This window comes from Lissotriton vulgaris, chromosome 1_1 (genome assembly GCF_964263255.1).
Source record: "Lissotriton vulgaris chromosome 1_1, aLisVul1.2, whole genome shotgun sequence".
In the NCBI taxonomy this organism is placed as follows: Eukaryota; Metazoa; Chordata; class Amphibia; order Caudata; family Salamandridae; genus Lissotriton; species Lissotriton vulgaris.
The window spans coordinates 463,442,785-463,514,873 of record NC_141685.1 but is presented as its reverse complement, the minus strand read 5'-3'; positions in this window follow the sequence as shown (position 1 = coordinate 463,514,873).

Sequence of the window (72,089 nt, the reverse complement as noted above, 5' to 3'; positions counted from 1 at the left end):
ACACACCACCACTTCACGTTTTCCGTCCCCTCCGGGACCCTTGCCTCTGAACATATCGACCTCGTGGGCCCGATCCATTACTGGCCCGCGCGCCCAGCCTGGGCGCCATCTTGGACACTCCGCCACGAGGCCGCGTGGCCCCCGATCGACCCCAACCCTGGGCCTGGCTAGACCTCAGACATCCCGGCACCACCATCCACCCAGGAGGTGAGCGGACTACTTGGCAGGTCAATGGGAGAAAGAGGTGTCGATGGTTCTCCCTCGCCAGGTGCCGCTCGCCACAACCTCCCCGGGCGCTGGCTCCACCCCCCTGCTGGGTGTCTGGACCCCTTCATCCCGGACCCCCCAACCTCCAAGTGCGAGGGTCCGGACATCAAAGGGCACCAGCCCTATAACTGGGGCAGCTCCAGAGCAGGAAGGCAGTTGTATCCTGGAGTCGAGAGACGCAGTGAAGAACTCATCCTTGACGGACTACTGGCGCTGCCGTAGCCCTGCCTTGCGAACCATCGTCCTGCCTGCTGGCGCTGCCGTAACCTTCGTAACCTTCATCGTCGTCGGGACCTGCTGGCGTGGCCGCGGACCGTTTGTAACCACCATCTTCATCGGGACCTGCTGGCTCCGCCGCGGACCGTCGCTTCCTTCATCCATCTCGGGACCTGCTGGCTCCGCTGCGGCCCGATCATCTAGAACGCCGAGCTCGAGGATTGAGAGCTATTTTCATCTATTGGTAACAAGACTGTCCCGCTACCCTTTTCCCAATCCAGAGACCAGAATCGAGGGGACCCCTGAGTCCAGACCTCCTTGTATAATTCTACCGTACCTAAAGAATTGCTGATAAAGTATCGTTGAACCTTATCCTGGTGTGGTGTCCGTCTGTGGGGGGGAAGTTACTTGTCTGTACGATCGCTGGAGACGGCTCTCCCCGGAGACCTCTCCCCTTGTCCTCGGCCGACCCTCCCGGTCCGTCTAACATTGGTGGCCAGCGGCGCGATCCGAATCACCGCATAATCGTACAGAGAGTAGCTCACCCCACGACGAAATCACAATGACAACCAAAGAAAGCGGATCCACCGAGAAATTTCAAATGGAGAAACTGAACGAGTACAGCCATCGTGAACTAAAACAATTCTGCATCGAACTAGGTATCGCTACCACCGGTCTAAGTACCAAAGACGATTTCAAGCAGGCCCTAGAGTCCTGGGCAGAAACCGGGGCCGTGGGAACCACCGACCAAAACATCGCAGCAGTAGGAAAAAACACCACGGCCCCCGAGGAGCAAAGAACGGGTCTCTCGCAAGACGAGATCCAGGAACGAGAAAGAACACGACTACATGAACTAGAAATGGCCCGGCTCAAAATGGATGTTGAACTTAAACTGGCCGAACAAAAAATAAGCTTAGAGCACCTGCGTCTCCGCGAAGAAAGAGAGGAAAAACAGAGACAAAGGGAGCTCGAGGAAAAGAGGCTGGCGTATGAACACGAGCGCAAACTAGCTGAGATAGACTTACGCAAGCAGAACAGAGAATTAGGGGTGCCCGAGCAACCCCGCGACCCAGGGGCAACAGAGAAAAAGGTACACATCCCCAAGGATGTCGTTCGAGAATACTTCCGAGAGGACGACATCCAGCAATGGTTCAAGGCCTACGAAATCGCTATGACCGCCCACCGGATCGACCGAAGCGATTGGGGAGCCGGTCTATGGGGGAGATTCCTCAATGAGGGCCGCGATGCCCTGCTACAGCTCCCGGACCATCAGATGACCTCCTATGACCACATGAAAGCTGCCCTCCTCACCCGCTATGGGCTCACACCCGAGATGTACCGTCAGAGGTTCCGAGACTGCACCCGCATCCCGGGTACAACTTGGGTGGACTACGTGAACTACTTTAGCCGAGCCTTCGAGGGCTGGATCAAAGGAAGCAATGTCACAACGTACGAACAACTCTTCAACCTCATGGTGTGGGAGCATCTATCAAACAATTGCTTCATCGAGCTCCGGCAGCACCTCCTCGACAGCAAATTGACTGATCCACGGCAGCTCGCAGCCGAGGCTGACCGGTGGGAAATCACCAGAGTGGGCCGAAATGGGTCCTATGAACAGAACCGGAACAACAACGGTCAACACCGTCCCCGAGGAGGAGGGGGGGGCCAAGGGCGAGGAAGAGACAACGCTCCGGTCACCCCCGCTACCAGCACCACCCCCCCGGCCAACCGGGGCAGCACCCCGGCGCGACCGGGATACAGAGCCAATGTCACGTGTCACCGATGCCAACGAGTCGGCCACTATGCAAACGACCCAAATTGCCCGCAGTACCAGAGCCCAAGACCCCGCCAAGTGGCCGCTGCTGCCCTAGGGGAAGAACAGATCTCCGAGGAGCAGGAAGAATACGAACAAGAGCATCAAGAATGGGAGCCAGCCGCCATGACTTTAGCATGCTTAGGGGGGAAAGACATGGTCCCGCGGGTCCCCCTACCCGCTAACACCCGGAAGTACAGCCAATGGGTGAGCATCAATGGACGCCAGGCCGAAGCCCTCCGTGACATCGGGGCCAGTGTAACAGCTGTCCGCTGTCACCTGGTGACCCCAGAACAGTTCATACCAAACATTCTCTGCCCTGTCCGTTCAGCCGATAACTCGGAAAGTCTGTGTCGGATGGCCTGCGTCCCTTTCGAATGGGGAGGGGTCTCCGGCATGTTGAAAGTGACGGTCCGAGATGATGCTCCCGTAGACTGTCTCCTGGGGAATGACCTTGAAAGCTCTCCCTGGGCAGCCGTAGAACGAAGAGAACACCTGGGGATGTTGGGCGTCCCGGACTGGGCGTGCGTCACCACCCGGTCCATGGCCGCCCGTGCCAATCCTCGACAAGAGGAACCCGAATGGCCGGCGCCTCCTCCCCCGGTCGCCCCATTCGAAGACACCGACCATGCCGTCCCCCCAGAACCAGCTCAACCTCCGGACCTCGCTGGCCTCGACCAGTGGCATCAAGAGGGGGGACCCACACAGGAACAGTTTCGCCAAGAGCAAAAGACCTGTCCCTCCCTCGAGGGACTCCGCCAACAAGCCCTCGCCCAGAGCGCAGGGGATACCTCCGGAACACATTGGATCTACTGGGACAATGATCTGCTATACAGTGAACAAAGGATCGCGGAATTGGGGGCCAGCCGAGTGCTAGTGGTGCCCCTCCGTTTTAGAGACTTCTTGCTAAACCTGGCCCACGATGTCCCCCTGGCTGGACACCTGGGTCAGGATAAAACCTACAGCCGCCTAGTAACCCACTTCTTCTGGCCCAAAATGAGGAATGATGTACTCCAGCATTGCCGATCTTGCCCCACGTGCCAAGCCAGTGGAAAGAGCGGCCGCAAACTAAAGGCCCCCCTGCAACCATTTCCCGTGGTCACCACCCCGTTCGAGAGGGTCGGGATAGACATTGTGGGGCCCCTGGACCCCCGTACAAAACAAGGACATCGGTTCATCCTGGTACTAGTGGACCACGCCACCCGCTACCCCGAGGCTGTTCCCCTGCGAACTGTGACAGCCCCGGTGGTCGGCCGGGCCCTGATGGGGATCTTCTCCCGTGTGGGCTTCCCCAGAGAAGTCGTCAGCGACAGGGGCACAAACTTTATTTCCAAATATATGAAGTCCCTCTGGCAACAGTGTGGGGTCACCTACCAATTCACGACCCCCTATCACCCTCAAGGAAACGGACTCGTTGAGCGGTTCAACCGCACGCTCAAAGGGATGATTGGGGGGTTGGAAGAGCCCCTCCGTCGCCAGTGGGATGTGCTGCTGCCGTGCCTCCTCTTCGCATATCGAGAGGTCCCCCAGAAGTCCCTCGGCTTCAGCCCGTTTGAGTTATTGTATGGACACCCCGTACGGGGGCCTCTCAGTCTAGTCAAGGAAGGCTGGGAAATGCCCCCTCTAAAGAACCCCCCAGATGTCTTCAAATACCTCCTAACCCTCCGCAACCAGACCCGACGGTTCAGAGAGCTGGCAAAAGCAAACTTGGAGGCCAGTCAAGAGGACATGAAAAAGTGGTATGACCAAAATGCCTCCTCCATCGAATTTGAACCCGGACAACAGGTATGGGTGATGTCCCCCACCGAGCCCTGCGCTCTGCAAGACAAGTGGACGGGGCCCTTCAAAGTAGTCGAGCGTAAGGGTCCTGTCACCTATCTCATCGACATGGAATCTTCACGGAACCCCCTCCGAGTCCTCCACGCTAATAGGCTGAAACCCCACTTTGTGCGTTCAGAACTCAGCCTCCTGATGGCCACAGACAATGGAGCCGAAGAAGACTCCGAACCCCTTCCTGACCTCCTACGGACTCGGGAGAAAGATGGCTCCGTGGATGGGGTCCGGCTCTCGGGAGCCCTCACCCTGGACCAACGCCAGGAATGTCGAGACCTTCTGTTGCAGTTCGCCGACCTGTTTTCCCTCACCCCAGGTGTCACTTCCTGGTGTGTGCACGACGTAGACACGGGGGACAGCCCCCCTATCCGCCACCGGGCCTACCGCGTACCTGATAGGGTACGGGCTTGCATCCAGGAAGAAGTAACCAAAATGCTCACCCTCGGGGTCATTGAGCCCTCAGACAGCCCCTGGGCCAGCCCAGTAGTACTGGTCCCCAAAGCAGCCGCTCCCGGCACCACACCGGAACTCCGGTTCTGCGTCGACTACCGGGGCTTGAATGCGGTCACCAGAACAGACGCACATCCCATCCCCCGGGCGGATGAACTAATCGACCGCATGGGAGCTGCCCGCTACCTCAGCATTTTCGACTTGACGGCGGGCTACTGGCAGATCGGCCTCACACCCCGGGCACAAGAGCGATCTGCATTTTCCACTCCTGATGGCCATTATCATTTCAAGGTCATGCCCTTCGGCATGAAGAATGCCCCCGCAACATTTCAGCGGCTAGTCAACCAGGTCTTGGCCGGGCTCGAAGGATTCAGCGCCGCCTACCTAGACGACATCGCTGTGTACAGCCACCACTGGTCCGACCACCTCCACCACCTCCGAGCGGTGCTACAGGCCCTTCAGCAAGCTGGCCTCACGATCAAGGCCAGCAAATGCCAAATTGGTCAGGGGTCCGTAACCTACCTCGGACACCAGGTGGGAAGCGGCCTGGTGGCCCCTCTGCAGCTCAAGATTGCCGCCATCCAGTCCTGGCAGCCCCCCATCACCCAGACCGAGGTCCGCGCCTTTTTGGGACTCACGGGCTATTACAGACGGTTCGTGAAAGACTATGGTACCATAGTGGGGCCCCTCACAGAGCTCACGTCCAAAAATCAACCCAAGAAGGTCAACTGGACCCCAGATTGTCAAACAGCCTTCGAACAACTGAAGGCCGCCATGTGCTCCGCCCCTGTGCTCCAGGCCCCCGATACAGCCAGGAATTCGTCGTCCAGACGGATGCCTCCGACCACGGCATTGGGGCGGTCCTGTCTCAATTGAACACCGAAGGCCTTGATCAGCCAGTGGCCTTCATCAGCAGGCGACTCCTACCTCGAGAACAACGCTGGAGCACCATCGAGAGGGAGGCCTTCGCCGTGGTATGGGCCCTCAAAAAGCTCCGGCCCTACCTCTTTGGCACACACTTCCGGGTGCAGACCGACCATCGACCCCTGCAGTGGCTGATGCAGATGCGGGGGGAAAACCCAAAACTACTACGTTGGTCCATCTCCCTACAAGGGATGGACTTCACTGTTGAACACCGGCCTGGGCCAGATCACGCCAACGCAGATGGCCTGTCCCGGTTTTTCCGCCTCGACGAGGAGAGTCCCCAAGAGGATGGGTGACTCTCCCCGCCTTCAGCTGGGGGGGACGCATGTTGGACAGGCCACGTGAAGGGCCGCTCCCCCTCTGCCCGACCAGGCCCGAGCCCGGTCCCTCAAGTGTCACACACCACCACTTCACGTTTTCCGTCCCCTCCGGGACCCTTGCCTCTGAACATATCGACCTCGTGGGCCCGATCCATTACTGGCCCGCGCGCCCAGCCTGGGCGCCATCTTGGACACTCCGCCACGAGGCCGCGTGGCCCCCGATCGACCCCAACCCTGGGCCTGGCTAGACCTCAGACATCCCGGCACCACCATCCACCCAGGAGGTGAGCGGACTACTTGGCAGGTCAATGGGAGAAAGAGGTGTCGATGGTTCTCCCTCGCCAGGTGCCGCTCGCCACAACCTCCCCGGGCGCTGGCTCCACCCCCCTGCTGGGTGTCTGGACCCCTTCATCCCGGACCCCCCAACCTCCAAGTGCGAGGGTCCGGACATCAAAGGGCACCAGCCCTATAACTGGGGCAGCTCCAGAGCAGGAAGGCAGTTGTATCCTGGAGTCGAGAGACGCAGTGAAGAACTCATCCTTGACGGACTACTGGCGCTGCCGTAGCCCTGCCTTGCGAACCATCGTCCTGCCTGCTGGCGCTGCCGTAACCTTCGTAACCTTCATCGTCGTCGGGACCTGCTGGCGTGGCCGCGGACCGTTTGTAACCACCATCTTCATCGGGACCTGCTGGCTCCGCCGCGGACCGTCGCTTCCTTCATCCATCTCGGGACCTGCTGGCTCCGCCGCGGCCCGATCATCTAGAACGCCGAGCTCGAGGATTGAGAGCTATTTTCATCTATTGGTAACAAGACTGTCCCGCTACCCTTTTCCCAATCCAGAGACCAGAATCGAGGGGACCCCTGAGTCCAGACCTCCTTGTATAATTCTACCGTACCTAAAGAATTGCTGATAAAGTATCGTTGAACCTTATCCTGGTGTGGTGTCCGTCTGTGGGGGGGAAGTTACTTGTCTGTACGATCGCTGGAGACGGCTCTCCCCGGAGACCTCTCCCCTTGTCCTCGGCCGACCCTCCCGGTCCGTCTAACATCACCTCTGTTGGTCATGTGCTTGCTCGTAGCCCCCCTGCTCATCCTCTGTTGTCCGTCTGCTTGGCCACTGCACCTCCCTCACATACTCCGTTGTCTCTCTGCTTACCCCAGACCCTGTCTCTCTCACCATTTGTTGTCCATGTTAATGCTCCTAGCTCTTCCAGCACATTCTCTGTTGTCCGCGTACTTGGCACAGACCCTCCAGCATGCTGTCATTTGTCTGTTTTCTTGCCCAAAGCCCCTCACCTCCCACCCTCCGTGGAACAACTACTTGTCCCCTGACCCCTCCATTGTTAATGTGCTTGCCCACAGAATCTGTTGATGACTTGATTACCACAGCCCGTCTATCCAACCTCCCACCCACTATTGTCTGTGTGCTTGACCCCCAGTCCCTCCGTTCCACCCTCTGTTGTCCATGTGCTACCCCACCTGTGTCTTAGCCACTCAACCTCAGTGTTTCCTACCTCCCTTCATTAATCCCTCGGTCCTTCTGTATTGCCTACCTCAGTGTTACCTCAGGAACAAAAAATAAAGCGCTATTATGCAGCCAGCACTGGCCGCGTATTAATGCTATTTTTTTATTACTTATTACCAGCGTTCTTGTCAATCTATCCACCCTGCCTCCATGCTACCTCCTGCCCTCCCTCTGTGTTGCCTTAGGAAGCTGTGCAAAAAGTACTATGAAATAGCCAGCACTGGCACATTTTTTAAATGACTTTCAGCCATGCTGCAAGGCAGATGCACTGCGATACAACTTGGGTACAAATCATTGACAAAGCCAGGAGCTCTTGTAGGCAACCTATTTGTTTTGCCAATGCTTGTCTCTTGGTTGTACTGGAATGCTTTTTCACAAGAGTAAGTCAACCTATTCCTGACTAGCTATTTACAGTGGTGAGGATAAAGGAGGCGGCTTGGGTTTGGACAGCCCAATTGGTGCCTGTTAATTATTAACAGATAGCAGGAGATGGGTTTTTATTTTTCTGCAAACAAGTAGTTTTTTCTCCACTAAAGACAAAGTAACCGCTATATCGAATAAAATCACAAACAAACCTGGTTAAAATCCCACTGACTTGTTTTATTTAGACGGTAACGTTTCATAAAAATAAAACATTGCTGCAAAATCTGCTAAAGGCAGAAATCGATACATAACTCTGCCCAAAAGAAATAACCAAAGAAACACAACTCTACCGCCTTGTCAATTTGGAGCAACCTCTTTATTATAGCAAATTGGAACGCTTTATACTGAAAAATCATGATCCAGAATGAATAATTGTTTGTAGTCACTAAAAATGAGATAATTCTCCCTCTGAAACTAAAGCTTTGACTTGAATAAGTTGACTTGAATAAGTCAGAGCTTAAGGAGTGCACGCAGATGACAGCAAAAACAAAACTAAGGGCCCGATTCCGATGCTGTTATGAAGGCCTCCTAATGGCATTTGCACCGTCCGAATCGGATCGGGAACGTGACTTTCTGATTGAATCTGAAAGATTTCCGACCAACTGAGTATGATGCGAGTTAGGCGTTAGGAATATCCCAATCCGAACCCAATGGGGTTTGGAATGACCAAGCCCCACTTCACCTTCCGAACACCCACCATCCACAGACACCTGCACCTGCTTCCACAAAGAAACTGGACCAAAATCACCAATGACCAGCTCACCTCCTCTCTCAACAACTCCACCCCAACCATCGCGGAAAACGACGACCCCAACACCGCAGCCGGAACCCTGCATAGATGGATCTCCGACAGCACCAACACCATAGCCCCCCTCAAGAAAAACAACAATACCCGTGCCAAGAAAGCCAGATGGCTTACCACCGAACTTCGAGAGTCCAGGCGCACATGCCGCCGCCTCGAAAAGGCCTGGAGAAACACCAAATCCACAAAAGCCCAGAACAACTTCAGAGCCGCCACCAACGCCCACCATCAACTCATCAGAGAAACGAGGAAAAAAGCGATTGAAGACAGAATCTCCACCCACGCACACAACAGCAAGGAACTCTTCAGCATCATCAAGGAGTTCGCCCAACCCACCAGCGAGTCTACCGACATCCCTCCCTCACAAGACCTCTGCGACAAACTCAGCATCTTTTTCCACCACAAAATCAAGAGCATCTACGACAACTTTGACGAAGAAAACCAACACACTGATCCCTCACCAACCACCCCTGACACCCGGAAACCAGCGATTGATGACTGGACAGCCCTCACCACTGAAGACACACTGAAGACAATGAAGTCAATCCACTCAGGGGCCCCTACGGACCCCTGCCCCCACCACATCTTCAACAGAGCCGCCAAACACCATCACACCCATGCTCCGCCAAACCATCAACCGCTCCCTGACGACCGCCTCGTTCCCCGACGACTGGAAACACGCCGAGGTCCACCCGCTCCTAAAGAAACCCTCAGCGGACCCCACCGACCTCAAAAACTACAGACCCATCTCCCTGCTCCCTTCCCAGCGAAAGTCATCGAGAAAGCCATCAACAGCCAACTCGCCACATTCATTGAAGAACACAACATCCTCGACTCCTCCCAATCCGGCTTCAGAAAAAACCACAGTACGGAAACCGCCCTCCTCGCCGCAACAGACGACATCCGCACCTTACTGGACAAAGGAGAAACAGTAGCCCTCATCCTCCTCGACCTATCAGCGGCGTTCGACACAGTCTCCCACCGCACCCTAATACGCAGACTCTACGATGCAGGAATCCAGGACAAGGCCCTCGACTGGATCTGCTCCTTCCTCTCCGGCAGGACGCAGCGGGTCAGACTCCCCCCTTTCCTCTCGGACCCCACACCTACCACCTGCGGAGTCCACCAGGGCTCCTCCCTCAGCCCAACGCTCTTCAACGTCTACATGGCTCCACTTGCCCCCATCGTCAGAACCTATGGACTCAACATTGTGTCATATGCCGACGACATCCAGCTCATCCTCTCCCTATCCAACGAACCCAACACCGCCAGACGCAACTTTCGAGAAGGCATGGAAGCCGTCGCCAAATGGATGAAAAACAGCTGCCTACAACTAAACACCAACAAAACAGAAGTACTCATCATGGGCCCAAACCCCCACGCCTGGAGCGAAACCTGGTGGCCCACCACCCTCCGAAACCCGCCAACCCGCACAGACCACGCACGCAACCTGGGAATCATCCTGGACTCCAAGCTCAAAATGGACCGCCAGATCAACTCTGTCTCATCTTCCTGCTTCCACACCCTCCGCCTCCTTCGTAAGACCTTCAAATGGATCTCCCTCGAACACCGAAAGACAGTCACTCACGCCCTGGTCACCAGCAGACTCGACTACGGCAACGCACTCTACGCCGGAATAAACAAAAACCTCATCCGCAAGCTACAGAACATCCAGAACGCCGCCGCAAGACTAGTCCTCAACCTGCCAAAACACTGCCACATCTCCCAGCACCTGCGCACACTCCACTGGCTCCCCGCCGAGGCGAGAATCACCTTTAAGATGCTCACCCACGCACACAAGGCCCTCCATGGCACCGGACCAGCATACCTGAACAGCCGACTCAAATTCCACGCACCCCAAAGGACCCTACGATCAGCCCAGCTTTCCTACGCCGTGGTCCCCCGCACCAGAAAGACCAGATCGGGAGGCCGCTCCTTCTCCTTCCTCGCGGCCAAAGCATGGAACGCCCTTCCGCTCCACCTCAGACAGACAACATCGCTCCCCATCTTCGCAAGAAACCTCAAAACCTGGCTCTTCGACAGACCCCCTCCTTGATGGAATGGAACCTGCACCCCCCCACCACCCCCACCCCTAGCGCCTTGAGACCCTTACGGGTGAGTAGTCGCGCTTTAACAAACTCCTGATTGATTGATTGATTGATTGACCAAGCCGTATGGAGCACAATAGTACGTCTCTACCGGGAGCGTTCCCAATCTGGGCCCGTAGGCTTACCCATGGGTCTCCCCTTGCCAGCCATGCTTGGTGTGGCAGGCACCAGGGGTGCCCACCACAGGGTGCATGATTTTCCCCAGCCACCCATTTCTTCAATGGGAGCCTATGCATTAGGTCGGAACTTGGGCTCCCATTGAAGTCAATGGGGGTCCAACCAAATCGTATCTGGAAGCATCCGATTGGAAACTATTTGCAAACCGATTTGGTCGGAATGATTTCCTAACCGCATCAGAATCGGGCCCTAAATGTACAATAGTCTGCAATAGCCATTTCATTAAATCCATCTTCTTTCAAACACGATCTTCTGTACAACATACCACACATTAAACATCCGGTTTCTACACATTAATGCATTTGGACTCTCATAAAGCCCAAGAAGGTGAACGACTACAATGAGGCACCTCAGTCCTCACAGTATGGGAAGTGTGAGAGGGATGGGCGGAAAACAAAATGAGGAGGTCTTACAGGCCATTGAATGATGGCTTCATTTATTGACACAGGTCAAACAAAAGGGAGGGAAATCAGGATGGGAACTTGATGTTGTCTTCTCCCGGGATGGTGGTGGTTGTATCTCTTTTCGTCTTCTTCACAGGGTGATGGTGGCACAGCCCCGGGTAAAATAAAGGAGAGAAGACGGTCAATGAGGCTGTCCCTTTAGGGAAGGTCAAGGTACAGTGCAGAACGTGCCGTCATAGTGAAAACACTACACATCAGGACAGAGGGGGAGGGGTGATTCGGGGAAAATCAACTGAGACATAGCCCTGGTAGGGGTTGCGAAGACCACGGAAGAAAGGAAAGTCGTGACCTATGAGTATTCAGGCCTTATACATATTTTTAATCCCCTTTTCTCAGGAGAGTAAACTGAGGCCGATTTGGTGCAGGTTTCGTGGATGGTTGCTTTTTGTGCTAAGCTTTAGGAGGTGAGTAGGGAGTGAGGGATTTGTGAACGAAAACCAAGCATAACGCTTGACCACCCCACTGTCCCGTGAACCCTGAGTCCCTTAGATTCGCCACCCCCCCTTCCGGTATTCACAAAGACTATTGCCCTGGATCATGTACCGCAGGGGCCGCAACTCTCCTGAGCTGCGGCGGCATTACAGCATCCTCCGGGGTGTCCACCACTCTTCGGACCACTCCTTCCGCTCGACACCGCTTCTCTTCACGCTTTGTGGGGGATCCTCGTCTGCTTCTCGTCCTTGCTCCGGGAAAGGCTCGTCTGCTTCTCGTCCTCATTCCTAGACAGGCTCGTCTGCTTCTCGTCCTCATTCCTGGACAGGCTCGTCTGCTTCTCGTCCTTGTCCCTGGACAGGTTCGTCTGCTTCTCCTTCCGACTCTCGCCTTCCGAACACGCACACCTCGGCGTCTTCCGGGTTCTCCCTTTCAGCTGATAGCTCCGCCCCTCAACAGACGACGGACTGGGTATTATTTATTTATTTAATTATACCTATTCCATCGACTTACCCCCTCCCGCCTTGCCCCACCCTGCCCCACCTCACCGCGTTTACCTGTGTCGGCCGCCGCTGCCGTTGTCCTTGACTCTCCATAGCAGGCCCGGTTCTAGAGGGTGGGCCGGGTGGGCCAGGCCCACCCAAACATGAGCCTGGCCCACCCAAAGAGGAGCCTTGGCCCTGGCAGTGAGGGCTTGAAGGCAGGCGTGTAACGCACAGGTCGTGTCTGTCAGCCCGGGCCGAGACAGATTCCCGGGCGCGCACACAGAGACAGTATTAGAGATTATCATAGCCCCCCACCCGAGTACTTAACAGGTCTTTAAAGACCATTAACATGTTAATGAGGCTTTGTTTATTTTTTCACCCCTTCATCTCTGTATGGTGAAAGGTGACAAATACTTTCTTTGTCAACGGTAACCTTTGCTAACCTTTTTCTACTGTTCTGCTGTGTTGATATTTATTTTTCTATGCAGCAGGAGATAAAGAAGTTTTTTTATTCCTAGTCACCTTTCCTAACCCCTGTAGTGGCTTATCACATCAGGCTGTGACACAAAGTTTGACTAATGGAGTAGGTAAGAGAATGTTTTACTACATTTTTTTTTCTTTTTAAAATCTGCACAGGCCCAGCAGGACACATTCTTCGTGTGTGCTTCATTTAAACAGTTTTTATCAATATTGTGGCCAATGCAGGACAACAATAAAACGATACTAAATGCCCAGATAACGCTGGTGATTAATGATCCTGCTTGAGAGCAATCATTTGTTTGTTAGTAGTTTTTAAAAGCAGATGAACTGTATTTTATGTGGAAGCTCAGTGGGTTACTGCCTTTGTCACAGAGATCCCTGTGTTACTTGCAGTTCAGAAGGTACAATCCTAACATAGGACAGTGACCAATGAACAGTCACCAAAGAGCTGCATACAAACAGGAATGGTATAGTTAAAACTTCGCTTTTTTTGTTTTGTGATATAGTTAGAACTTACTCAGTCTTTCATTATTCTAATGTTGCTAAATTGAGTATGTTTGGGCAGATGTACATTTTAATCAGTAGAGCTGACCCCATGGAATACTCTTTAAATCCTAAGTTTGTGTTTACCCATATCAAACCCTTTTGAAATATACTGCCCAGCAGTATGGATGACGTGATTCATACACCTTGTAATCCTCATTTGCTCAAGTAACATTCCCTATAGGCTGATTTACATTCTTGTATGATTCATTGTCTCTGTATAATGTGTGTGTGATGTAAAGTACTGACACACACTACACTGACATGAGTACTGCTATACAACAAATTAAATGCATATGAGAGAGGGGCTACATAAAGATGAGGGGCACTGTTGGAGGGTGGCAGTGAGGGAATCCGAGGAGGAGGTAGTGGGAGGGGCTATGGAGCGATGAGGGGCACTGGTAGAGGACCACAGTGAGGGAATCTGAGGAAGAGGTCATGGGGTGGGGGAGCTAGAGAGAGATGAAGGGCACTGGTGGGGGTGGTAGTGAGGGAGTCAGACGAGGAGGTCATGAGGGGGAGGGGCGACAGAGATAAGGGGTACTGGTCTTCGAGGAGGAGGTCATGAAGGGGAGGGGCTATGGGGGATATGAGGGGCACTTGTGGTGTGAGGAAATCCGAGGAGGAGGTCAATAGGGCCGGTAATGGAGGGATGAGGGGCACTGTTGGAAGGTAGTAGTAAAGGTATTTACCGAAAAAGAGGTTAATGGTGCGGTGCCAAAAAAGACTTTCGCATCAGTCATGGCCTTTCGGTTTTTGTTTATTTAATTAGCAGTCGGGTCATAAGGGCTACTGTGGAACATACTTTAAAGTGCCTGCTAATTATATTTACTGCTATATTCAATGTTTTAAGTTTGAAGGTGATTTTTCTAATGTTTTTACCGGGCAAAATGAAAGTGGAGCCTGATGGTGCCTGATATGGGGCTAGGGCCCAATGTCAGCTGTGAGATAAGGTGCACTGGAGAGGAGTAGTGGATATTCAAGACTGTAAGGGAGTATGTTGCAGAGTCTGGGGTCAGGTGGGGGTAGTAATGAAGAGGGGTTCTACCTGAAGGCTCGCACAGAGGGAGCCCGAGAAGTGTCACTTGCCTGATCCTCCACCTCAGAAACCTCCTCTTCCCATCAAAGGAACATTACATGGAAAAAACACTTTTTGAGAGTGATGACATTTAGAAAGAGACTTGGAAAAGAGTGTGTTTTGCTGGGCCTTGCAAGACTAAGAAGAGATAAAGGAGAGCCGCGAAGCAGGTCTGCCCAGAAATATATGCGACAAATCGAGCCCAGTGGCCCACCCAAATGCACCCTTGGCCCACCCAAATAAAAAATCCTGGAGCCGGGCCTGCTCCATAGCATATAGGGGTCCTTTGAGGGCCCACGAGTGGTGCAAGGGATGAACCTTATGTTGTCATCATGGGGGATGATGTAGGTGGGTCAAGGGGTGTTTATGATCACTTCCGTTGCCACTAGCATTTTGGTGACATCAAAAAGTTCTGTTTACTCTAGCAAAGAAGCATGTTTACTTTACTGCAGGCTGATGTTACTCATATCTCCATTCTAGATGAACTGCATGCTGTCTGAGGAATTGGGTAATTTTCACTGACTTCTTAATAGGATGAGAGGCCACTGTGGGAACAGTGTGTGCTCTTGAAGGAACGTGATCTCACTGGATCTGAACCAACAGCACTACTGTTCAGTGGCGTCTCTAGACGGGGCCGAATCAAGGTCGCTTGTCCTGGTTCCCCTTGTGCTCCCACAACCACCACAACCACAAATGCTGAATGTACCAGGAGGCGACAGAAAAACACAGACGCTGCACCTTCCCACTCACATTAATTTTTATGAAGACCTTTATTACAAAGCATTATTGTTTGCATAAAATATTTAAATCTGATTTTGTATGTATTTTTTAGATATCTGTACCTAAATACGCGTAAAGATTTATATACACATATACAAAACCAGATTTAAACTTTGTTAGTATTTATATATGAGCATATAGCGTTTGTAGGTGACTCAGCAGTTTTATCTGTGGCACATTGTGTGCCCCCCTAAAATTCCCTTCTAGAGACGCCACCATTCCAAGGCATTTTGGTGTCTGGTTATTCACATCTATCAAGAACCAGAGGGCATGGAAGTTGTGAGAACAGAAACAAACATACAAGCATCCCAAATAATTTCAAGAGGCACCAGTATTGAATAAACACAATCCGTTATCAATGTCTGTCTCCTTCTTGGACACCATTCAGGGGTTGCCAGGTGTTGCAGTGCTGCTGCGACCACTAAGATGCCCTTTGTGACCCCTGGCACTGCCTTTGCGACCCCTAACGTCAGCAGTGGCAAACATCAGTGTCAGGACAGGAGGAGCTCGTCCATATAGACGTTGGTGGGGGCTTCACTCACCTAGTTTTTTGTCAATTTTATTTATACAAATAGTGAATAATATTACATTATTCGCTATTAGTTTCATGAAAAATCGAGTACAAATAGCTGGAATATGACTTTCACTGGCAGCTGAGGTAAGTAAAAGAAAATACGTTTAAATGTATGCATGTTGAGTGCATGCGTACGTGCTTGCAGTTTTTGTTACAAGTCTGTTTTATTTTGGAACAAAACCCCCGGAGGGGCACAAGTACACAGCGTTAAGCCCACAACCTCTTATCCGAGGCCGGCCGCGAAGAGTGTGCAACAGTATTCGTTAAGTCAGAGTAATGAACACAGCGCCGTGCCTACAACCCCGAGGGGCCGGCCGCGTGGCGAAGAAAAGCTGTTGAAGTTGTCCAGCGCTAGGAAAACCCCAATTACAGTTCAGGGGGAGAAGATGAGAGAGCAACAAGCCCAATAATTACTAAGGGCCCAACAGGGGTCCAGAAGAACATAAGGGAGCTACAGAAAAGGAGGGAAGAGGAAAGCGAGAAGGAAGTAAGGCAGAGACTGAGAGTAGAAGGGGAGCACGCTAGCAGGGGTGGCGGGCAGGCCAGCGGTCGGGGAGCAGCACTAGGTAGCAGGGGCTTGCCTCCGGAGTTCAGCTGGTACAGGAGTCTCCTACGGGAGCAACCTAGTAGGGTCTGTAGGGGCGATGGCATCCTCAAAGAGATGTAGGGTCCTGAGTCTAGTGGGCATGTGTCGTGCATGCTCTGCAGAGCACATATAGCGCACCAGGGGCTTTCAAACTGTTTCGAAACGGGTGGGGCGCATCTGGAGTCGCGCCGTTAGGAGCTTCATTGCCAGGACGTGCCACAGCCGCACAAACCAAGAAGCTATTGGAGGAGCGTCAGTCTTCTTCCAATACAAGGCTATGAGTTGCTTGGCCGCACCGGCTCACTGGTTAGAGGCGGCAGACCCGAGAGCAGAGGACGGCCCGGGACCAGGGTTCGATTCCCGGCGCGGAAGGTTTCTGGACCAGGGTCAGCGGACTCGATAATTCTCTCGCCTCGGTGCCCACTCTGATCAGCGATCACACTCGGCAACTCTGGGCATTAGCTTGCCTCATCTTCACTAACGGCCCCACCAGACCGCCGGGGATGCCTGGTCTCACCCTGGAGATACCCATTAAGGGACCATCTCTCAGGGAAGCCAGGAAGGGTTTCGCAGCGGTTGAAGCGCCTTGGGACCCTCCGGGTAAGTAGTGCGCTATATAAATGCCTATACATACCGAGCATCTGTAGTGCTACACTCCAGTCGCCACGGGTTAGGGCCTTAAGGTTAGCTGTCCTAATACCCAACAGGATCGTACCTATGGCTTCAGGCAAAGGGAATCCCAGCACCCCCCTGATGTGGCTAAGTACCTCCTTCCAGAAGACGGTGAGGAGCGGACACGCCCACCATATGTGCACGAAGTCCCCCGTCGCAGCCCAACACCTCCAGCACAGCGGCGACGCATTGGGGAACATCTTGGGGAGTCGCAGGGGAGTGTGATACCATTGAGTTAAAAGTTTATAGGCATTTTCTCGTTGCGGGATGCTCCGATACACTTTAGGGATATCTCTCTACACCGCCTCCCATTGAGAAGGCGTAATATCCGCATCAACCACCTTCTGCCATTGACGCTGATACGGATGAGTTTGAAGGAGTGTTGGATGTTATAGGATGTGGTAGATCTGGGAGACCAACTGTTTCAAGCCCCCTAGGGTGTGTGCCAAGCGCTCGAAGGGGGTGAAGGCGCGCGTAGCAGCCCAGTACACTTTATCACCTGAGGCCCAGTGTGGCAGTTGGACGTATTGTAGCCGCGCAGGGAGAGAAGGCAGGCCGGAACTTTCCCGTGTATGTCCGGATCTCGCCGTATGAGCTCCGCGAGGGGCTCCACTGCAAGAGCTAATAGGAGGGGCGAAAGGGGGCACCCCTGTCTAGTGCCCCTGTGAATCGCTAGGGCCGGTGTTAGGTCCCCATTAATTCGAAGTCGAGCGTGGGGCCATATGTACGGAGCCATAGTTCTAGCAATCATCTTCAGACCCAGTCCGAGTTTGCAAAGCACCGCCCTGAGGAAGACCCAATCCACCCGATCGAACGCCTTCTCCGCGTCCAGGGAGAGAAGGCAGGCCGGAACTTTCCAATGTCGCACCTTCCCCACAAGGTGCGCAAGCCTGCGTACGTTGTCTGCCCCTTGGCGATCGTGGATAAATCCAACCTGATCGGGGTCCACAAGCCACTGCATGTACGGGTCTAGGCGTTGGGCGAGAAGCTTAGTGTATATTTTGAGATCCGTATTAAGCAGGGCAATAGGGCGGTAGGACGCACACAGCGCAGGGTCCTTTCCAGGCTTCGGTATGAGCGCAATCTCTGCCATGCCCATGTCACGAGAGGGGCCCATCTCCTCCGAGAAGGAGTTGAACAGCCTGAGGAGGTGAGGCCGAAGCTGGACCTGAAATGTGCGATAGAAGGATAGCGGCAAGCCGTCCGGACCCGGCGTTTTCCCCAGAGGCAGGTTCTTGATCGCCGTCGCGATCTCGTCCTCCGAGATGAGATGCTCGAGCTCCATCGCGTCCCCAGCGGATAGTGTCGGCCCCTCATAGTCGTCCAGGACGGCTGCTATCGCATCCATCGACACAGGATCGCTCCTGTACAAGGTTGTATAATAGTCCAGAAATGCAGTCTGCTTGGAGGTCTCCGAGACTACCGTTGAGCCGTCCGGCAGTTGGACACTAGTGATGTGGGCCTTAGCAGCGCGTGCTCGCAGCCGTCCCGCCAACAGTCAACCCACTTTGTCGCCTCCCTCAAAGTACTTTTGCTTCAAGGCCAACAGGGCACCTTCCGCCTTGTTGGTGCGCAGCAATCGTATCTGCCCTCTAAGTGTGGCCAGTCTCTTCCTAGTCTCTCGAGTCGACCGCTCCCGATCCTGCAGCTCAGCTTTCTTGATATCCGCAGCCAACTCAGCCTCCAGTTTGCAGGCGGCTCGCCTGCGTGCAATCGCCAGGGAGGTGATATGTCCCCGGATCGTGCCTTGAAAGCATCCCAAACCACCGGGAATGGCACGTCCGGGGTATCATTAGAAGCAAAGTAGGCTTCTCGGATGCTATCCACATCATCCGCGTCTGAAAGGATACTCGGTGGGAAGGACCAACGTACGGCTCTCGAGGGACGCGCCGCCGGGTCCTGGAGACACATCTCTACATGAGCATGGTCCGACAGAGAAATATCCGAGATGGAGGCACCTAGCGTGTCGCAGAGCAGCCCCAGCGACACGAAGAGGAAGTCTATACGGGAGTAAGACCTGTGGGAGTGCGAGTAGAAGGAATAGTCCCTAACGTCCGGGTTGTGATAGTCCCAGATCCACAATCTGTTTGCGCAGGGCAGATGACATCACCCCGGAGGCGTTGGAGGTAGCGCTGCATCGGTCCAGATCCGATTCCCACACCAGGTTGAAGTCCCCCCCACTATCGTGTGCTGATCTCCACAGGGTACCTGCTCCCTCAAGAGTGTCTGGAGATAGCGGTCTTGTAGCTGGTTAGGAGCGAACACATTGCATAAGGTGAAATGCGTCGTCCCGCACACACCGTAACCCTAAGGAAGCGCCCATCCCCACTCTTAAAGGGCCGGGAGTCTCCCCGCCTGAAGCCAGTTCTACATAGTATGGCCACCCCCGCAGTTTTGGTGTCCGCTGCTGCCCAAACTGGAGAGGGTATTTGGGGTGGGCCATGCGGTGCGTATCCCCTTGTAGTAAGTGGGTTTCCTGGAGATAAATGATGTCGGGGTTTTGGTGGAGGAGATAGCGCCAAACCTGCTTACACTTATTAGGAGAGTTCAGGCCCTTGACATTGAGTGATATAACCTTCAGGGTACTAGGTATAGTTGCAGCCATAGCAAACGTCAAACAGGGGCCACCTATACACCCTGCTCCCACCAGCGCAGAAGAAGGAGACCCAAGGAAGATGCCAAAGATCTCGCTCCCACCACCCAGACAACGGTCGCCACCCCAGCCCTACCCCACCACCCGCCAGACCAGAGGAGAGGAACAGAGGGGAAGGCCAGAGAGAGGAAAGCAAAGAAGAGAAGGAAAAACGGAGGAGAAAGAGAGAGGAAACAGCCGGAGGCCAAAAACGCCCCAGACATATCAAGAACAGAAGAGGCCAACAGGGCCATATCGGACTACCCCAGTCACCGGGCATCCTCTACCCGAGGGTTTGGACGCACACAGGAATGTCACTCCCTATGGGGTAGTAGAGGGGGCACCCACAGGCAGAAGAAAAGACCTCGGCCCCGGCATCCCTGCCGCTCGAGCCAGGATCAAGGGCATCATCTAGCTAAGCAGAGCAGTCGGGCAGGTCAATCGGTGTCGCACAGCCCCCGGAGTCAGACCAGGCCGTACTGGGACCAGGTCCATCCCGCAAGCAGCTCTAGGGGGGCCCACACGTTGGAGTCAGGAGCAGAGAAGTCGCCAGGCGCAGATCAGGGCGAGGTGCCATGCGAGCGTATGCCGCCCATGACTCAAGGGTACCGGGGATCCGGCTGGCTAACTCAGCTAGGTGCAAGAGTCCAGGCATCCACTAGGGCGTCGGTGGAGGCAGCCTACCAGGACAGGTTCCTGAACCGAAGATCAGCGGCGCTTCCCAGAGCGCCGGGAGGGACCATCAGAAAGGACGTAGCAACACGACCCAGATTATGGAGTGGGCGGAAGAGAGGTCTGGCCATCTCGATCAGTGCTTGCAGTTTTGACTGTGTTTATGTAAGGAAGAGTGTGTGTATGTGTGAATGTTTGTGTGTGCATAGGCAGAGTGTGTGTATGTGTGAGTGTGTGTGTGTATGTGTGAATGCTGGTGTATGTATAAGCATATGTGTTTGTGTGTGAGTGAAAGTGAAAGTGAAGGTCAAGGGGCATGTGAAGTCACTTCTCCTACCCCTGGGATTTTGGTGAATTGATGTCCATGGTCTCCTTCTCTGTATCTCCCGATTTAAAAAGAGGGACAACATCTTTGTCAAGTCTTTTTAGACTGGGCTTTGATGTGAGATTGTGTTAAAATAAAAAAATGTCTTTATTGTTGCTCAAAATACATTTTAAGGTTTTCTTAGGTAACATAGAATGTATGGGATGCTGAAAGGTGCAGTTAGAGGATAAGTGTGTTCTTGCCAGAATACAGTACTGATTCATTCAACTGTTTTTTGCCGGGAGAGTAGACAAAGGGCGGGCATTGTATCTATATATATATTCACTGAAAAAACCATAGGTTTCACACCAGTTATAGTTAGCTGGAAATTTTACTGACATAAAACTATTGAAATTCCCACGTTATAGTTAGTTGGACTCACTATAACTTGCGCGCCTGCAATGCACTGCTGATGACGTCACATATTACATCACTCATGACATGGTCAGTGACATCACTCATGACATCACTGATGACACCATCCAGTGAATGTGTGTCTTTCTGAAATATCAATATGTTTTATATATGTATTTGTAAAGGTCGATGGATGAATAAATGTTTAAATAAGTGTGTGAATGGATGTTTATTTTTAATAAAATATTGATTGGTTAACTGGCTTATAAAGTGTATCTTAGTGAATACATATATTAGCGAGTAATTTTTAAATATTTTAAATATATGTTTCACTTTGTGTATAAGTGGCTGAATGGGTTGGTGACTGACTCACTGTTTGTATGTGTTTTTAAGACAGCGTATGTGCAGGACTGTATGGGTGGATGAGTGTGAATATGTGTCTGTTAGTGAGTGAATGCCTGCCTCACTAGTGTCTTTATGAGTAACTACATATGTTTTAATCTAGTATATGTGAGTATTGATGTATATAAGTGAGTATATGTGAGAGTGAGAGATTGAAAGAGTTGTATTGTATTGTATAGAGATTGAAAGAGTTCCTGTTTAAATAAGTATGTGTTTAAAAAAGTGATTGTTTAAGAGAGTAAGTATGTGTAAGTTTCCTTAGAAGTAATGTACTAGTGTGTGTATAGCTGTATATGCAAATAAATGGATGTTCAATAGTTTATTTGCATGTGTGAGTATGTGTGTGAGTAACTATTGGATGACTGTCGGTGTGTAACAGGATGTATATGTGTATCACTACATATGATGAGTGAGTATATGTATGAGTGACTATATAGAACTGTTGCTGAATGAGAGGATGTGTATATAGATGGGGGAATTACTGAATTGGTTGTTGTAAGTGGTATGGGTATCTCAATTTTTTTGAAAATGTTAGTTTCTATTTTTGAATATGTGTTTCAAGGGTTACATTAAACCGAAAGGAGGTCTGTCAGTCTGTCACAAGGATGGTGTCATGAGTGATGTCATGAGTGATGTCACTGACCATGTCATGAGTGATGTAATATGTGACGTCATCAGCAGTGCATTGCAGGCACGCAAGTTATAGTGAGTCAAACTAACTATAACGTGGGAATTTCAATGGTTTTATGTGAGTAAAATTTCCAGCTAACTATAACTGGTGTGAAACCTGGGGGGCGCTAGAGGGCGCACAAGCTAATGGCCGCACTTTAGTGAGGCTCTGGCTGCCTGGTCAGAACCATCCTGAATTTATCCTGTTAGTCTGCAGGTGGACGCCTGAAACTTACAGCGATTGTGGACCTCCTTGCCCTGCAGCACCTGTCCAACTTTGGTGCCGATCCGACGTTTGATCCTTGACTTAGCCGACTGGTAACTTTGCCCGAGGAGTACTGCTGCTGAGAGCTGACTCGGCGACCGGGGCGCCGTCCCACGCGAGGCCGAGGCTTGCCACGAGGCGGTTAGGCCCCGGAGTTGCGGAGGTCGGCCCATGAGCGTGCGAACCGCTGGAGGCTCAACGAACGGCGGCGGTGGTGAGTCTCTCCTCTCCCCTGGCCGCTGCGAAGTGTGGAGGTGCTGGAAGGTGATCCTGGGATCTACTTGGGGTGCGGACGCGATCGGTGGCCTCCGCCTGGGCCTGGCGAGGGGTTGGACTTGTCCCCGGCCTGGATCCCCGCATTGCCGCCATCGCCCCCGATCCTTCGGTGCGATTACTGCTTCTGGGAGTGGGGAGCTGAGGAGCGACAGGAGGCCGCTGGAGGACGAGCGCAGTGACCGTACTACGAATATCGCTGCCCGTTGGTGGCGCGCTGGGCCTCCCCTCACCCCAACACCCGCTACCCCCCAGTGCTCCTCGTGACCGGCCCTCCCTTGCTCCACTCCGGAGCACCGCTGCCCGCCGGGGTGTGGGGATCGATTGGACGTTACTGGCCTGCTCCTCGCTTGGACGTCGCTGCCTCAGGCGAGGCCGTTGTGTAGGAGGTTTCTGATCCATGAGGATTTGTTGAGGAGCGGGGAGCGCAGCACCACTTGCCATTCTCCGGGCACCTCGGGCATCCATAGGCGGAGCACGATGGGTGAGAACGATAAGAAACAGCCTAAGCTCTCTTTTGAACCTGCGGCCACTAAGAAACAGCTGCGCAATGCGACTGGGGCCGGCGGTGCCCAAGGACCATCGGGCACTGAGCCCCCCTCCACACCCATGGCTCCGGAGTTGCGAGTGCTGATGGAGGAGATGAGGCAGGGCTTCGCCACGATAGTGGATAAGGTGGATCGCTTGTCCTCCAGGATGGACGGGGTCACGCAGAAATTGGAGGTCCATGAGGAACGCTTGACGGAAGCGGAGCGACGTATCTCTGCCTCGGAGGACACTTCGACGACCCACGAAGCGCGCCTAACCAGAATGGACAATATCCTGAGAGTAATAGCGGCGAAGAATGAGGAGTTGGAGGCGAGGAGTAGGCGCAATAACATTCGCGTCACCGGTGTTCCGGAGTCCACGAACACTGGCCGCATGGAGGACTATGTAGAGCGGATCCTAATCTCTGCAATGGGCAAGGAGGCCTTCTCTAGTCAATTTATTGTTGAGAGGGCACACCGTTCTCTGGGTCCGGTTCCCAAGCCAGGGGCGCAGTCGCGGCCTATCATCGCCCGGTTGCTCAACTACCGCGACCGCGACACGGCGCTGCGTGCAGCACGGATGAATCGGAACCTGAATTGTGATGGAGTACAGTTTTCCTTATACCCGGATTTTACACCCATGGTGCAGGACCAGCGGAGGAAATTTTTGGATGTAAAGAGGAAGCTGAGGGACATGCAGGTGGACTATGCACTTCTGTACCCGGCACGACTCAGGGTGACCCATCAGGGCAAACAACATTTCTTCACAAACCCACAGCAGGCTGAGGACTATGTTAAGAAACTCCGCGCTGCTAGAAGAGACAGGCGAAACGAGGAGGATGATGGGGCAGGCGGGGACCCAGCCGAGCACGATGAGTCCTGAGAGAGCCCTTTTGAACACTGGTTTGTTGATTTTCTGTTTGTTGTACTGATGCTGGGTTCAGATTCTATGGCCTGTCTCGGCCGCGGCAGGCCTGACCTGCCTTTGGGGTCGTAGATGGCTGTAACATTGATTTGTGGACCTGCTGTGGTGGGGTATGTGTCTTCGAACACTGTGCTCTGGCGATGGGATTACTATTGGACTGGGCAGGCTGGGGGCAGTGCCGGAGACGGTATGAGCAACAGCTGATACATGGACAATTCATTTGACTTTATTGGCAGCTTCTCCGAATGGGGGGGCTGCCGCGAGAGACGCTGGTATGGTGTACGGGCCTAAGCCTGCAGGGGTAATGTATACCAGGCACCACCCCCCCTTCTCTGTCTAACCCCGTATGGCATATGCGGGGCGGGAGGGGAGTGTTGGGATGTATTGTTGCGTTCCTCTGATGCCCCCAGGAGGGGATTCCCCACATGGTTCTTCTATGGTTCTTGAGTATGGGGTCTGGGGCGGGGGGAGGGGACATGGTACTGGCAAGTTTGGGTTGCTTCAGTGGGAGGGGGGAGGACTTGTTGTGGGGGGGTTGGGGTGCTGTGCGTGGAGGGTGGGGGGATGTTTGACTGTTGGGGTGTGCGTTGTTGGAACTGGAGGTAGTTTTGCAGGTGATATTCATGATGTGTATGCAGAGACCGATGTTAGTGTGTGTGTAAGCATGGCTAGTCGGGTGAAGCGAATGTTCCGAACAGCAGAGAGATTGGCACTTGGTACGTTCCGATTGAGGGCTGGAATACTGGTCATGGGCTCTTTTCAGGAATATGGTAATCAGCAGGGGTGATAACGCATTGCCTAACGTTTCAATAATGTCCTGGAATGTTCGGGGCCTTAATGACCCCCGGAAATGCAGAAATGTACTTGCATATTTGGATAGGCATCACGTGCAGATAGCGATGCTTCAGGAAACTCACCTAAACCCACGTAGTTGTTTCGAACTACTCCCCCGACACCGATGGAGGTGTTCTATTACATTCGACTCCGTCAGGGTATGCGGGACATACTCCCTAGCTTCCCAGAGGAACCGGGGATGGTTCTGCCATTACATGTCTTGCTCGTGTCGGATGGAAAACATTTGGTGTCGAAGCTGTACGCTGCAGTCCGTGAGCAGCGCCCGCCGGTTCTGTCTAAAGCGCGAGTTGATTGGAGCTCTGAACTAAATACTGAGCTCACTGATGAGCAGTGGAAGTATTGCTGCTCGGTCACGGCTAACGTCTCCTCCAGCTGTCGATTGAAAATCATTCACTACAAGTTTGTGCAGAGGTATTATTACACACCAGTCAGGAAGCTGCGCTTTTGCCTCTCGGAGGACGATAGATGCGCGCGGTGCCGTGTGGAAGGCGCGGGTTTTCTGCATTTGGCCTGGGAATGTGAAGCGATACAGGCATACTGGGTGCAGGTACATGCTGCGCTCCAGGTCATGATTGCTGGCCCTCTTCCTCTGGAACCAGTGGTGATGTTGCTGGGATATACCAGGGATGTACCCAAATCGGACCGGAGATTTGTTGATCTCGCATTGTTGCTCGCAAAGAGGAGGATCGATTGCAGATGGGGGAGAGGCAGGGCACCAAAATTTAAGGAATGGCTGGATGACCTCAAGTACTGCCAAGACCAACAGGGCGTGTATGCGGAATTGTTACCTGCCCGCTGTAAACCCAGTGACTTTTGGTCCCCCTTACAGATATACTGATGTCTCAGGCGACTCACAGTGACTCCTCTGGAGATGAAGAACAGTTGCCAGGCCCGTGAGCGTATTGGTGCTGTACACCACACTCGCCATGTTACATGTTTTACAATGGGTGGGGTCTTTACCCTCCTTACTTGTATAGGGGGGTTAGCTCACTGAAGGAGTGATGGTGGGGAGTCTGGGATATTTGTAGGTCATGTGCTGCTACTTACAGGGTGTGCCTCTCTGGCCCTTTCGATATCCTGACGCAGTGGGCCAGTCGGGATAGACATATACACTAGATCCTGCGATTCCACATCGGTAGAGGCGGCGTATGCATCGTTGAGCACTGCGCACCGCTTTCAGCTGTGTTGCATTCCGATGGCTTTTACACTGGACACTTGCTGTAGTGACGAGCGGTGCCATGCTCTGTGATACACATTCGGCACACTACTGCACACGATGACACTGCTGGTTGACTGGTGGGGGACTGCAGAGGTCGTGGGTCGGGGGGTTCTGTGGCACCTTTCCTCTCTACTTGACACTACACCTACATGCGTTGGCACGATGGTCTCCCCGATACTTGTTTCCCTGACTATGTGGGGGGAGTGCTCCCTGTTGATGGTCCTCACACTGCGGGATGCCTGGGGATCTGTTGTTTACCAGCCTAACTGCGATGTGCTAGCCCTTGTAAGAACTGATGCTTATCTACTGAATGTACCATGAATATTGCTTTATTTGACTGTCAATGCTGTTACTGTCATGAATCTCTGTTGACCGCAACTAATAAAGGTTTAAAAAAAAAACAAACCTATAACTGGTGTGAAACCTATGGTTTTTTCAGTGAATTTAATAGGTTTTTAAAATGCTAATTCCTAACTATAACTAGTGTGAAACCTATGGTTTTTTCAGTGAATTTCAAAGGTTTTTTAAATGCTAATTCCTAACTATATATAAGGCTCCAAACCTATGGTTTTTTTTTGAATTTCAAAACTGTGTTAATAGCAAATGTCTATAGCTATGAAATGTAATATTTTTGAAAATGAATGAATCCTATATTTTATTTGTATTAAAAAAATGTTTTTTAATGTATATATATTTTTTATTTTTTTACCCTGGAGCGCTCACGGGGCGCGTCCCGGTGAGCGCCCCGGTGAGCGCCCCAGAAAGCATAGTCTTTTGAAGCGCCCCAGGGCGCGCTCCGGAGAGCGTCCCGTTAGCGCTATTGCCGCGAACGAAAACATCATCGTGACGTATCGCGTAGCCGCGTCCATGTGATACGCACGGCGTAAGCGCACCCAGAAGCACTCGAGCGAATACGATCGCGCAACGTAAACATCCGACGCGATTACGTGACGCGACCCGGGGCGCGCCGCGTAAGCGCGTCGGGTCATGTGACCTGAAAATAACACCTTTAATTGGTGCAGAACAGTTTTGGTTTCATAATGATGAAATCCCTGGTCTTGTGACCTGAAAATAACACTTCTCAATGGTTCAGGCCTTTTTTTTTCCCAAATGATGAAAGACCCCACCTTTTTTCCTTATTCTGACTTTGTCCTTTGACTGAGGAAGACCTGTTTTGCAATCTTTGAGATATATTTTGTACTTTGAAATGGCTACAGTAGCAGCAGCAGCTGGAGCATCTGCACCACCACCACAACCACCAAGAGGACCACCACAAGATTACATTGGTGGTCAACAAGAGGAGGAGGAGGAGCAGAAGGAGGAGGAGGAGGAGGGGAGTAGAAGGTGGCTGCAAGAACACAATACCCCATACCAGCCAAAACCACACATTGTATGGGAGTTTTTTTCGATCCCAGAGGGCAAGAAAAAAGTCAATGCGGCCAAGGTGACTTGCCTAATCTGTGGCACGGAACTTTCAAGGGGGAACCCTAATAAAAAATACTCTTTTGGAAACAACACCATGATTCGCCACATGCAGTGCAGGCATCCGATGAACTATTCTGCTGCAGAGATGAGGGAACTGGCCAGTAACCCTCCCCAATCTTCAAGCACCACCTCCAAAAGAAAGCTACCCACTCCATCGGGACCAGATTTTAGGGGAGACGATCCCTTGCATTCAGCCACTGTTTGGGGATTTCCGTATAACATGTATTCATTGTGCTAAGACTATCTCCTATGGTGAACTGAGTATAAAGCTCATCGTCCTTGCTGGGGACAATCACAAATGCCCCAAAAAACCCTAATTGTTTCTTATTTTTTTTTTTTGCTCCAGTTGAGCCATTTTCAATTCCCTGTTTTTTCGTTTCTCCCCATAAAAATAACAAAAAAAATATAAAATAGTTCATAAAAGCCAAACAAAGTACAAAATGTTCCAAAAACACTAAAAAAATATAAAACAACAAAAAGAAGAAAAAAACAGTTCTTTTTAGAACTACCTCCAATTTATAAAAAAAGGCTACATTTTTTAAAAACTCTGTCATTCTTCTTTCCCCATGGGCTGCTCCCCGGGCCGCTCCCCGGTGCGCATACCGGGCGCTCCCCCCGCGCAAATAAAAAAAATATATATTTTGCACCGCAGGGCCCTTTTATAGCCCCCACATCAAACCTAAGGGGTCAGGGGGGCCTACCCTGCCCCCTTATAGTCATTTCCCCCTTTTTTTTCCACCTCTTGTGTCTCTATCCTACCGAGACACAAGATTGCGGCCGGTCCGGACTGTTTTGAATGTTTACAGACACCCGAGAGCCAATCAGCTTTCCGTGCGCACCTCGCGTGTCGCGCCCTCTGCGCTCCCCGGTGCGCGTACCGGGGCGCGGCCATAGATATATATATTTTTTTGAACTTAAATTACTCAAAATCCACTGGAGCACATATCTTGAGACATAGCAAAGGCACATCGGGCTGCCAGTCCCTACAATTTTGCCAAGTTTCGTGGAAATCCATTCCGCAGTTCGGGCTAAAAGTGAGTTCGACCGCCCTATGGAAATTAACATGGAGAAAACACGTTTTGGGACCCCCCTTTTATCTCGGCCCCCGCTTGACGAATCCCCCCCACATTTTCAGGGAAGGAGCGGGCCATCTTCTTTGAGAAATCTGCGAAGATTCGTCCACCGGCGCCAAAGTTATTCCCAATAGAATGTTGCGGATTTCCTATGGAAAGTAGATCCTAACTATAAGTACATACAGGCTATCGCCAGTAGGTAATGACTGATTGACTACAGTCATAACCTTCAGTGTATGTAGATGTATGTTGGTCAGTGCTCTCTTGCAGTGGCAAAAAAGGCCTTAGCATTGAAAAAGACAATAGAATAAGGCATATTAATCCTATTAAACAATAACCCACCATTTATATTATATTCTATACTCTGTCCTAAATGGCACTGACTATATATTAGCAAACTATAGACCTGCATATTAAAGCGTAAAGTGGGCAAGTCTCGATTGATAGAGCAAGAAATTCATCTGCTTACATATTGCATGAACAACCACAAATGGGGTCATTTATATCCAGAGACAGCAGCCTGTAATTGGGGGTTACAATAGGAAGATTCCCTCAGAAACGGGTATATGTTAAAATATTTTCTTAGGAAAAGGCAGTTGTTTCAAACTCTAGAATGGACATGACAAATTGGTGTCCTTTTGTTCTCACCTGGATTGAAGAAATTGCCTGAAATTGAATGCATCCAAGTGTTTGACCCACTTTTGACATCCATTGTAGGATGTATCTTTAGAAAGGATAGCTAGTTTTTCAAAACTGGAACCTACAAAACGTCCATAAGAATCATTTGTAGGAAGCTGGCTCTGTATATACTATACCAAAGCGAGGTGTAGTGTGCACACAGTCCAGTGGAACCCCAAAGGTAGGCAGAGGTAAAGTTACTTTATATTTGTGGTAGTGTGGTCGAGCAGTAAAGCTTTATCAGAGAACAGTGTTAAGCATGTGTTGTACACATTCAGTCAGCAAATCAATTCATACACTCAAAGACTGAACTTCAGACCAATTGTTTTTGTATAAAAATATTATTTTAGTTATTTTATTTCCTAGAACCAAGCACGCCTGGCACAGGTAAGTGATACATACTTTGTAGTAAATATACAGTTGTAATACAGTTTGGATTGTAATTGTATATGCACTTTGCTTTGACTTACAGTATTGTCACTGAGAAATGCAATGCTTTGTAAATACAGTACATATACTTTGAATGGGCCTTTAGTAAAAATAGAGGTAAGTTACTTTTGAGATTATTTTTCTTACACAGTGTAGTATACCTGGATACTACACTGGGACATTTCTTGTAAACAGGTAAGTAAAATTGTTTATGTTAGTTAGTACAATTTTAAAGAATTTCTTTAGATTTTCCAAACCCACACTTAAAAACTTTTCATAGAAAAACAGTCAATGTTATCCTGTTGAGGAAAATAGTGTTAACAGTTCAAAGGTAAGTACTTTTTGTGGGAGCTGGTTTCCTGGGGTTAGACTCAGGGGTCACCCAGGGTCCAGGATGCATTCTTGTTACACCCTCAGCGGCACTAGTGCAGCCGGGTGCAGAGTGCTGAGGTCCAATGTTATCCAACAGGGGATAGGGGGCCTCCGGTTTGTGGCTGGGTTGGTGGCTGCTGACGAGCAGGCCACTGGGTTGTGGGAGCAAAGCTCCTGGACTTAAGCAGAGGGCAAATGGGGATTTAGGCCAGCACAAAAGATGCACCCTCAGCGGCACTGGGGCGGCTGGGTTCAGAGTGCTGTTTTGGTGTCGGAAGCCCTGTAGCTTTCAATGGAGAGTCTCTGGTTTGCAAAAGCACTGCAGGCTCGGGACGAAGGTCTTCTGGCTGCGACCACCACTTCGAGAGGTAAGTTGGGATGTTAGGGGTTGGCTAGGCACCATCGGTTGGGCCACCCAAGGTCGTGGGGCGTCTGGTGCAGGGTTACCTTTTAGGGTCAGATCTTCTTCTTACCAGCTCCTGGTCGCGGTTGGGGGGACCTTCCGGATTTAGGCTGCAGGTGTAGGCTGGAGGCATGAGGCAGGTCTGAGATCGCTGGATCTCAGGTCAGGATCGCTGGGGAGAGCTCCTCATGGTGTTTGCCCACTCGAGCTCAGGCCGTGGACGGCAGGTGCCGAGAGGGGCGGATTTGCGGTTTCCGGTCAGAGCCAGAGTTTGGAGATTAAAAATCACGGGAGACACAGTCTTTGTCGTTGAAGGCAGGCAGGTTCCCTGGGGTTTTCGAGGTTACTGGCTATAGGACACACCGGGATTTCACAGGAGCAGGTTCGAGGTGGAGACAGGCCGGTAGGTCTGGGGCCAAGTCAGTGGGCGTCTTGTTATCTTAGACACGGCAGTTAGGTCCTTCTTCTTCTTTTCTTGTAGTTGGTTCTTCTCTGTGGAAGCAAGGTTCAAGGGTACCCCTAAATACTAGATTTAGGGGCGTTGCAGGTAGGTAAAATGTTGGAACCAGTGGGTCCCTTCCCTGGGGTGGGTACACCCCCTATTATGCCACCCTCCAGTGGGAGGGGGGCATAAGCCTTTCCCTGGTTGGCTGGGTCCCCCATCTGCAAGATGGTAGGGACTGAGAGATGTGCTTCCCCTCGCCTCCCCCACCTGAGGGGGTGGAGTTGGCAGAGGTGGGCACACCTCTTTTCCTCACTTGTTTTCCCCGCCGGTTCTCCCTCCCAAAGTGGGGGTCAGAACCAGTGGGGACCTTTTGCTGAAAGCAAGGAGTGGCCTGGGGATGCTCACAAAGGAAGCAAGCCTTTGAAGCATCCCCTTTGTAGACCCTGCCCATCCTGGGGGAGGAGACTTGGAACCTCGTACTGGGATGTGCATTGTTTCAGGCTCCCGAGAGCAGCAGGGGTCCAGAACCACATCTGGTTGTGGCAGCTGAAAGCAGCCACTCAGCCTGGACACTAGTGGTAGGTCGTTTTTCAGGGGGCATCTCCAAGATGCCCTCTGTGTGCATTGTTCGTTAAATCCCACACTGGCATCAGTGTGGGTTTAATGTGCTGAGAAGTTTGACACCAAACTTCTCAGTTTTCAATGCAGCCATTACGGGGCTGTGTAGTTCGTACTGACAAACTCCCAGCACCATATACTCTTAATTCCAGCACTGCACTTACAATGTCTAAGAATGGACTTAGACACTGTAAGGGTACAGGGCTCATGCACCGGTACCCTCACCACTGGTCGAGGGCACCAAGCTAGAGGGGTGACTGATCTATGGCAGGGAAGGGGGTTGTAGGCATGGCACAAAGGGATGTGTACTACAAAGAATGAGAGTGAGCGGTGCACACCTGATTTTGCAAAATTGGAACCAATGTTAATAGAATACTGTATCAGTTTATGACGTTTACTTCATAAACTGATACAGTATTCTATTAACATTGGTTCCAATTTTGCAAAATCAGGTGTGCATCGCTCACTCTCATTCTTTGTAGTATACTTTGTAACTGCCAGCCCCAGCGGTTGCACCCACCCAGACAAAATAATGGCCTCTTTTGAGAGCATTGCCAGTACCACTGAAAATCGGGCAGAAACTAAAGCTTATACAGCAGAAGAAGCTTCAGAGATCTATGCATTAATTTCCGCTACCAAAACTTTTGACACACAGGAACTAGATATTACACAGCAATTGAGACATCTGGAATTTATTTGCCGAAGAGAACTAAATCAAAGGTTGCACGCGTCGACCCTAATTCAATACCACAAACACAAAAGAATACCTTGTGGACTACATCTAGCAATAAAATCGATGTTGTTCCGCTTTCAATACAATAAAGCTTTTATGGACCGCTGGTATGCGGTATTAAATAAATGCCCCTTATATCTGATTCTGCTAATAATTGAGGAACTTGCAAAAACAATCAAGGATCTAGAGGAAGACATTTTTAACACCAAACAGGAGCTATCAAGAAGTACTGAGTCTGAGATTTGGACAAACATACTTGAACAACTGACACTAAACTTGACAATTATGGCAAAGAGTTACAGGAACGAAACTCCGTAAATTTAAAAGAGATACGATTGATTATCGTCTGAATGAAGTGTACACGTGGGCTGAAATGTATGCCCAACGTAGGCCCTACAAAAATCCTAATACATCATCGGAAGAAAGTGTTGTTTCTGATCGCGACACACAAATAACAAGGCCACCGTTAAAAAGTGCCACAGTAAGCAGCGTCACGGCTAGCACCAGCACCCTGCAGCAGGTCTCTTGGAGTTCAACTAATGATCCGTCTTTTTTATCCAAAGGCCCACCACAACCTGTATCACCGGACTTAACTGCGGGCAAATCGTCCACAAACACAGCAAAACCAGGCGAGGAAAAAGAAAAAAGCAAGGAGAAACCACGTCAAAATTTAAGGAGCCAGAAACAATAATTATTAACATTTCTTCCCAGTCTCTCAACAATAAGCAAACACTCTTTCTCAATAAAGGTACCAGCTTTGTTCCAACATACCATACATCTCTTCATGAAACTGAAATCTCTATATATCGGTTCATGCGGAAGTTCAGACTTAGGCATTTTTTTGATAACGTACTACCCAATTCCACCAACAAAGAGGAACAAGAATTTTTAGAATTCAAACCCAAGAGTACATTCTGGGCGCCCGTATCCCACAAAATTTTGGACTGTTTTGAATCAGCTATCAAACAAGACTTGAGTAAATTGGATTATCATCGCTACAAAAAACACAACCTACATACTAAAGATCAAAACATCCTTCGAGATTTGGCCAAAAATGATACACTTACGTTTCAACCTGCCGACAAAGGAGGTGCACTAGTGATGATGGATTGTTCCTATTAATAGTAAAAAGTATGCAACCACCTTTCTGATGAGAACACTTATCTCAAACTGGATCATGATCTAACTATGGAAATAAGCAAAGTCCTAAAAGATATCTTGGAAAAAGCTTACAACATGGACTGGATCGCAACTAAAACCAAAACAATTTTGTTGCAGCAAACTGCCCCATATTTACATGTTGCCAAAAATTCACAAACATCCCACTGACCTTCCGTTCAGGCCCATAGTGTCTGGGAGCGGCTCACTCTTCGAACCCCTCGGGTTTACATTGATCATTTTCTCCAACCAATTGTACGCAACTAGCACACATACATAAGAGACACAACAGACTTTCTAAGCAAACTTAACCAACTTGATTTATCCACTTTCAGCAACTTTCTCCTATGCACAATAGATGTAACATCATTATATACCTCCATCCCACTACAGGAAGGCTTAGAGGCGGTGGAATGGGCACTTCTCAATTAACCAGAAATTCAAGCACACAAGATGTTTCTTATGGAACTGCTACAATTTACAGCACAGCTATTTTCAGTACAAAGAAGAATTCTTCCTTCAAATAAGCGGTACATCTATGGGTTTTGGGGGGCCCCCCACATATGATATCTTCATGGCAGCATTTGAGGACCGATACATTTTGAACAACCCCAAGTGGAACAATCATCTCAGAACTTACTGCCGTTACATTGACGATATCTGTTCGATTTGGTCTGACACTGAAGAATCGCTTCGCAATCAAATTAAGTTCCTCAACACCTGCAATAGCCGCATTCAATTCACTTTTAACATCAGCTACACTAGTGTTTCATTTCTGGATGTATTGTTGCTAAAGAAGGAAGGGCATATCGAGACCAGTGTCTATGTTAAACCCACAGACCGCAACAACACGCTGTTGTTCCAAAGTTTTCACTCTCCTAAACTCATTCAGAACTTACCAAACTCTCACATGCTAAGATCGAAGAGAATATCATCAACTGTAGAATCTTTTGAAATAGATCTACAAAGGATCGGAACAAGATTTTCAGCACGGGGTTATCCTGCACACATTATTCAACGTGCAGAGGACAGAATCACTGAAGTGGACTGGAAGGATTTGCTCACAATAAAACCCAGAACATCCTCTAATCGAGATGTATTTGTTTCCAAATTTTCAACTAAGTTGAATAACATTAAAAAAATCATCTAAAAAAGGTGGGAACTTCTTTCACAGGAACCTGATTTTGGGTATTCGTTCACGCAACCACCACTATTCCCATATACTAGGAGTCCTAACCTCAAAGAACTCTTGACCAAAAATCCGATGAACATTGTCTCCAATCACACGGGAATGAAGAAATGTTGCAACTGTGTACATTGCAATGATGTCATGCAACAAACATCCATTAATCACCCAAGGACGGGAACAAAAATTCAACTCAATCACTCATCTGATTGCAACACTACTAATGTCATATATTGCATTAAGTGTCCTTGCGGCCTACTCTAAGTAGGCAAAATGGAAAGGAAAATCAAAACGAGAATTGGAGAACACAAAAGCATGATAAGAAATCAAAACACCAACTCCAATCTGGTTGTACACTGGCTCGAAATGGGTCACAACATTTCACAGGTCCGTTTCATCATCATAGAAAAGGTCCACATAAAAGAAGGACTTGACAACAGCCGCAAATTATCTCAAAGAGAGGTATTTTGGACCCACAAATTACAAACAATGATGCCGGATGGCCTCAATGACAAAATTGATCTCAGCTGTTTTCTATAGATACACTAACTTGATGTCTCTCAGTACTACACTAACATATCCCCTCTAGCTCAGCACTTGGGTGCAGTTATCTTTATTCTATACATTCATCAGTTTCCATCACGTTTATTCCCATCACGCAGAATGTCACATGTCAGTGTAAGGTCTCTTTACAATGATGGGTTTCATGATGACATTTTGAAAATATAGAGTTCTAACATGGTTCTGTATTTTTACAGTAATTAGCATATTGCACTGACACTTTCCCTCTTTTTTGTTTTTACTTTGGGGCACTTTTCCATGTCTTGCATGTTACTACTGTTTTCATGTAGGTCTTACTCCTTTTTAGGTTTCGCCTGTCGAAAGCTGCGCAAGCAGCGTTTCGCGCAGGCGAAATCTTTTGTCTAGAGTATGTGTGTGTAATCCCGCCACTCTGTTCCATTGGCTAGCTCCATAAATGGAGGCTAGCCATTGGAACAGAGATCTGCTCGTCATTCTGAGAGCAGATTCGTGGGCGTTCCAGCGATTTTTAGGCTTTCCGCCACGTCATGCGGCAGTGGGCGGATGTCATATTTTTTTTTCCATGCCGGCATCCTTCGTCACACCAGCCTGCTCGCTCTCCCTGTGAGGACGCAGACCCGACCCGCTCCCTACTCCGAGCAGGGGTGGGCTGCGCCATTTCACTTTTCTTGTTTTTATTGAGGTTGTATTATCTCGGTCGTGAGTTTCAGAGAGCGTTTTCGACTGTGTGGTTGAAATATTATAAGGAGTGTGCATTCGGCGGATCAGTTTGGGGCTTCTGGAGTCGAGCACAGTGAGGCTCCAGACCCCTCAGTGAAGAACACGCTATCAATATTTGTCTTTCAATATAACGCAAATAGCACTCTTACATATCCGCCGCATCAGGGAAAAGGGATATTGCATGAAATCGGGCACCTTCCTAAAATTGGGCATGAATTGAACGGCTTTCTTTTCGCTGAAGTATTGCTCTGCTGATTTCGCATCCCCGGTGTTGTGCTGGTCACAAGACAGTGTGGCTGAGTTCCTTTGCCCTCGGTGACCTGTACAGAGTCAATCACTTATTCCACAATCCAGTGAACCTTTTAATTTGCATGCGGTGGGGCTGCAGTCGGCGAGGAGCTGTTTATGTTGGATGGAAGGCAGACTTTGCAGAATGTGTTTGCTTAGTTGATTTCTGTGTAAAATTGAATACCGAGTCCTCAGTGAAGAACACGCTATTAATATTTGTTTTTCAATATAACGCAAATAGCACTCTTACATATCCGCCGCATCAGGCAAAAGGGATATCGTATGAAATCGGGCATCTTCCTAAAATCGGGCAGGAATTGAACGGCTTTCTTTTCGCTGAAGTATTGCTCTGCTGATTTTGCATCCCCGGTGTTGTGCTGGGGGTCATAAGACAGCGTGGCTGAGTTCCTTTGCCCTCGGTGACCTGTCCAGAGTCAATCACTTATTCCACAATCCAGTGGACCTTTTAATTTGCATGCAGTGGGGCTGCAGTCGGCGTGGAGCTGTTTATGTTGGATGGAAGGCAGACTTAGCAGAATGTGTTTGCTGAGTTGATTTCTGTGTAAAATTGAATACCGAGGCCCGGATTTATAAAAGGTGTTGCGTTGTCTGTCTGTTGCACAAGGCGATGCAAGGCAGAGTGCAGAGTGAGTGTGTAGAGTGAGTGTACAGAGTAGTGAGTGCATAGTGCTAGGGAGTGCAGCGTGACTGCAGAGTGCTAGGGAGTGCAGAGTGACTAGGGAGTGCTAAGGAGTGCAGAGTGCTAGGGAGTGCTAGGGAGTGCAGAGTGCTAGGGAGTGCTAGGGAGTGCAGAGTGCTAGGGAGTGCTAGGGAGTGCTAGGGAGTGCAGAGTGACTAGGGAGTGTTAGGGGGTGCAGAGTGACTATGGAGTGCTAGGGAGTGCTAGGGACTGCAGAGTGACTGTAGAGTGCTAGGGAGTGCAGAGTGACTGCAGAGTGCTAGGGAGTGCAGAGTGAGTGCAGAGTGCTAGAGAGTGCAGAGTGACTGCAGAGTGCTAGGGAGTGCAGAGTGACTAGGGAGTGCTAGAGAGTGCAGAGTGACTGCAGAGTGTTAGAGAGTGCTAGGGAGTGCAGAGTGACTTGGGAGTGCAGAGTGACTAGGGAGTGCTATGGAGTGCAGAGTGACTAGGGAGTGCTAGGGAGTGCAGAGTGACTGCAGAGTGCTAGGGAGTGCTAGAGAGTGCAGAGTGACTGCAGAGTGCTAGGTAGTGCTAGGGAGTGCAGAGTGACTTGGGAGTGCAGAGTGACTAGGGAGTGCTATGGAGTGCAGAGTGACTAGGGAGTGCTAGGGAGTGCAGAGTGACTGCAGAGTGCTAGGGAGTGCTAGGGAGTGCAGAGTGACTAGGGAGTTTCAGGGTGACTAGGGACTGCTAGGGAGTGCAGAGTGCTAGGGAGTGCAGAGTGACTAGGGAGTGCTAGGGAGTGCTACGGAGTGCAGAGTGACTAGGGAGTGCTAGGGAGTGCAGAGTGACTAGGGAGTGCTAGGGAGTGCTAGGGACTGCAGAGTGACTGCAGAGTGCTAGGGAGTGCAGATTGACTGCAGAGTGCTAGGGAGTGCAGTGTGACTAGGGAGTGCTAGAGAATGCAGAGTGACTGCAGAGTGCTAGGGAGTGCAGAGTGACTAGGGAGTGCTAGGGAGTGCAGAGTAACTAGGGAGTGCTAGGGAGTGCATAGTGACTAGGGAGTGCCGAGTGCTAGGGAGTGCTAGAGAGTGCTAGGGAGTGCAGAGTGACTAGGGAGTGCAGAGTGACTAGGGAGTGCTAGGGAGTGCAGAGTGACTGCAGAGTGCTAGGGAGTGCTAGGGAGTGCAGAGTGACTGCAGAGTGCTAGGGAGTGCTAGGGAGTGCAGAGTGACTAGGGAGTGCAGAGTGACTGCAGAGTGCTAGGGAGAGCTAGGGAGTGCTAGGGAGTGCAGAGTGACTAGGGAGTGCAGAGTGACTGGGGAGTGCTAGGGAGTGCAGAGTGCTAGGGAGTGCAGAGTGACTAGGGAGTGCAGAGTGACTAGGGAGTGCTAGGGAGTGCAGAGTGATGGCAGAGTGCTAGGGAGAGCTAGGGAGTGCTAGGGAGTGCAGAGGGACTAGGGAGTGCAGAGTGACTAGGGAGTGCTAGGGAGTGCAGAGTGCTAGGGAGTGCAGAGTGACTAGGGAGTGCTAGGGAGTGCTAGGGAGTGCAGAGTGGCTAGGGAGTGCTAGGGAGTACAGAGTGGCTAGGGAGTGCTAGGGAGTGCAGAGTGACTAGGGAGTGCTAGGAAGTGCTAGGGAGTGCAGAGTGACTAGGGAGTGCTAGGGAGTACAGAGTGACTAGGGAATGCTAGGGAGTGCTAGGGAGTGCAGAGTGACTGCAGAGTGCTAGGGAGAGCTAGGGAGTGCAGAGTGAGTAGGGAGTACTAGGGAGTGCTAGGGAGTACAGAGTGACTAGGGAGTGCTAGGGAGTGCTAGGGAGTGCAGAGTGACTAGGGAGTGCTAGGGAGGGCAGAGTGACTGCAGAGTGCTAGGGAGTGCAAGGGAGTACAGAGTGACTGCAGAGTGCTAGGGAGTGCTTGGGAGTGCAGAGTGACTGCAGAGTGCTAGGGAGTGCTAGGCAGTGCTAGGGAGTGCAAGGGAGTACAGAGTGACTGCAGAGTGCTAGGGAGTGCTAGGGAGTGCAGAGTGACTGCAGAGTGCTAGGGAGTGCTAGGGAGTGCAGAGTGGCTAGGGAGTGCTAAGGAGTGCAGAGTGATTAGGGAGTGCTAGGGAGTGCAGAGTGCAAGGGAGTGCAAGGGAGTGCAAGGGGGTGCTAGGGAGTGCTAGGGAGTGCTACGGAGTGCTAGGGAGTGCAGAGTGACTAGGGAGTGCAGAGTGACTAGGGAGTGCTAGGGAGTGCAGAGTGACTAGGGAGTGCTAGGGAGTGCAGAGGGGTGAGTGCAGAGTGGTGAGTGCAGAGTGCAGAGTAGTGAGCGCAGAGTGACTGGGGAGTGCAAGGGAGTGCAGAGTGACTAGGGAGTGCAGAGTGACTAGGCAGTGCTAGGGAGTGCAGAGTGACTAGGGAGTGCTAGGGAGGGCTAGGGAGTGCTAGGGAGTACAGAATGACTGCAGAGTTCTAGGGAGAGCTAGGGAGTGCTAGAGAGTGCAGAGTGACTAGGGAGTGCAGAGTGACTAGGGACTGCTAGGGAGTGCAGAGTGCTAGGGATTGCAGAGTGACTAGGGAGTGCTAGGGAGTGCAGAGTGACTAGGGAGTGTTAGGGAGTGCAGAGTGACTATGGAGTGCTAGGGAGTGCTAGGGACTGCAGAGTGACTGTAGAGTGCTAGGGAGTGCAGAGTGACTGCAGAGTGCTAGGGAGTGCAGAGTGAGTGCAGAGTGCTAGGGAGTGCTAGAGAGTGCAGAGTGACTGCAGAGTGCTAGGGAGTGCAGAGTGACTAGGGAGTGCTAGAGAGTGCAGAGTGACTGCAGAGTGCTAGGGAGTGCAGAGTGACTTGGGAGTGCAGAGTGACTAGGGAGTGCTATGGAGTGCAGAGTGACTAGGGAGTGCTAGGGAGTGCAGAGTGACTGCAGAGTGCTAGGGAGTGCAGAGTGACTAGGGAGTGCAGAGTGACTAGGGACTGCTAGGGAGTGCAGAGTGCTAGGGAGTGCAGAGTGACTAGGGAGTGCTAGGGAGTGCTACGGAGTGCAGAGTGACTAGGGAGTGCCAGGGAGTGCAGAGTGACTAGGGAGTGCTAGGGAGTGCTAGGGACTGCAGAGTGACTGCAGAGTGCTAGGGAGTGCAGATTGACTGCAGAGTGCTAGGGAGTGCAGTGTGACTAGGGAGTGCTAGAGAGTGCAGAGTGACTGCAGAGTGCTAGGGAGTGCAGAGTGACTAGGGAGTGCTAGGGAGTGCAGAGTAACTAGGGAGTGCTAGGGAGTGCATAGTGACTAGGGAGTGCGGAGTGCTAGGGAGTGCTAGAGAGTGCTAGGGAGTGCAGAGTGACTAGGGAGTGCAGAGTGACTAGGGAGTGCTAGGGAGTGCAGAGTGACTGCAGAGTGCTAGGGAGTGCAGAGTGACTGCAGAGTGCTAGGGAGTGCTAGGGAGTGCAGAGTGACTAGGGAGTGCAGAGTGACTGCAGAGTGCTAGGGAGAGCTAGGGAGTGCTAGGGAGTGCAGAGTGACTAGGAAGTGCAGAGTGACTGGGGAGTGCTAGGGAGTGCAGAGTGATAGGGAGTGCAGAGTGACTAGGGAGTGCTAGGGAGTGCTACGGAGTGCAGAGTGACTAGGGAGTGCCAGGGAGTGCAGAGTGACTAGGGAGTGCTAGGGAGTGCTAGGGACTGCAGAGTGACTGCAGAGTGCTAGGGAGTGCAGATTGACTGCAGAGTGCTAGGGAGTGCAGTGTGACTAGGGAGTGCTAGAGAGTGCAGAGTGACTGCAGAGTGCTAGGGAGTGCAGAGTGACTAGGGAGTGCTAGGGAGTGCAGAGTAACTAGGGAGTGCTAGGGAGTGCATAGTGACTAGGGAGTGCGGAGTGCTAGGGAGTGCTAGAGAGTGCTAGGGAGTGCAGAGTGACTAGGGAGTGCAGAGTGACTAGGGAGTGCTAGGGAGTGCAGAGTGACTGCAGAGTGCTAGGGAGTGCTAGGGAGTGCAGAGTGACCGCAGAGTGCTAGGGAGTGCTAGGGAGTGCAGAGTGACTAGGGAGTGCAGAGTGACTGCAGAGTGCTAGGGAGAGCTAGGGAGTGCTAGGGAGTGCAGAGTGACTAGGAAGTGCAGAGTGACTGGGGAGTGCTAGGGAGTGCAGAGTGATAGGGAGTGCAGAGTGACTAGGGAGTGCAGAGGGACTAGGGAGTGCTAGGGAGTGCAGAGTGATGGCAGAGTGCTAGGGAGAGCTAGGGAGTGCTAGGGAGTGCAGAGGGACTAGGGAGTGCAGAGTGACTAGGGAGTGCTAGGGAGTGCAGAGTGCTAGGGAGTGCAGAGTGACTAGGGAGTGCTAGGGAGTGCTTGGGAGTGCAGAGTGACTAGGGAAAGCTAGGGAGTGCAGAGTGACTAGGGAGTGCTAGGGACTGCAGAGTGACTGAAGAGTGACGACAGAGTGCTAGGGTGTGCTAGGGAGTGCTAGGAAATGCAGAGTGACTGCAGAGTGCTAGGGAGTGCTAGGGAGTGCAGAGTGACTGCAGAGTGCTAGGGAGTGCTAGGGAGTGCAGAGTGACTGCAGAGTGCTAGGGAGAACTAGGGAGTGCAGAGTGACTACAGAGTGCTAGGGAGTGCTAGGGAGTGCAGAGTGACTAGGGAGTGCTAGAGAGTGCAGAGTGACTGCAGAGTGCTAGGGGGTGCAGAGTGACTAGGGAGTGCTAGGGAGTGCAGAGTGACTAGGGAGTGCTAGGGAGTGCAGAGTGACTAGGGAGTGCTAGGGAGTGCAGAGTGCTAGGGAGTGCTAGGGAGTGCTAAGGAGTGCTAGGGAGTGCTAGGGAGTGCAGAGTGACTCGGGAGTGCAGAGTGACTAGGGAGTGCTAAGGAGCGCAGAGTGACTAGGGAGTGCTAGGGAGTGCAGAGTGACTAGGGAGTGCTAGGGAGTGGAGAGTGACTAGGGAGTGCTAGGGAGTGAGAGTGACTGCAGAGTGCTAGGGAGTGCTAGGGAGTGCAAAGTGACTGCAGAGTGCTAGGGAGTGCTAGGGACTGCAGAGTGACTGCAGAGTGACTGCTAGGGAGTGCTAGGGATTGCAGAGTGACTGCAGAATGCTAGGGAGTGCTCGGGAGTGCAGAGTGACTGCAGAATGCTAGGGAGTGCTAGGGAGTGCAGAGTGACTAGGGAGTGCTAGGGAGTGCAGAGTGACTGAGGAAAATTAAATTTTTGGTCATGTTATGTTCCCTAGCGCGTACCCCACCGACTCCATGTACCAGCTTAAAGTGCATGTAACTTCCCTCCTGTGCCAGCTATGAAGACGCAAATACATTTGCGTCCAACGTTAACTTGTCCTCTTTCAGATCCACCATGAATGGATTATATAGTCCGTTCCTAAGTATGCTATGCCACCGTCTTTTTGTAGTACACTTTACATGTTTTCCTGCTCCAGCAGAGTAGGCCCTGAATTTCTGCCATCGAACCTCTTTTGTGGCTCCTGACTCTGGCAGCCTCTGCCCAGGCTACCTCTGTACCCGTGAACTCTGACTTACTTTCAGCGCGGCCCCTCGCGCTCAGCTCAAGCCTGCTTTCTGCCAAGACTGACTATAACCTTCGAGTTATCTGTTCCGCTCCTCGAGAATGCATTCCTGCCTACTAGATCCTGTAAACATCCTCCCCAGCTGCAGAGCCAAAGGGCCGACCTGTCTCAATGCAAGTAATTCATAGCCTCTGTTGCCATGCTTCCATGGAAGGCCCCGTGCCCCCACGCTTCACATGCAGACACTTAGGCGCTTATACACGCATCCACAGTTAGCATAGAATAGCTTCTGCCCTAGAGACCTTTCCGTCCAGATAGTATAGTTCCTAAACATCAGATATCAGATATGATAGAAGTACAAGTTGATCTGACATGCCAGACTTCTGTCTCTTTCCGTCAGTGTAAATGTCAAATCCCCTGCACCCCGTCAATCACACGTCATGCAGCTGCGCGCGCATCCAAGCTTCCGATTTCTGCTGACATCGCAACAATTCTGTTAGCACCACCCCTTGGTGCCACCCACTTGCGTCACCTATCAGTGACGTTTCTAGCACACACCTCTGGTTCACGCCTAGTTCACGCCTCTTGATTACGTATTAGTATCACGTGTATACTGTTATCTTGTCTTCTCTCAGCTGTTACGCCTCTTGCATTATTCTTTATGATATGAATTAAGTATATAAGCTATGTATTGTTAATAAACGGGAGCGCTCTATCCCTTCTGACACCCCTGTGGTGGTCAGAACATGATATCCTGATCAAGACCATTCCTTTATGAGGAATAAAACCCTTAGAAACTCTAACACCCCGGACTCTGTCTTTTTTCATTCCAATTGAGTTATTATTGATTAAGTACTTGCCTGCATAGAAATTAAGAGAGTAAATTAATTATTTACGTCATTTTGGCGCCCGAACAGGGACCCCTCCCCCACCTCACGCGCCGGTTGGTGCGTTGCAAGCTATGTCCCCTGCCATCAGTTAGATGGAACATACGCGTACTGGCAGGATTTCCTGCATCTCCCTCTGACCCACGGAGGTGACGAAGACTGCGATCAGTGCCCAGACGAGGCGGTGAGGAGTGCGGAGGATCCCGACCAGAGCCTAGCCGAAAGAAGCAAGGTCCGAGGTGTCAAGAGGCCCACCAGGTTTCCGAAGTTTTCCGAAGTTTTCCGAAGTTTTCCGAAGTTTTCCGAAGTTTTCCGAAGTACCGAGTCGAGTCCAGTCGAGTTTTCCGAGGCCTTCTGTTTCCGTACTTCCCGGTGAGTACCATTGCTGGGTCGTATCTAGACGGGTTTGGGTACGCAAGTCCGGTCTGCACTGTTTTTAGGCAGTGTATCTGTACTGTTTAGCAGTATATCTAGTATTCCGAATTTCTGCACTGTTACACCAGTGTATCTGTACTGTTGAGCAGTACATCCAGTATAGGGGGGTAGTCATCTATGTCTTCAATGTCCTTATGTGATTAATGTTGTGGTATGAATGTGACTGTTTAAACGTGTATTATTGTGTTTCTCGTATAACCTAGCTGTCAAGAGTATTAAGGAATAAGGATTGAGCATTCAGTAATAAGTAAGCAAAATGCCGTTTTTCAACAAGTTAAAGCAGATAGGAACTAGGAAAGGGATACTGGAGGAAGAAATTCCTATTCCCCCTAGGGACACTCCCGGCAATTTTATGTACAACAAGCATGGCATAGATGCCATATTATATCTAGATTTATGGGCCGATTACACCAAACACCTAGACGAAAGACACAGATGGCCTGTCACCGGAACATGGGATGCCGAGTGCATCATGAGGGTAGAAGAAGCATTATGGAAAAAGAAAGCTAGACAATCTCAGAAGGACGCCATAGAATTTTGGCGTAAGGAATCACGTAAGCGTGCTGACAAAGCACTCCGTAGAGAAGACAGACTTAAAGAATCAGAGAAAGACCAAGAAAACGAATTAGTTACTGAAGGGATCCGAGTAAAAACAGAACAAATAGACCGTGCCCGAAATAATCTTGTAAACGGTATGTATCTTGCAGCAGATGGCACATCTGAAGCCCTATCAGAAATACCGAAAAACTTACCGACACCATTAGTTCCAACTAAAGTGATGCATAAAACTACTAAAGACATATTCCTAAATTCATATTTAGAGGATGTAGCACCAGCTTACACCAATCTGCCTGTTCGTGCCCTGCCTACTGACAGGGATGGGGGTGGCACTACGCCCCCAGATCATGTCCCGCCGGTACCGCGACAGACCTCCCCTGTTCCGCCAGCTCCGCCACTTCCCGCACTCAAGACTGACCTACCGAAACAAGTCCTACCTGATCCTACTAAACGACAAATTCAAGTTCAGATACAGACTCCGCGGAGAGATAATGCCCAAGCATCCACCTCAGGAGGTGCGACTGCGGGTCCTCAGACCCCGCCATTGACACACAGATTCAATTTAAGGGACACGCAGAATCCTTTCCAGTCTCCCCACTTGTCGCGTCTTGACGCATTAAAAGAAAACATGTCAGTTTGCAGATATGATCCAGTACCCGGAAAAAACGATCTAATGATATTGGCATCACTACGATTAAGATCTGCCACCGATAGCTTGCTATGCTATGTAGGAATGAAGGAACGTCTCGACAGACTATATGAGTTTATACAGACAGGGAAAGACCCTGACAGTGTCAAAGATGCCATGCATAAACAGAAAGTTGACATTCAAGCACAGATATTACGATTTTTCATAAATTGTCTAATAAGAGAACGAGACAGGCCCGAGACAGATCAAAGTGAATTAGACGGACTAAACAAGTGGGGTCAAAATATAGCCGAAGGAAAACATGATAGGGGGGCTTGCATAGCCAGTATGTCCCAGAAAATTAGAAAGGCAGTATTAACTGCACACCGGGAAGAGAATGATAAAGCTTCCTCCGAGGAGGAAGAAGAACATGAAGCACCAGGAAGGTCTACAGATACTATAGCGTATGTAGGTAAGCGAAACTACCTTAGGAAAGGTATTCGTCCGGAAAGCAAGAGAGTTCTTTTCTCTGCTTTAACAAATCCGAATTCTTCTGAACATCAGTTCCAGGAAACTGATAAAAGGCTTCGAGACCGAATGGGGTACCATGTACTCAATTCTATGGATGAACAGGAACTAGCCCGGTCAGCCGTGTTATGGGCCGAAAACCCAGACATATATAATGATGATATGTTAGTGCAGACATTCTTGAACCTTTCCCCAGAAGAGCAGAAAATAGCAGGTGTATACATGATTCAGCACCTCCTCATCAAGTTCAGAAACCATCATTCCGATCCAGGGCCCTTACACGAAACATTAGAAGCACTACTCATGGATAGATGGAGAGGTTTCAGTACCAAATTAATACAAATAATTCTAGAACAACGACGTAAATATAACACCTTCATAAGCTCTGAATATGTTCCCGCCCCGCCTCCAGAAAGAAAAACGTACCACATGCAATGCCTGAGTGGCATGGAAAGTCAGAACCCCTTACGAGAAGTACACCCAGTTATGGGTGAGGATCATACCTTGAAACGTGTGTATGTTCACACACCGCTGACTAAGTTAGAACTGTTAGAAATGAAGAAATTAGTCCCGTGTCACGATAAAGACCCTGCAGGCTTTCACAGAGAGCTCAAAGACATGTTACTAATGGGAGATTACACGTATGATGATATTATGAAAATGTTAAAAGTACTGTTGCCCACGGGCATTTACGAGAAATTAAAGGAAAAGGATTGGGAGGTGGGGGAGGCAAAGATAGCATGGGCAGAAATAGAAGACGAAGAAAGTAAACGAATCCCAGGGTTAGGCCTTGGGGATAAGACTAAAGCATTACCAGGTTTAATAGTACAGGTTTTGCCAAGATTATTGACAACTAGAAAGGAAGATTGGGACGCAATCTCGTCCTGTAAACAGAAACAAGATGAAGATACTAGTGACTTTTATTCCAGATTCGAGAAATGTTTCATTATAAATAGTGGCCTACAACCTAGTAGCGAGTCATATCCACACCTTTTTGTATCAAAATTAGTAGAGAATTCCCTACCATTAGTCAAAAATAGAGTGTACAAAGTTGAAAGTACTTGGCAGGCAAATACGCCATCCCAGATGTTACAAATGTTACAATATCACCAGAACAGAATTAGGGAAGAACAAGATCAGGAACAGAAACGTATGAAAGACACGAAAATGAAAATGTTAGTAGCTCAGACGGTCCCAGCCGACGGTCAAAGAAAAGGTGGGGCCCAGACCAATCATTCTGCAGCTCCCGTTAAAGGGACATGTAATTACTGCAAGCAGCCAGGTCATTACGTACATGAATGTCCAGTCCTGAAACACAACATCGCGACAGGTAAAACTAAAGAAAGACCGCATCCGCCTAGACATGAACATGGTCATCAACAGACCTCGCAGAACGAACAGCCAATGCAGAATATGCAGCCTACGCATGCTCCACCCCACCCAGCACAGACCGTAGCCGTACCGCAGCCACAGCCCATTGCCGCGACTCAGCAAGTCTCACAACAGATGTACCAGTATGCCCAATCTGCATATCCAGATTACCCCCGATACACATGAAACAGCCTAGAGAGGGAAAGTGATTTGCCTCTTATTGAAATTCCTGTAGATCAAGAAGGTCCTTATGTACACAGTCACGTATTAGGAAAAGACAGAAAGTTTTTAATTGACACAGGGGCAAGTCGCACTACAATCAGTCACAATGAAGTCCCAGGGGCACCCCTCTCAGGCTCACAGAATGTTTCCCTTGGTTTTTCAGGACAGCCTATTGTAAATGAAGTATCAGAACCAGTACCATTAGCTGTGGGTCCATTATCCCGAGTTACAGATTTGTTACTTACGAAATCATGTCCAGAAAATCTGTTAGGAATTAAAACACTGAAGGCTCTAGGAGCTATAATATGCTGTTCCCCGGAGGGAGTCAGACTCTTTCTACGGGATTTCAAGGGTCATTATGTTTTACGTGATTTTGATGTCAGATTGAAAGATGTACCAGATCACTTATGGGCAAAAGGCCCAGCTGATGTAGGTTGTATGCATATCACTCCATATCGTGTTACACTCAAGACAGGAGTTGTCCTACCCAGAATCAGACAATACAAGTTACCACCCGATGCTGTAGTGGCTTTACTGAAAATGATTGAAGAGCTTATTGCCCAGGGGGTGGTCGTAGAGACCGACTCCAATATCTGTAATTCACCCATCATTCCAATTCTTAAACGTACAGACCGCAATGCACCGCCAGTATATCGGCTGGTGATTGATCTTCGAGAGCTGAACAAATGCATTGTACCACAGTATCCTGTGGTCCCCGATATCTCCTCCCTGTTAACTGCTATAGATTCAGAAGCAGCGTTCTTTACTGTAATTGATCTCAAGAACGCTTTCTTCAGTGTACCTATTGATCCGGAGAGCCAATATCTCTTCGGATTCAGTTTAAATGGACGAAGTTTCAAATTTTCCCGCGCACCTCAAGGATTTACAGAAAGCCCCAGCATCTATAGTCAAGCACTGAAAAGACAACTAGATTGTATTCAAATGCCAGTTAATACCGCTTTACTGCAATACGTCGATGATCTGCTGATCACCGCACGAAGTGAGCCCGAATGTGAACAAGCATCGTTAACAGTTTTGCATTTCCTGGCCGACAAGGGACACAAGGTGTCTCCTTCGAAGCTACAATTCTGTGTTCAGCAAGTTGTGTACTTGGGTCACTTGCTGTCCAAAGTGGGGAGACAGCTCACTCCCGATCGCATTCAGTTAATTGTAAATATGCCACGACCCCAGACACAAAAGGAAGTGCGGGCCTTCATAGGCCTCACCTCGTACTGCAGACAATGGATTCCTCAATATGCATTTCTAGCTAAACCACTCATCCAGTTAACGACGCAGGAGGTAGCAACTTCCATTGCCCTCCCTTGGACTCAGGAACACACACAAGCCTTTGAGGAATTAAAGAAAGTTTTATGCCAAGCACCAGTTTTAGCGACACCATGTTACAACAAACCGTTTACACTTTTTGTTACAGAACGTGATGGTACAGCATTGTCTGTCCTCACTCAAGATCAAGCAGGTTCACATAAGCCTTGCGCTTATTTTTCAAGTACATTGGATTCAGTAGCCCAGGCACTCCCTGCGTGCTTAAAGTCAGTAGCAGCAACAGCGTTAGCAATCAGACAGAGCGACTCAATTGTTCTAGGTCATCAGTTAACAGTACAAGTCCCACATTCTGTAGAGGTTCTGTTAAACAGAACCCAGACTCAACACTTGACTATAGCACGACTGACAGGTTACGAATTGACACTATTCCAGCCACACATAGAAATCAGACGCTGCAGTATCCTGAACCCAGCAACACTGTTACCTACAGTTATGACAGATCCAGCTCCGCATGACTGTATAGAGATCATTAATGCAGTAACAAAGCCCCGACGAGATTTAACAGATGTTCCATTGACAAATCCAGATCTGACACTTTATGTAGATGGTTCATGCATGAGAACAAGTACAGGAGAGTTAGTGGCCGCGTATGCCGTGACCACTGAAACTGAAGTTAAAGAAACACATCGTATTGATACACTATCTGCTCAAGCAGCAGAGCTCATTGCTCTGACCCGAGCCTGTATTCTAGCCAAGAACAGAAATGTCAACATATACACAGATTCCCGTTATGCGTTCGGAGTCGTACACGACTTCGGCATGCTGTGGCAAGAACGAGGTTTTTTGACCTCTCATGGTGCCAAGATACAACACGGTCCTCTCATTCAAGCACTGTTAGAAGCAATACATCTGCCTTCAGCCATATCCGTCATGAAGTGTAAAGCACATACTAAAGTCACAGATTCTGTTTCCCAGGGTAACGACCTGGCAGATCAGACAGCAAAACATACAGCACTGACTCACACTCAGACAACTGATACGACAAAGACAACAGATCCGACAAACTGTATGACAGTCAGGGATCCCACACTAGATGTTATTGACATTCAGACACATGCTACTCCAGAAGAAATAAAGAAATGGATTGAACTAGGAGGGATCCAGACAGATCAAGGTTGGATGACGAAGGGAAAATCTACATGGTTTCTCCCTGACTCTATGGTTCAAGTCATGATAAATACAGCACATAGTCCTGCACATCTAGGAGAGAAAGCAATGCTAGACAGTTTGCAAAATCTCTGGAACAATAAACACTTACGAGCAGCCGCAAAACAGAAAGTGCGTACTTGCATGATCTGTTGTCAGTTCAATCCAGGTAAAAGCGTCCCTGTAGAGCAAGGTGGATTTCATCCTCCCGATCACCCTTTTGAAGTCCTCCAGATGGATTATATCCAGATGGACCGTTGTCGAGGATTTAAATATGTTCTCGTAGTTGTCTGTGCTCTGTCCCGCTGGACCGAAGCATACCCAGTCTCAGATTACACTGCTCCGACCACTGCCAAGCAGTTGGTTCGTGAATTCTTCCCACGATACGGCCTGCCTCGTGTCGTGTACTCAGATAACGGTCAGCCATTCTCATCTGCCTTAATGAAAGAAGTTTCTTTATTACTGGGATACCAGTGGAAGTTCCATTGTGTCCGACATCCAGAAGCCGCAGGCCTTGTTGAAAGGCATAACCAGACACTAAAGATCCGCCTTGCCAAAATATGTCAGGAGAAAGGGGTCGACTGGATAGTCGCCCTGCCAGTGGCACTATTCTACATGAGAATGGTCGCCCATTCGAGATCAGGGCTATCCCCGTACGAGGTGGTCTTTGGAAGACCACCGAATATGTGGGGGACGCCCATTCCAAAAAAGATTACTGATGTTGATTCTAACATGTTGACAGATTACCTTGCCTCCTTGATGTCTGCACTCCAATCATGTCGTTCACAGGTTGCCGCAGCCTTCCCTGACAACACTGATGTAAAGCCACACGACGTCCGTCCTGGTGATACTGTACTCGTCCGCAACTTCGACAGGAAAAGTCCGCTGGAGCCCCGCTGGAAGTCTCCGAAGACCGTACTTCTCACAACAAGGACGGCCGTGAAAATTGAAGGAAGAAAGGGGTGGGTCCACACGAGTCATATAAAAAAATTCTCTGGACTGAAACCTGACCGAGACCCGTCCACCCCCACCAAAGACTGTGTCGAACAAAAAGACTTTACAGAATCTGAACGAGAAAAAACTCCTCAAGAAAATTATCGCATGAAATTACGATCTAGCAAGTCAGACAGTTTAATTGTTTAAGTCCTCCCCTAGGTGAATCGGTTAAATAGTTTCTGACATGTATCCCCTAGATCGAGATAGAGAGAGAGAGAGAGAAGCAAAGAAACGTACATATTGTAAATCACTTCGTAGTCACTGCATAGTGACACTAATAATAATGTTTATTCTCAGTGTTTTAATTATCATTACTAGCATCCTATTGCCTATCTATTACCCTATTTTCAAGCGTGAACAATCTGCTTACAATGTATCTGCTGAACACACTTTTAGTGAGTTACCTCCTCACGAGCTTTCCTACAGACTTGCGCTGCGCAACAACACATTCATTAGTATGTTACATCATTCTCATCAAACTAACAATGCTACAAATTGCTGGATATGTGGCCGACTCCCTCCCTATCAGAATTACAAGGGAGCTCTGCCCCTCTTTCCGTACCCGTTCACTCACAATGGCTCCTGCGGAGCATGGTTTAAAATAATTAATTCTTTAGATCCTGATATTGCTGTTTTTGATGGGGGTTGGGTTTGGGGAAACCTGAACTTGGTCCTGCTCGACGCCTGTTACCCAGATAAGGAGGGACTCCCCACTAGAATAGGAACTGATCTAGAAAATGAAGTATATGGATTAGGTAATTATACAATTAGCCTTATGATTCTCACTGTCGAATCCGAAGCCACACCAGTTCTACCCATTATGTCAGTATTGCCAGTCACTGGTGAATTATGTATCAAGAAGAAAGGTTCAGTACACTTAGGTCATAGTAAATGCACTACTGTGGTCGAATTCAGTGATCATGGAAAATCGTCCTTCAAAGCCATCAGTCACTCTTACTTTGTTTGTGGTCATACCGCATACATTCGTCTACCTCCAGATTGGGATGGTACCTGTTACATTGCATTCCTTCTGCCACCTGTTTTTCTAGCTCCTCCTGATTACCATAGAAATACCAATCTAGTAAAGAATAGACCCAGAAGAGACATCCCACTTGTCGACTACACAGAAACGGCATGGGAACAGTACACCGATTTTAATAAAGGATTCTTTTTCTTTTTAGGCCCTGTCCAGAATAGTAAATTAATACGCAGATTAACTAGAACACTTGAAGCAGTAGTGAATGAAACTGCCTCCGCCTTAGGTAACCTAACAGAAGAGCAGTCCGCCATGCGGGTTGTTGTCCTTCAGAATCGTCTTGTAATTGACGTCATCTTGGCAGATAGAGGTGGAGCCTGTAAGGTCATCGGGTCAAGTTGCTGTGTTTTCATACCACAAAACGCACCATCTGTATATCAAGCTATCACCCGTCTTCATAAAATTGCAAATCAGATACATCAGAATCCAGGCACCTGGACTTGGTCCGGTTGGTTCTGGACAACATTAACAGCTTGGGGATGGAAGATCCTATCCTTCCTAGGCATTGGCCTAGTCCTAGTATTCAGTTGCTGCCTGTGCCTGCAGTGTGGGCCAGCGATTTGTGGACTGTGTGCCACCTCTTGTATTGAACACTCCAGTTTTCTCTCAAAACGTAAACGAAAGAAAGAAGAACAAATGATGTTGCAAGAACAGACTGATCGATTCATGAGGATCGATATTTCATGAAGGGTCCGTAGGGAACAAGGAGGGAATGAGGAAAATTAAATTTTTGGTCATGTTATGTTCCCTAGCGCGTACCCCACCGACTCCATGTACCAGCTTAAAGTGCATGTAACTTCCCTCCTGTGCCAGCTATGAAGACGCAAATACATTTGCGTCCAACGTTAACTTGTCCTCTTTCAGATCCACCATGAATGGATTATATAGTCCGTTCCTAAGTATGCTATGCCACCGTCTTTTTGTAGTACACTTTACATGTTTTCCTGCTCCAGCAGAGTAGGCCCTGAATTTCTGCCATCGAACCTCTTTTGTGGCTCCTGACTCTGGCAGCCTCTGCCCAGGCTACCTCTGTACCCGTGAACTCTGACTTACTTTCAGCGCGGCCCCTCGCGCTCAGCTCAAGCCTGCTTTCTGCCAAGACTGACTATAACCTTCGAGTTATCTGTTCCGCTCCTCGAGAATGCATTCCTGCCTACTAGATCCTGTAAACATCCTCCCCAGCTGCAGAGCCAAAGGGCCGACCTGTCTCAATGCAAGTAATTCATAGCCTCTGTTGCCATGCTTCCATGGAAGGCCCCGTGCCCCCACGCTTCACATGCAGACACTTAGGCGCTTATACACGCATCCACAGTTAGCATAGAATAGCTTCTGCCCTAGAGACCTTTCCGTCCAGATAGTATAGTTCCTAAACATCAGATATCAGATATGATAGAAGTACAAGTTGATCTGACATGCCAGACTTCTGTCTCTTTCCGTCAGTGTAAATGTCAAATCCCCTGCACCCCGTCAATCACACGTCATGCAGCTGCGCGCGCATCCAAGCTTCCGATTTCTGCTGACATCGCAACAATTCTGTTAGCACCACCCCTTGGTGCCACCCACTTGCGTCACCTATCAGTGACGTTTCTAGCACACACCTCTGGTTCACGCCTAGTTCACGCCTCTTGATTACGTATTAGTATCACGTGTATACTGTTATCTTGTCTTCTCTCAGCTGTTACGCCTCTTGCATTATTCTTTATGATATGAATTAAGTATATAAGCTATGTATTGTTAATAAACGGGAGCGCTCTATCCCTTCTGACACCCCTGTGGTGGTCAGAACATGATATCCTGATCAAGACCATTCCTTTATGAGGAATAAAACCCTTAGAAACTCTAACACCCCGGACTCTGTCTTTTTTCATTCCAATTGAGTTATTATTGATTAAGTACTTGCCTGCATAGAAATTAAGAGAGTAAATTAATTATTTACGTCATGACTAGGGACTGCTATGGAGTGCTAGGGAGTGCAGAATGCAAGGGAGTGCAGAGTGCAAGGGAGTGCGAGGGAGTGCAGAGTGACTAGGGAGTGCAGAGTGACTAGGGAGTGCTATGGAGTGGAGAGTGACTGGGGAGTGCTAGGGAGTGCAGAGTGCAGAGTGTTAGGGAGTGCAGAGTGCTCGGGAGTGCAGAGTGCTAGGGAGTGCAGAGCGACTAGGGAGGGCTAGGGAGTGCAGAGTGACTAGGGAGTGCTAGGGAGTGCAGAGTGACTAGGGAGTGCTATGGAGTGCTAGGGATTGCAGAGTGACTGCAGAGATTAAGCTAATGGCAATGTAAATGATAATGCCATTTATTTATCTATTTTCAAAACCAACACATAAATACAAATTTTATCATTTACAATGCCAATAGCTCTAACTTTTCCAAAGGCTAAACCATTGCATTGTAAATGCTTGTTGGTATTATAATCTGTTCTCCCCATTCGTTCGGGATGTGTTGGCGGCCATTTTGAAGGGTCAGTTTACTCTAGTTACCGTTTTGAGACACTTGGATTACACTTACTATGCCGTTGGGGCATCTCTGTTTTTCCTTTTTTTATGGTTGTTACAATATTTGTTCAGGCACAGTGGCGGCATACATATTTCCTCTACTCCGCATAAGCTTCACGTTGCTTTGTTCTGCAGTCCGATTTTTGTGTTACTATCAGTTGGTCATGTGACAACAGCCAGCGTCCTGTTTATCTTCTGGTGCGCCGTAGGTGGAGGTACCCGCGTTTACAGGCACAGCGTTCCCGTCTTATAGCAAGGTAACTTTTTGTTTGTCAGGCATTCATTTTAGTGAGTATTTGCGTTCTAGCTTAGGGTTCACCGACGCATTGTGAGTAACACGGAGTTTACATTTATTGTGTTGCAGATTTGTTTACACCTTTGGTGACCAGCGACATCGTTTTCTCAAGGTAGGAGTTTTGTTGAGTTCACCGTTAGGTTTACCTCGTTCTGATAGAATTGCCATTAGCTTGAGGCAACGAGCTGAGCATGTTTTATAGGCATTCTTTTACTTTCTTTCAGCACTTCAGTAATCTCCTCCTGCCAAGGTACAAGCTCTCACTTTGTTTTGTTTCCAGTTTTGACTTTTGCGACCTCAGGGTGGGTCATTATAGTGTACTGATTGTATGTTTTGTTTTTTCTTCATGTCAGTTGGAAATATATACATGCTACACCTTTGTATCAGTGCTTTAGCTCCAGGTAATTAGTGTCTCCTTATCATGTCAAGTTGATGACAGCTACGTGCGTCTCATTATTCTTGGGTACTTTTCTATTTCTTTTCCAGAGTTTTTCTTTTTCACTGATGTTCCCCTGTTGTGGTGACGGTTTCACATTTGTTTACATGAGAGTTCATGTTAGTATAGTTTGCATTTCTGTGTTGTCCTTTTATTTGGTAGCAACGATTCTTGTATTAGAATGTTAACATAATTTTCTGCACAAAGTGTTACATGCATATTTTTGTTGTTTTTTTCATTGTAGTGGCCCCCCGAAGATGGGACGTGGTGTCCCGAAATGCATCGGGCCACCCTGGAACTTAATGCTTTGAATTATGTATAAAAAAGCATTGTTCAATTGAAAATGGCAATTGTCGTTATTATGTTTATTACATTCATGTACAATGCTTATTAAGGATGTATTACCTTGCATTTTGTGTTTAAATGTAATTACAATACATTCATGATTAGCCTGAATAACATTGTTGGTGAAATTTGGTTTCGTTAAAATAAGGAGGAACTCAGGATCAGGGTTCTATAATTGCACATAAACAGTAGATACATATGTTTAAACTCCTGTAGCGCTGTGCACACAGTACCTAAAGTGAGAGCTCGCTTGATACTTCACAGAGGGATGTGTGCCATGTCAACTCTTCACTTTGTTCTGCACCAAGAAACACAGCCTGCAAAGGCAGTGTGTGAGTGTAGTGGTACAGGGCTTCCAAGCAATAAGTGCTGCAGCCTTTAGAGGTCTTCCCTGGTCATAGTGCCCTGGGTACCTGTGGTACCATTTACCAGGGGCTGGCCAGTGGCCAAGGATGGCAATTGTGTTTTATTTTTTAATGCAGGTTTAGGGAAAGAACATAGGCCCTGGGTACCGGATTAGCAGGAGCCCAGGGCACACTCAGTCAATTCACGTCAGCAAAAAGTGGGGGCTATCATGCAGAAAGAGGGCACTTTCTCACACAACCCACCCCCAAAATGAAAGAGGATGAGATCAATCTTCCCTAGAGAGTCTTCATTTTCTAAGTGGAAGAACCTGGAAAGGCCATCTGTATTGGTTTGGGCAGTCCCAGGTCTATGTTCCACTACAACGTCCATTCCCTGTAGGGAGATGGACCACCTCAACAGTTTAGAATGTTCACCTTTCATCTGCATTAGTCATCTGAGAGGTCTGGGATCAGTTTGAACTAGGAAATGAGTTACAAACAAGTATGGTCTCAGCTTCTTCAGTGACCAAACCACAGCAAACCTCTCAATGGCAACTCAACGCTGCTCCCTGGGAAGAAGCCTTCTGCTTATAAAAGCAACAGGTTGGTCTTGACCTTCATCGTTGGTCTCGGATAGGACCGCTCCCATCCGTAGCTCAGAGGCAGCAGTCTGCACAATTAACTGCTTGGCATCGTCTGGAGCTTTGCGAATTGGTGCTGAGTACATTGCCTCTATCAGGGTGTCAAAAACCTTTTGACAGCTAACTATCCAGTTTACCTTTTCGGGCATCTTCTTGGAGGTAAGTTCTGTGAGGGAAGCCACAATGGACCCATATCCCTTCCCAAACCTCCTATAGTACCTAGTCAAGCCAAGGAATGCCCTGACTTAGGTCTGGGTTGTTAGAGCTGCCCAGTCCAGGATAGCCTGGATCTTGGGCTATAAGGGTTGTACTTGGCCTCCACCAGTAAGGTGACCCAGGTACACCACTGTTCCCTGCCCTATCTGGCATTTGGATGCCTTGATAGTTAGACCTGCAGTGTGCAGGGCATTTAACACCTTCCCGAGGTGGATCAGGTGATCCTGCCAGGTGGAACTTAAGACAGCAATATCATCTAGATAAGCTGCACTATAGGATTCCAATCCAGCAAGGACTTAATTCACCAACCTCTGGAAGGTGGCAGGGGCATTCTTTAAACCAAAGGGCATAACAGTAAAGTAATAATGCCCATCAAATATGGAGAATGCTGTCTTTTCTTTTGAACCTGGTCCAATGCCAATCTGCCAGTACCCTGCAGTTAAGTCAAAGATAGTTAAAAATTTGGCTACACCTAGTTTGTCTATCAGTTCATCTGCTCTTGGAATAGGGTGAGCATCTGTCTTGGTGACAGAGTTGAGCCCTCTATAGTCCACACAGAACCTCATTTCTTTCTTTCCACTTTGTGGATGAGGTTTGGGGACTAGAACCACTGGACTGACCCAGGGGCTCTCAGAGGGTGCAATAACCCCCAACTCCAGCATCTTGCTGACTTCAGCTTTGATGCTTTCCTTGGCTTGATCAGACTGGCGATAGATTTTGGTTTTTGACAGGTGAACTGTCATCAGTGTCCACATCATGGGTACACTGGTTTGTCTGACCAGGGGTCAAGCAAAAGAGCTTTGCATACTGCTGCACGACTTGCTAGTAATCAGTCTGCTGTTGGGCAGAGAGGGTTTCTGAAAAGACAACTCCATCCACTGACCCATCTTTTGGGGTTTATGAGAGCAGGTCAGGAAGAGGTTCACTCTCTGTCTCCTGATTCTCATCAGTCACCATTAGCATGGTGATGTCAGCTCTATAATGGAAAAGCTTAAGGCGGTTCACATGGATCACCATTTTGGGTGTCCTGCTTGTGCCCAGGTCAAGCAAGTAGGTGACCTTACTTTTCTTTTCTAAAATAGGGTAAGGGCCACTCCATCTGTCCTGGAGAGCCCTTGGTGCCACTGACTCCAAACCCCACACCTTCTGCCCAGGTTGAAATTATACCAGTACAGCTTTTTGGTCATACCAGTGCTTCTGAAGCTCCTGGCTGGCCTCAAGATGGTTGGATGTTTTTTCCATGCACTCAGCCATTCTGGACCTTAGGCCAAGCACATAGTCCACAATATATTTTTGGGGTTCTTGGAGAGGCTTCTCCTAACCCTCTTTTACAGACAGACAGAGTGGTTCCCCTCACAGGATGGCCAAATAGAAGTTCAAAGGGGGAAAACCCTACTCTCTTCTGTGGCCCCTCTTTGTAAGCGAAAAACAAGCATTGTAAGAGGACATCCCCATCTCCTTTTGAGTTTTTCAGGTAGGTCTATAATCATGCCTTTCAATGTCTTGTTGAATCTGTCAACAAGGCCATTGGTTTGTGGGTGATAGGGCGTAGTAAACTTGTACTGCACTCCACACTGTTTCCACATGTATTTGAGGTAAGCAGACATGAAGTTGGAATCTCTATCTGAAACCACCTCCTTAGGAAACCCTACCCTGGTGAAGACACCAAGTGGTGCCTTGGCTACTGCAGGAGCTGTAGTAGTCCTAAGGGTAAATGCCTCAGGATACCTAGTGGCATGATCCACTACTACTAGAATGAATGTGTTTCCTGATGCTGTGGGAGGTTCAAGTGGACCCACTATGTCCACACCTACCCTTTCAAAGGGAACCCCAACCATTAGTAGTGGACTCAAGGGGGCCTTTGGGTGGTTTCCTGTCTTGCCTCTGGCTTGACAGGAGACATAGGAGCTGACAAACTCCTTCACCTTCCGAGATATCTGGGCCCAGTAAAAGTGGCTAACTAGCCTTTCCCAAATTTTGGTTTGGCCCAAATGTCCAGCTGAGGGAACACCATGAATTTAAGTTAGGAAGAACGCCCTGTACTTCCGAGGCACTACTACACTCCTAGTGGCTCCAGGGTTGGGGTCTTTGGCCTCAGTGTACAAAAGTCCTTCCTCCCAATAAACTTGGTGGGTACCACTGACATCTTACTTTTCCTGGGTAGCAGCTTGCTGCCTCATGCTTTCAAGAGTTGGATAGTCCTGCTGTCCAAAGCACACTTTTTTCCTAGAGGGTCTCCCTGGCCTAGGAGTTCAACCTGGTAAGGGTCAAGCTCCATAGGCTCAGTTGCGGTACAGAAGCTGGTTCCCAGTCTTCTTACGTTTTCTTTTGGAAGGTTGGGCCATACTTTCAGGCTCCAACTCTTCTTTTTCACCCTGTTTCCTGCTCTGTGCTCTTGTTTTTACACACACCATCTCAGGGATATCCAGCATTGCTGCATGGGTTTTCAGTACAACCTCAGCCCATGTTGAGGTTTCCAGGTCATTCCCAAGCAGACATGCAGCTGGAAGCCTTGGAGAGAGCACTACCTGTTTCAGGCCAGTAACCCCCCCGGCCCCCAGACTAATGTCACCATAGCCATTGCAAGGTTAGTGGTAACACTGTCAGCATTGGTGACTGGGTAAGTTCTCCCAATCAAGTACTGCTCAGGGGAAACCAGTGTATCTCTCACCATAGTGACACTGGCACCTGTATCTCTCAGAGCTTCTATCCTAGTTCCATTAATCCAAGGGTATTGCAAGTACTTCTTTAGGTTGGGTGGCCACACAGATAAAGTGGCAAACTCAACTTCCCCTTCTGAAACTAGAACTGCTTCAGTGTGCAACCCGATTTGCTCTTGGCACACTGTTGATCCCATCTGGAGACTTGCTACACCAGGAGTAGATGTAGTAGGACTAGGGTGCTTCTTGTTAGGGCAAGCAGCATCTCCAGTTAAGTGTCCCAACTTCTTACAGTTGTTACACCAGGCCTTTAAAGGATCAATGTTATTTCCCCTGTACCTATTATTGGACTGGGAAGAGTTTTGGGACCTACCCCCCTGTGCAGGTTTTTGGGGCCCTTTAGAAGACTCATGGCTTTTTATCTTGGGGATGCTCACCACTTTTCCCCTGGGGAGGTTTTGTAACCTCTTTCTTTTGGTTACCCTCATTGGTTGCTTCAGTCACCCTTGTCTTGACCCAGTGGTCTGCCTTGTTTCCCAATTCTTGGGGAGAAATTAGACCTAGGTCTACCAAATTCTGATGTAACTTTCAATTAGTGCAATTCCTTAAACTATGTTCTTTCATAAACAAATTGTAAAGTCCATTGAAAGCATGCACATTGTGTCCAGTTAACCAACCATCTAGTGTTTTAACTGAGTCGTCTACGAAGTCAATCCAGAGTTGGTTTTGGGTTTTATGAGCCCGCCTGAATCGAATTCTATATTCCTCAGTTGTGAGTCCAAATCCCTCAATCAGAGTTCTCTTCATGCGGTTATAAGACTCAGCATCTGCCCCAGAAAGGGTCAGGAGTCTGTCTCTGCAGTTACCAGAGAACAGTTCCCAGAGGAGTGCCCCCAAAGTGTGAACCATTTTGTGATATCATCACTCTCCTCAGATTTAGGGACAATCCCTTTGGGGATTTTAGGATCATAAGATTGTTCTTTATCCTTATTAAGTAAATTGCTGCCACCATTGATGGGTGCTAGGGCCATATCTGCTCTCTCTCTCTTTCTAGAGCCAGCAACCTGGTCCCTAGATCCAATCTTTTGGTCAACCTTCCTAAAAGGTTGTCCTCTTCATTGAGACTGTCCTCAATGCCTTCAGTAGTACTTGATCCACCTGTGTGGCTTCTAGGTACTAAGAAGTTTACTCTTGGAGTCAATTCAATTCAAAAAGTACTTTATTCGTTTTTTTGCACAAAACCATAAAAGTTCACAATACAAAATATATTTTGTAGGTTTGTTAAAAGAAAGAACATGTTAAAATATATGTTGGTTAAAACAGGTTTACCCTGGCGTTAAAAGAAAAATCCATCTATTCCACATTATAAAAGGCATCATACGGTTCTATACATCTAGACATTTTCTATAGATCATTGCACTTTTTAAAAAGCCGGTCACATGGGGTATACAATCTAATTTTAACAGTTGTAAATATAGGAGAGCGGGGCGGCCTTGTACAAAGAGCGTTCTTTTTAAAATAGGTTTAAGGTAAAAAGCTCTCGGGAATTCATAATATTTACAAAAAAACATAAAATGCAGCAAATCCTGCGGAGACAAACTGTCGCAGCCGCAGGGTGCTAGCACTGTTCCTCTGTGACTCCCCCTTGGAACTGCTATTAAAATGTGAAACAAATTAAACCTAAAAATGGTTAATAAGAAGCGCTCATACGCTGTTAATGGCAATAGTAGGTAAGGTTCCTCTCCGGGTGAGGTTTTGAGCATCTTGCTTCATCATGTACTTTTCCTGCTTTTCCATTACTTTTCGTGTAGAGAAGGACTTTTTAATGTACACTACATCATTTTTGGGGATACCTTCAGCGTTTAAAAACAAATCCAGGCGCCCCTCCTTCCCAAGTCTGGTTTTAAGATACTTCAACCAGGGGATCTTGGTCATACAATCTAAACTTATTGTCTCCTTCAGGAGACTGTGCGTTAAACCAAGCTGCTTATTGAGCCAACATTGTAGCCAGAATATAAGAGGCCGCAAGGACACGGTGTCGCTGATAAAAGGCAGACCAGTCTCTTCTTGCACAGACATGTTCGATGTCCCCTGTGGGACACACAGGAGCTGTTTTAAAACATTATTTTCAACCACCTCAAGGTTACAGTAACCCCATAACTCGCTTCCATAGGAAGCTATTGCGATGCTTTTTGCACGATAAACCTTCAACATAGCTCCCACAGGTCTATTGCCCATTCTCGGAGCAAAATCAAATAGTGCTGCGTTAGCCCTTGTGACATCTCCCCTCTTTTTATTCAGGAGTGGGGCCCATTTCAGCTGGTGAACAAAATAGACACCGAGATAGGAGAAAGTATTACACATAGGCCCCGTGGTGCAGTTTACTCTGAAGTGGTGCTGTTTTTTTGCTAGTTTCCCCATCTGCATCACGTAAGATTTAGTATTGTTTATGGATAGGTCGCGGTTGGCCATAAACCCGTGGAATGTGTCGAGTAAAGTTTGTAGCCCTTTCGGGGTACGGGCTAGGAGGACGGCGTCGTCCACATAAAGCAGGACGGGCAGTCCCACTCTTAGAGTCAAGGGCACTTGGGCCATTTTATCCCTGTGAAGTGTGGGGGGGAGGGGGTTGGATAGCATCCTCATACCCTCCTTCTTCTTCATCATCTGATTGGTCTTCACCATTTTCAGATGTGTGGTCCTTAGCATACACAGCCAACAGCTCCTGGAGTGTTTGTTTGATGGGACGGCACCCCATGGTTATATTTTTAATTTTATATAGGGACCGTACCTCCTTGAAAGGCAAGTGAAGGCAAGGGGTGAGGTCGAGCTCTTCAACCATGCCCTCTATGCCATTGTGGTTACCTCCACTAATAGCTGGGTGTGAGAAAGTGCCATATTTCTTGCATGGTATGCCCCCATTTTTTGCTGAATTGCTGATGTGCTTTGCCTGAGTGTGCCCTGGGCCCCTGCCAATCAGGTGCCCAGGGCCTGTGTTCCTTCCCTAAAACTGTATTGAAGTTAAAACCCAATTGGCTTCTCTGGACACATGTCAGCCCCTGGTAAATGGTACCATGGGTACCCAGGGCATTGTGACCAGAGAAGGCCCTCTAAGGGCTGCAGCACTTACTGTGCCACCCTTAGGGGCCCTGCACCCTGACACACATACACTGCCTTTGCAGGCTGGGTGTCCTGGTGCAGAACTAAACAAAGAGTCGACATGGCACCCATCACTGAGTGCCATGCTCACAAACCCACTGCCCTGGTATACATCAGGCACCCCTCTAGCTGGGTCCCCTATGCCAGTGGTGTGGGCACAGGTGCATGAGCCCTGTGCCCCTACAGTACCCATGGCCATTCCTGGGCACTGTAAGTGCAGTGATGCCATTAAGAGTATATGGTGCTGGGAGGTTGTCATTACAAACTCCACAGCACCATAATGGCTACACTGATGCCAGTGTGGGATTTAATGTAAAGTGCACTACAGAGGGCATCTTAGAGATGCCCCTGAAACCTAACCTACAATCCACGTCTTTTCTGAGAGGCTGCCTAGGCTACCACACAGCAGACATGTTGCTGGACCTCTGGGTGGAGAGCCAACCGCTCTCCTGGGCCTGCAACATTGCACATCCTGGGTGAGGTGCTTGGTCTCCTCCCCCAGGATGGGTAGGGGGAAACTTCAAAGGCATGCCGTCTTTCTGAGTTTCTCCAGGCCACTTGCTGTACTCAGCAACTGGCCCCCACCAGTTCTGACCCCCACTCTGGCGGGAAGACTGGCGGGAAACCCTACATCAGGAAAGGGGGTGTGCCAGCCTGTGCCAACTCCACCCCTCAGGTGGGAAAAGCAAGGTGAACCACGACTCCGGGCTACAGCCATCTTGGGGATGGGGAGCCCTACCCACCCCAGCACACGGACCTATTGGTCCCAGCCCTCACCCTACCTGTAACGCCCCTAAATTTAGCATTTAGGGGCACCCTGAACCTTCCTTCCTGAGATCCCGATTTAAAAACAAGAAAGAAGACCAAGAAGAAGACCTGCCATGCAGCTGCTAACTAGAGGACGACACCAACTGACTTGGCCCCAGCCCTACTGGCCTGTGGATCCTTGAACCTGCTCCTGCTAAATCTCGGCATCTCCTGCGGATAGCAACCTCGAGAACCCCGGAGGACCTGCCTGCCTTGACCCTCGTAGAGACTGGGACTCCCATGAGCAGTGGTTCTACTCAAACAGCAATACCCCTGGTGCCAGCCAGGAACCGTGAATCCAGCCCACTCTGCACCCACCGAGCCTGGCCTGTGCCCAAGTGGATAAAGACCCTGAAGATATCCCCCCAGCGATTCTGACCTGGAATCCAGTGCCCAAGGACCCTCCTCGACGACCCAGATGACTCCTGCAGCCTCAGAACCAGGGACCCCCCAACCGCGAGCAGCAGAGGGTAAGATTTCCCGACGCCAAAAGACGCCCCTTCACCCGCCGCCCCCCGGCCCCTTGTGCCCAACTCCGAGGTGCCTACCTACCCTCCAATATCCCAACTTACCCCTCAAAGTGTTGATCGCTCCAGAAGATCCTCCGTCCCCGTGACTGCAGCCTTTGTTCCCTTTTCAAGATCTCCATTGAATAACATTGAGCGTCCGACGGCTCAAAAGCACCCTGCACCCAGCCGCCCGAGTGCCCCTGGCAGTGCAACCTTTGTCCTATCCTACTTCCCCATTTGCCCTGAGCTAGTTACCAGGAGCCCAGCTCCCACAGCCGCATGGCCTGCTAGCCAGCAGCCACCAACCGAAGGCCCCCTGCCTCTCATTAAATAACATTGGGCCTAACTACCTCTGCACCCGGCTGCCCCTGTGCCACTGAGGGTGTACCAACTGTACCTACCTGACCCTGGGAGACCCCTGAGTCTATGCCCAGAACATTAACTCTACCAGTCGAGTACTTACGTAAAAGCCGATAACTCACTTTTCTTCCATATGCTAACATTGACTGGTTTCACTTGGAAATTCTATTAGGTTTGGAGTTTTGGAAAGTTAAAATATTCACCTGAAATCACCCGAACTACGAATTACGATGTACTCACCTGTTATCAGGAGAGATCTCGGTGCTGCATCTTTGAGCCCAGTACTGACCCTGAAAAGTAATTCAACCGTACTTACCAGTAACTTGAATTTCCTTCCTTAGGATATCATTGCCTGCTTTTTTGCTGAAAAAGTTTCCAAGTGTTGATTTTTGAAACTTACACATATTCCCTAAAAATCGTGCCAACGATAAAAACATAATTACTTGCCTGTTTTAGATAGAGATCCCAGTGCTGAACCTAGGAGTCCAGCACTCGATTACAAAAGTAACGTAAACATACTTTACCTTCAAATTGAATTTCCTTCCATAGGATAACATTGGTAATTTCAACTGAAAAAGTTTCTAAGTGTCAACTTTTAAAATACAATAATATTCCTTAAAAATCACTACTGTAACCAAAACGCTTTTACTTAAATGTTTACAGGACATGTCCCAGGACGGAATCTAGGATCCAGTCTTGTGGTTAGAAAAGTAATCTACAAAGTAATTAATTGCATTTAACTGAAAATTCCTATTGAGCTAAATGTTGCATTGTGTTTGAAATTGTGTTGCCTATTGCAACAAACTGTAACTATTGCATTCAAAAAGTCTATTGCCATTTGAAAATTATTTAACTAAAGTAACTCATTCCAAGAAAGTATACTTTGATAACTTGTTAGTTCTAAAATAAAACAACTATATCTTTTGATACAAAACAATTGGCCTAGAGTTCAGTTCTGAGTGTGTGAGACAATTTGCTGATTGAGTGTGTACAACAAATGCTTTACACTGTCCTCTGATACTGTCTTACTGCTCGACCAAGCTACCACTTTAGAGAGTAAGGTCATATCTAACTTTAGCCTCTGCCAAACCTCTGGGGACTGGGGACTCTATACACACTGTACCTTACTTTGGTCCAGTATATAAAGAGCCACTTTCCTACACTGGGTTCTTGTTTTGAGACACTGTTAAAAAAGATTTCTAACCCCTCTAACCCTAGCTAAAGGGACGTTTTATTTTTCTAAAATTCTAAAGGGACTTATCCAAGGCCCTAACAAAACTTAGTAATTTTGCAAAAATGCTAATTTGAAAAAAACTGAATTCTAAAGACAATTTAAGAGTTCTGTCGTGTGATCAGGTGGTACCAAAGTAGTCCAACAAATGCAAAGTTGTATATCCCACCATTGACCCACCATTGTAATACAGTTTGGATTGTAATTGTACAGGCACTTTGCTTTGAATTACAGTATTGTCACTGAGAAATGCAATGCTTTGTAAATACAATACATATTCTTTGAATGGGCTTTTTAGTAAAATTACAGGTAAGCTACTTTTGAGATTACTTTTCTTACACAGTGTAGTATACCTGTATACTACACTGGGACATTTCCTGTAAACAGGTAAGTAAAATCGTTTTTGTTAATTATTACAATTTTAAAGAATTTCTTTAGATTTTCCAACTCCACGCTTCTAAACTTTTCATAGAAATACAGACGGTGTTATCCTATGGAGGAAAATAGTGTTAACGTTTCAAAGGTAAGTACTTTGTTGTGGGAGTTGGTATTCTGGGGTTAGACTCAGGGGTCCCCCAGGTTCAAAGGTGCACTCTTGTTACACCCTCAGAAGCACTAGGGTGGCTGAGTGCAGAGTGCTGAGGCCCAATGTTATCCAATAGGGGATAGGGGGCCTCCGGTTGGTGGCTGCTGTCGAGCAGGCCACTGGGTTGTGGGAGCAAGGCTCCTGGACTTAAGCTCAGGGCAAATGGGGATTTAGGCCAGCACAAAAGATCCACCCTCAGCGGCACTGGGGCGGCTGGGTGCATAGTGCTGTTTTGGTGTCGGAAGCCTTGTAGCTTTCAAAGGGGATTCTCAAGTTTGCAAAAGCACTGCCGGCTCAGGGATGAAGGTCTTCTGGGTGCGACCACTACTTCGAGAGGTAAGTTGGGATATTGGGGGTTGGCTAGGCACTGCCGGTTGGGCCACCCAAGTCCATGGGGCGTCGGGTGCAGGGGTGCCTTTTAGGGTTGGATCTTCTTAAAAGCTCCTGGTCGCGGTTGGGGTGACCTTCCAGATTTAGGCTGCAGGCATCGACAGGAGGCTTGAGGCAGGTCAAGGATTGCAGGATCTCGGGTCAGGATCACCGTGGAGACTTCCTCGTGGGTTTTGCACACTCGAGCTCGGGCCGTGGATGGAGGGTACAGAGTGGGGAGCATTCCAAGCTTCCGGCCAGGGCCAGCGGTTGGAGATTAACAAATCCGTTATTCACGGGAGACACAGTCTTTGTGGTTAAAGGCAGGCAGGTCCTCTGGGGTTTTTGAGGTTGCTTGCTTCAGGACACACCAGGATTTTGCAGGAGTAGGTTTGAGGTGGAGACATGCCGGTAGAGCTGGGGCCAAGTCAGTGGGCGTCTTCCTCTTGTTAGCTTTGGCACAGCTGTTCGGTACTTCTTTTCTTGTAGGTGGTTCTTGTCTGCAGAAGCAAGGTTTAGGGGTGCCCCTAAATACTAGATTTAGGGGTGTTACAGGTAGGTAAAAACTTGGGACCAATGGGTCCCTTCCCTGTGGTGGGTACATCCCCTTATGCCATCCTCCAGTGGGAGGGGTTAGAAGCCTTTCCCTGGTTGGCTGGGTCCCCCCATCTGCAAGATGGCGGGGACTGGGAGTTGTGCTTCTCTTCGCCTCCCCCACCTGAGAGGTGGAGTTGGCAGTGGTGGGCACACCTCTCTTCCTCACTTGTTTTTCTCGCTGGTTCTTCCGCCCAAAGTGGGGGTCTGAACCAGTGCTTAAGGCAGCAAGTGGCCTGGGGAAGCTCACAAAGGCGGCAAACCTTTGAAGCTTCCCCTTTGTGGAACCTGCCCATCCTGGCACCTCGTCCCAGGATATGCATTGTTTCAGACCACCAAGAGCAGCAGGCTCTCGACCCAGGGGCCCAGAAAAATGTCTGGTGCTGGCAGCTGAAAGCACCCACTCAGCTTGGACACTAGTTGTAGGTCGTTTTTCAGGGGGCATCTCTAAGATGCCCTCTGTGTGCATTTTTCATTAAATCCCACACTGGCATCAGTGTGGGTTTAATGTGCTGAGAAGTTTGATGCCAAACTTCTCAGTTTTCAGTGCAGCCATTATGGGGCTACGGAGTTTGTAATGATAAACTCCCAGCATGATATACTCTCAATGGCAGCACTGCACTTACAATGTCTAAGAATGGTTCATGTACCTGTACCCTCACCACTGGTATAGGGCACCCAGCTAGAGGGGTGATTGATCTATGCCAGGACAGTGGGTTGTAGGCATGGCACACAGGGATGTGTGCACAAGATGATGGGATGCACACCAATAGTTCATCCATGTTAATCATGCTTATCCGAGAATGCGTGCAAACTGAATATGCGCCTTGCCCCAAGTGGCACATGGATACTAAGCAATATTTAGTGGGGCAACTTTTTGCCCCAACCCAGTTGTACAGCTCAATGTGAATATACCCATCTTCTTCATATCCTGTACTCCGTTGTATTCCATGTACTATGTGTTTTACGTCACTTCTCAATACTTCCATCAAAATCATTTACACGTAGAGTGAATTTCAAAGCTTCTCATGTTGACGATGTGCCCATCCGGACCTCAGTCAAAAACACGAACAAACTCATGATTCGTTCAAAGAAGTGTTTATTGAAACCCAATGCATTTTGGGCTGTTAAAAGCCCTTCTTCAGGGGTAACTTCAAATGACAAAAGTAGTCACCATTACTACATTACTCATGGTCATACTTATATCAAAATCCATTCTAGCCAGATGCCAATTATTAAGCCTGATTGTTCTATTGCAATTAACATGTCATATTCATCCAATTTCAACATTTGCATAGACATCTTTTGTTAAACCTCGCATGTATCCCCAAGTGTCTGAAAAAACAGTTGCTTGCCCCTTTCTTCCCCTCAATGCTTTATATAAGACATCTCCTCTCCTGTTTTCTAAATACACACTCTCTGCTCAACTTCCAAACAGCATGCCACTCGTTCCAGCAGTGTCTCCACATAGTTGTTACTAACCCCCTTCTTCTTTCCCTACCTTCCAACATCCTCCCACATTCGTTTTTTCTCCTCCCAAACTCACTCATGACACCGCTTCGCACCATATTTACTTGATCCCATCGCAACCCCCATCCATACATACTCCTTACCAACAACTCAAATCAATCAATCAATCAATCAATCACAAAATTTATAGAGCGCACTACTCACCCGCGAGGGTCCCAAGGTGCTTGGATGGGGGGGTCCGCTACTGCTCGAAAAGCCAGGTCTTGAGGTGCTTCCTGAAGGCGAGATGGTCCTGAGTCAGTCGTAGGTGGGTGGGGAGGGTGTTCCACGTCTTGGCTGCTAGGTAGGTGAAGGATCTTCCTCCGGTGGTGGTTCTGCGTTTCCGTGGAACGGTGGCGAGGGTGCGGCTGGCGGAGCGGAGCTGGCGGGTTGGTGTGTAGAACGAGAGGCGGTTGTTGAGGTATTCGGGACCCGTGTTGTGGAGAGCTTTGTGTGCGTGGGTGAGGAGTCTGAATGTGATCCTCTTGCTGAAGGGGAGCCACTGTAGGTCTCTCAGGTGGGCGGAGATGTGGCTGTGACGGGGGATGTCCATCACCCTCACTGTCTTCACACTCTTTATACCTTTCTATATTACATGCTACAATCATTACGTTCTGACAACACCCCATCTTCCGAACTCCACATACCTGCTCCTACTTCTTAAAATCTCCGTGTTCGCATCTCGTTGCCAAAAGAGTGTCTCCTCCCAGTGTAACGTCCGATAGCAGGAGGTGTACCCAGTTCTTCATGTGTTGAACTATCTCTTTAAACACCCTACTTAGGTTGATTTCAGCAATTGCGTTGATATCCTGAACTATCCTTAACCCAAGATATTGCATCTCCTTTTTAATTAATAGATTACTATTTATTTGATTCCATATCATCACTTCCATCTTATGCTCATTTACAGAGTACCCCGACACTTCTCCAAATTCTGTTGCTATACGTAGAATTATTGGTAAAGCAACATCCACATTAGATGAGTATACCATAAGGTCTACTGAGTATAACGCAAATTTCCTGACCCAATCTCCCTGATAAAAGGGTGGAATACCGATTGTATGTCTAATTCTAAAGGCCAAGGGCTTCAAATACAAATTAAACAAAAGGGGGGATAGAGGGCAGCCCTGTCTTGTACCCCTCAGAATTTTGAAAAAATATGTTAGTTTTCCATTTACCAAGACTCTCGCTACCGGCTCTTTATATATTAACCTTTTAGCTCTGCAAAAGTTATCTCCCAAATGGTATCTTTAAAGAACTAAAAATAGATAAGACCATCTCACCTTATCAAATGCTTTAGAAGCATCCAATGTTGTTATAGCTAATGGGGTATCAAAGGCTCTAGCAAAATTGATAGCCCCTATAAGCTCATTCGTGAGCTTATGTAGATATCTTCTTTTCACAAAACCCCTCTGATCTTCATGTATTGTACCACCTGCAATTTTAGCTAGCCTATTGGCTAAAATGTTTGTGAAAAATTTGTAATCTGAATTTAAAAGAGAAATTTGTCTATACGACTCACATAATGTTGGATCTTTACCTGATTTCAAAATAAAGGTGACTGTGGCCTCATTCGATGATTTTGGTTGTTGTGTTCCTTGACCCAGTATCTCACTCATCACTAATGCCAGTAGGGGGGAAATTACCTCCGCTAAGATTTTGTACAGCTCCGTTGGTATGCCATCTGGCCCAGCCGCTTTACCTGTTTTACTGGTTTGAATTACTTTAACCACTTCCTCCTGAGTGATCTCTTGATTTAGAATATATTGCTGGTTAAAATCAATGGGTTGAGTGGATTCCTTCAACCAACCCTGTATCTCAGTGGCTCCCACTTCTTCCTTATCTTCCATATATAACTCACTAAAGAACTCCTTAAAGGCCTCTTTGATCTCGATCTCACTACTCAAGATATTTCCAGACCGATTTTCCCTGATCTCCTTGAGTCTGCTCTTATTCCGATCAGTCTTCACTTTCCAGGCTTGGAGTTTACCTGCTCCCTCTTCGTACTCAAAATGTGCTATCTTGCTAGCATCCCACCTTTTTCTAATTCTAATTTGGAGGGTCTCTGATAGTTGGTTCTTCATTAGTAGCAACTGTTTTTCTAATTCTACTTTATTCTCCTCCGTGTCTGATCTTTAAATTTTCATATCTATTCTCTTCATCTCATCCTCCAGTTGTGAGATTTCTCTTTTATATTCCTTATTTCTGTAGCATGTTATACCTGTAATCTTACCGCTGATAAAGACCTTTAGAGTATCCCACACTATTCTATTTGAGGCGGAGCCACTGTTGACCTTAATAAACTCTCTAACCTCTTCTTTGAGGTTTTCCATTGCTTCACTCTCGGTCAATATAGTACGGTCCAGAGCCCACCTGTTCTCTATGCACCGATTGGTGTTTTTAAGTGTTAAAAGGACTGCCGAATGATCCAATAAGTGAGCCGCCTTGTATTCTATATCTGAAATATCTTCTCTGGGACTCCAGTCTACTAAAAAATAGTCAAGTCTGGACCTACTCCCATACTTCATATTATGAAAAGATGTACTTTGTGAAGTTCCCGCTCTTTTTCTCCAGAGGTCACACAGTGTATGTTTTTTAGAAATACACGTGAATTGGGTGTCATAGTTCTTCTAGTTTTACTTGATTTATCTAAACTAAGATCCAACACAACATTAAAATCTCCTCCCATGATTATTGGGTCCAGTAAATCTAAGAGATTGGTAAACAAGTTTGTTAATGGTTCGCAATCATCAAGATTAGGCCCATAGTAGCCTACGAGTGTTAGAGGTCTATCATCCACTTTGTCCTTAGCTATAATCCATCTACCCTTTATCTGTTCTTGTTTGTGTCACACATATTCTTGCCTGTTTTTTTACTATTATTGCAACCCCTCTAACATTTCCAGTCTGGGATGTACAAAAGAATTGAATTACCCATCTTTGTTTTTTTAAAAGATTAATACATTCCTTTTTCAGCAAATGTGTCTCTTGCAGAAATAAAATATGTGCCGGGGAATCCCTAAAGTATTGAGTTAGCCTATCCCTTCGAATCTTTACTCGTAGACCATTAATATTCCAATTTAGGCTCTGTATGGACATGTCTCTATTATTCTAACTGATACTGAGGAATTTGAGGACTTTTTAAAAAAAAAAATCCTAGATGCTCCCCACCCTGTGCCCTTCTACTAACCCCTTCCCACCTACCCTGGAGAACTGACCCTTGCTTCTTCTTCTTGGACATGATGTTAGTCCAAGTTAAATCCTTTCCTCCGATTGCTCTCAGCCCCACCTGTAATAGCTAAAAGAAATTTGTGTATATGTCCAGTGAATATCCACCTATTTTCTTACAACAACTGTTTCCTTAACTTCCCACTTCGTCACCCTTAATACTTTCTAGTAGGTCATTTGCGTCTCTTATGTTCCTGACCATGCACATTTTGTTGTTGTACATAATACGTACTGATGACGGAATATTAAGTTGGACATTTGCCCCAGCTTTTCTAAAGTCATCAATGCGCTTACCCAGCTCCCACAGTCTGTCTAATGTGGCTCTAGATAAATCTGATCGTATTTCAAAGGAAAAGTCAGGACCTTTAGGGGTTTTTAATTTTAACGCACATACTAAGATTTTTTCTTTGAGTGCATACGTCTGAAAGTTATTTGCTTTCTGATGACGCCAAAGGCGCCGAGATACTCCCCAGGGAGTCGATTCCCAGCGCGGTACAAGTGTGCAAATAAATAAATAAATAAGAATTCTTCTCGGTTTTGTTCTTCCCGGGTTTTTTCTAAAGGGGTCCTGGTAATTCTTTGTATATAGTTAGCAATATTCATTTCGCTTTCCTCCATCTGGACCGAGGTTTTTATGAGGACTACCATAAATGCTTTTAAATCCTCTCTTTCTTTACCTTCAGGTACATTTAATATCCTTAGGTTATTTTTTCTGGAGTTATTCTTAGTTGTTCAGCTTTATCTTGAAGAACCTGCTCATCTTTATGCAGTGCCTGAAGTTCGGCTCTACTACTGGCAAGGTC